The sequence below is a fragment of the Sciurus vulgaris genome (assembly GCF_902686455.1).
Source record: "Sciurus vulgaris genome assembly, chromosome: 11".
Classification (NCBI taxonomy): domain Eukaryota; kingdom Metazoa; phylum Chordata; class Mammalia; order Rodentia; family Sciuridae; genus Sciurus; species Sciurus vulgaris.
The window spans coordinates 61,381,147-61,453,235 of NC_136472.1; the positions used below are offsets into that span (position 1 = coordinate 61,381,147).

Consider the following 72,089-nt stretch of genomic DNA (forward strand, 5'->3'; position numbering starts at 1 on the left):
TTTTCTGGTGAGGAAATAAAGATGCCCAAGATTGTACAATAGCAGGTGGTGAAGGTATGATTTGCAACAAGTCTTCCTCCAGGACCTATGCTTACTATGCATCACAGTAAACATAGCCAAGTCTAGCTAAGTAGAGTCTAGCTAAGTCTGTCATATGTGCTTGTGTCTTGCACTTATGCAGGTACAATTCAATGAAATTATCAGATAGACTAAATCCAAACCCAAATAATTCACGGATTGTGCTGTTGGTGAGGAACCAGGGATCAATTTTAGGAATAAAATATTTAAGGGCTGGGGTTATAGTTCAGTGGTAGAGAGATTGCCTAGCCAAATGTAAGGCCCTGGGTTCAAGCCTCAACACCACATATAAATAAATAAAATAAAGGTATTGTATCCATCACAACAACAAAAAATTTAAAAATTAAAAAAATTTAAGCTTTCTAAAATATCTCCAAAGAATGTGTCTGGTTCAGAAAAAAATGCAAAAGATAAGAGAATAGACACTACAGAAAAATGTGAAATATATTGCCAAAATGTTTCAAAGTATTGGCACTGCTTAGGGACCTGCCTATAATTTTAATTGATGGAAAAAAAGTTTTTCACTGCCACCTTGAATTAAGTGCTAAACACATACTTAAAGAACACTTTTAAAAGGTTTATTAGTCAGGATTCAATGGTATATATAACAGATTTGACTCTCGCAAATTAGTGAGAAGGGTATTTACTAGGAGGAATTACGAGTTTATAAAAGCACTGGACGATCTGGCACAACAGGGCTGAGGTCAGGAGTTCAGGAACAATTTCCAGAACACCATTACAGAACCAGCCCAACCGGAGCACTGTGCTTGTGCAGCTGGGGAATCAGGAAGCTCATCACCGCTGCTGATTCTGCCATGATCTGAACCAGCAAGGTGGATGCCTTGCTCCCTGTCTTTCATCACCCTCAGAATTCAGGCACCCAACACTGGGACCTCTGCTAGAACTGTTCAGAGAAACCAACATCAGCCAGTGGAAATAACAGAAGGGCACAAATACAGCCTCCACTTCAGAACTTTCAACTTCTATATTGCCCTGAAGGTATATTTGTTCTAAAAACTAGGTTTATGAACGTTGGCTGTACGGTCTTCTAGGTTTCTTGCCTGGGTTTCTAGTCTCTAGGTTTCTTGCCTCAAACAATAAGATCTGCTAGTAGGGAGCTATAGTTAAATTAAATGTTTCAATCTGTTAGGTTAGCTACAATCAGATATCAAATGATTAATCAGCCTAGAGTTCCTTCCACCTTGTTCCAACCCAGACAGCAGTTGAGAGTAGAGACTTGACTTAGGACCAGCCCACTCAAAGTTGAGCCAGTGATCCATGGCTTGAAACAACTTGGGAAAATCAGATTCTTTTCTCAGGATTTGAGACTGGATCACTGAAGGATTGAGCCAGTGAACTGAGGTCTTTACAGATTTTCGGTCAAATAGATTTGGGGTCAGAATGATCGTGGGTCATGTGTGAACAGTTATACACATATTGAGAAATATGGTGGTAAATACAAAATAAATGAAATAAAATGTTACAAAGGATTCCATCAGAGGGCTGGGGCTGTAGCTCAGAGGTAGGGCACTTACGTAGCACATGTGAGGCCCTGGGTTCGATCCTCAGTACCACATAAAATGAAAAAATAAAACTTTTTAAAAAAGGATTGCATCTGAAAAAGGAGCCAATGCATTTTTTTTCTTGTTGTATACGATCCTTTCAAGTACTACTGCTAGAATCTATGCTTGTATTGCTGGGATATAATTAAAAATTAAAAACAAAACAACAAAATGAATACCCCAAGCTCGCACCTTTAAGCCAACCTCCATATCACGTGACTAGCTGAAGAGAGGGGCATTCTAAACAGTCCTGTCCCCGCTTCCCTTCCCACCTACTGCATTTGGTCCTGTAAAACTGAAAAACAAAAAATTTTAACCAGTTTTTGAGAAACTCGAATACCAAGCCAAGAAGTTAATCACCCAACAAAGGGGATAACTTTGAATAAGGCAATGACTTTAATCTCTGTACTTTAAAATGCTTATCTGTGTATAGGATAAATTGGATAACAGATTGGCTGGTAGCCAAAAGATTGGTTAAGAGATTGATACTAGGATTAAATTGATGATAGTAGAACCAGAGAGAGAAGGTCGAACCAAAAACAATGGAGACTTTTTGGTGGCTATTCAGATATTAGGGCAAGAAAAGAAAACTTAGTGCTTACCTTCCACTTTTCCAAAATTCCTTTTTAAGCACTCCTCCCTCATTCATTCTATGAGATTCTGGCAGTGGATCAGAATAAATTCATTTCCTCAAATCTGAAGGAGATGTGTGTCCCAGGTTGGCTGCTCAGAGTACTCCTTCCCTGGACAGTGTGTTTAGTTCACAGAATCATAACACCCAAAATGGGTTAAAGTCCTTTCCAGAAATCTTTCTCCCAATTCTGCTGGGGAGAATGTTCTTTCTTCTTGTAAGTTTTGGGATACCACAGGTCATCACACTGCCATGGATAGAGGGTCTGTCAAGAGACTGATAGTTTCTAAACCGAAGTTTCTAAAATAACCAAAGAGACACCATTTGAGTCAATGGATCCACCCATGTCTCTATTAACGGACTTTTACATGTGAACTTGGAAATTAACTTTTTTGCTTATGATTGTTTAAATTTTAATTTCTATCTTTTTAAAAAGGAATTCATTAATGGGAGTCAAAGATGGATAATTTACTGATCAATATTTAGTGTTCTACTTAGTGAACAAGTTAACATCCAGTACAAAGGGAGATAAAAAGGAATTCAAAGACATGTTCTATATATACCTAGAGAGCAATTCCAGCATTGTCACCAATTATCAATGTCTTGTGATAACTGATTCATTCTTCCATAAAACTAAGGAAAATGGGGATTGAATTATATTGTTATGACTTAGATATGAGGTGTTTCCCAAAACTCATGTGTAAGACAATGCAAGAAGTTCAGAGGTAAAGTAATTAGGTTATGAGTTATAGCCTAATTGTGGATTAATCCACTGATATGGATTAACTGTGTGGTAACTGTAGACAGGAAGGGTGTGCCTAAAGGAAGTAGGGGGATGTGCCTTTGGGATTCATGTCTTGTCCCTGGTAAGCAGAGCTCTCTCTCTGGCTTCCTGGTTGTCTTGGCCTTAGCTGCTTTCCTCCACCAGGCCCATCAACCAGGATGTTCTCTCTTACCTTGGGCCCAGAGCAATGGAGTCAATCAACCATAAACTGAACCTCTGAAACTGTGAACCACAATAAACTTTTCCTCAAGTTCTTCTTGTGAGGTCTTTTGGTCACAGCCACAAAAAGCTAACTAAAACATCTTATATTCTATATTTTCTTAGGCTCTAAAATTTTATAATTCATTGACATAACATAGAAGAATTAGTGTGTCACTCAAGTTTCTAAAATATGGAAGGCTGATATGCAAAACTGGTTAAATGGAAAGAGACTAGAAGATAACAAGACTACGGTGATCATTCTAGAAGGAAATTTCTTCAGTCTGGTCTAGGCAATAGATAAGAGTGGGGGAGGGAAGGATGAACATTAAAAACATTAGCAGAAGGTAATAATTTGATGTCTGTATGTACAGAATACAGATGAGTCAAGTATGGGATACTAAAAGGATAATAAAATTTTTAACAAAAATAAGGCCATTGGGTCATTAACCACAAATACTAGGAGAGAATTAACATGTTGAATCTAGGCTATTGATATATGTTCAAATAGAACATCTACAGACTTGAAAATTAAGAACTGAAATTCAAGTGAGAAATCAGGGTTTGAGTGATAATTACAAGAATCACTGAACATGGAGGAAATAATCAAAGTCCTGTGAGTGAATAAAAGCCATGAAAGAAAAACCCTGATATTTGACATGATTAGTTTGCTTATGAATAGCAAAATGTTATAATTGTATTTCTTAAGCCTTTAAGCTTAATTTATAAATGCTACTAGTCTGTTTACAAATCTCATAATCTTTCCATAAAAATATGGCCACTTTCACTTATGCTTTGCTAATTCATAAGCTAACCAGACTAAACACTCCTTAAAATATTTATTATGATTTGCATACTCAACTAATCAAATTTTCTTAGACATTTTAAACTACAATTACAAACATCTAGCCAGTGAAATCCATAAGCATTTATGTAACTTTAGCAAACCTAATACCAACAAGCTAATCTTATACATGCAATCACGAAATTCTCGCAAATGTTTCATACATTTTAAAGCTGATGAAGCACACATCACTACAATAATACAACATTCACGGAATCACAAAACTGTACGAATCTCCCATCTTTATATTAAAGATTACAAATTGTGGCAGACATGGAGATGTGCCACTCCAAACTTTCTTCAAGAAAGGACTTGCTACCCTGCTTGGGAGCAGGTAATGTGACCAGCAGATGTCCTCCAGTGGCCAACTCTTTAAGCACCTGCTCAGCAGCAGTCTCACCCTCCCCAGGGCAGTCCACCTCTACAAGGGAGAGAACAAAGGAGAGGTATAAAGGCCTGGGGTGGGACACTATCATGCACAAAACTGGCTCCTTGGCTCCCTGTTTCATCACCTGCTTCTGGAGAGCCTAACTACAGTAGAAACTAAGGCAACTAACCAAGGTAAACAGAATTGCCATCTCAGATATCCTACAACAACCAAGGCTACAAATTTGGAATATAAGTTGAAATTTGTCACTAATCCAGGTTAACGAACCAAGTTCCTTTATTACAGTGAGGTTCTACCTGTTCACCCAATATATAACTATAATCTTATTCACAATGATTTTCTGCCCTCTGTACATTAAATTTGTGGAGAGCACATGGCTTGTGGTTCCCACAACCAACAATGCCCTTAATAATCTCTGCCACCACTTAGCTTTGGGAACTTTGACAAGTTATTCACCTCTCTATGCTCATTGTCCTTACCTGTAAAAAAAAAAAAAAAAAAAAGTCTGACCTTAGGTTTATTATGAAGAATAAATAAGTTAATACATTAAAAAGTGTATAAAATGGCTCCTGGCTCATCTAAAGTGTTCAATAAATGCTAACTATAATCATTAGTGATCTGAGTTCTATACTGTGCATATTTTATGTCTTATCAACCAACATTTTATAATTTTACAAAGCAATGATAGAAAAAGTCTTTAGATAATGAAGAACCTTAATTATCAGACTTTTCAGATTTTAGTGAAGTCCTACATTTTACTTTGGTTGAACTTATTTAACTTTACCATTTGGACAGGTGGTGCCTGGCTCACTTGTTTTGTTTTTGGTGGTACTGGGAACTGACTCATCATATCACATGTGCTAGAAAAGTACTCTACCACAGAGCTCTATCCGCAGTCCCACTGATTGAATTTATTAAACGCTATTTTCCCTACCAGTTTGTTTTGTTGTTTCCCAATTCATGAAGACATAAACCAAATGTCTAAAGATTAGATTGGGAGCAAATATGTAAAGGACTTATTTGAATATAAAACAAAAATATAGCATTCTAATATTGTTCTGAAGCTAGGTAAGTCCTGCAATAGCAAAATTAGAATCTCAAAAATGATTTCCATCTTTGTGGTTAAAATTAAAATGGAATTTATTTAATAGGAATTTTTAAATAACAGTGACAACAGATGGACCGTCTACTATACAGCAAGATGAACATGTTGAAAGGGTTTTAAAACATTTGGAACTAAATGTCAATCCTAGGAGATAATCTATGCAGTTCTGAAAATTGTGTTTAGGGTCAGGCCCCTTTCAACACCTAAAATGCTCTATCACAGATCAAAGAAGTATATTAAGAAAAAACAGAAGCTGCCCTAGCTTTTGACCCCAAGTTGGGAATAGTCTGTCGCATTGGTAGTGTTTAAAATTGTGATCCAATTTTCACTTAGTCATTTCCATGGAGCCTCAAAAGGATAAAATACTGCGAACAACGGGACCCAGAGTCAACACTACCTGTACTTTACCAATCCACACCCACCCCAGAAGCATATCTGTTTCTAGGGGCCAATTTGAGAAAGACTCCAGGGCTCCACGAATTTCACAGAAAATGGAAGCTCAGCCTGTAGCCTTTGGCGATGCTGTTTTTGAAAACGGAAGGGCAGTCCGCAAAATGTGAATTCCAGGGCGGGTAGGCCGCCAAGTGGGAGATGAGGAAAGGCAGTGACTTTTGGCCAGTCTCCCAGGAAGCCCCTGAGCCCAGCGGGGCCTCCCCGCCATCCAGGCTGTCTCGGCAGTGCCAGAGCCAGACCCGCCAACGTTGGGTGTCGGGCCGGGAGGGAGCGGGCCAGTTTCTTCCCGGATTCCTGCGGGAAGCTCTGGGAAAGAGGCGGCGGCAGCACGTCCTGGGCCTGGGGGGTACAAAGAAGTGGAGAAGGCGCAGCAGCCGAGGCTCGAGGCCCTGCGCGCCCTCGGGAACGCAGCGGATCCACACAGATCGCCCCCAATCCAGTGGAGCGCCAGAGCCAATGAAAATGCAGATTCCCGGACTTTGCTCCAGTCCGACAGTCCCATCAACTCCAACTGGCAGCACCCTAGAATCTGCATTCTAAACTAGAGCTCGAGCCGACGACGGTCCAGGGAAGTTTGAGAACAATCGCTTCACGCCCGGCCGCACCGCTATCTCACCATCCCAGCGTTGGCTGGGTAACGACGCAACCGAGCCTGGTCCTTTCCGTTAGTCCCGCCCCGCTGCTCAGCGCGGATTGGTGACGGGGAGAAGCTCTGCCGCTGATTGGGCGGCGGCGGAGTCACTCCTGGAGACGGTGGGGTTCGGCTGCTCCAGAGTGCTAAATTTATCTTCAGACCAGGACCGCGCCAGCAGCGAATCGGATCTCTATGGAGGTGGCATAGGCGGTATCCCTGAGCTGAGAGCATCACCCGGCCCCGCATCCTTCTTTCCTCTTGTTTTGTTTTTCGCCCCCTCCCCCTCCCTCCTCCCTCCAGTCCGCGACGACTGGCTCTTGACCCCGTTCAGGCCTCGGTGAAGGTGAGGAGCAGAGGCGCCACCGCGGCTGAGCGGCGCGCTCTGAAATGGCCGCTGCCTTGCGCTGTCTAAAATGGCGGTCGCAGGCACAGCTGGGGACCGCGGCGCTGCAGTGCAGCCCAGCCGCGGCCGAGGCCGTTCTCTCCATCACAGATGGAGCGGAAGTAGAAAGGAGGCGTTGGGTGCTGAGACGAGTTCATGTGGTCGTTAGCGTAGGCGACCGCCAGGGACGCGACAGGAGCCCTGCGGCGAGGGTGGGCAGCAACAGGAAGCACGCCCCCAGATGGGGTGGTGTGCGGGCTGCGCGCACCTGTGACAGGGAGGCGCCGAGGGTGGCAGGCCCGGCGGCACGTCGAGGTGACCGTGTAGAAAAGCACTTAGGTGCCGGCAGAGCTGCCCTCACCCTTTCGAGCCTAGCCTTTGTGATTGGCCTGCACTCCGACCCGGCCCTCCAGCCCGAGGGTGGTGTTCACAGCTGGACCCGCCCGCGGGCGGAGGCAACCGGCTGCGTTACCTGTCAGTTTAGTCCGCGGAAGAGAGAGATGAGTTGTTTCCCCACCTCTTCAGGGAGTGAAATGAAACCTTCCTCAAGGGAGTAGAGATTCTTTGTCCTCAAGAGATTGGGGAAAGCGCCTCTGAAGAGCTGGGGATGAGGCCCTCCGTTATGGAAACGAAGCTTCGTGCTCTTCTGTGTCCTCTGATAGCAAGGAGAGGGAGCCTACTTCTACATAACCCAGCTGCTCCACGAAGGCTCTTCTGCTAAATCCTGACTGAAACTGTGAAAGAACGATCTGCTCTCATACTCCCAATAAGAAATAGGGTTATGTGCTGCTGCCACTTTGAGATTGTTGACTTCCTGGCAGTTATTGCCCAACTCCTGGCATTTTTTTTTTTTTTTTTCCTGGGTGGAGGGGTGCTTGGGGAATTAGAATCCTCGGGAACACACTAGGCATGTGGGCTATACTGTCAAACTTTTGCAACTCTGTTTTTGGTGCTTCACTTAAATGTGTTAACTTAGCAGATACTTCTCTCTGTTTCTAAGATGGAGTTAATAGTCCCTGGCTCTTGTTTGAGGATTACATAAATTAATCTGTATTAGGATTTGAGCACAGTTACTTGCATATAGTAAATAATGATTAATCAATAAATCTTAATTGCCTTGGGAGATTGGTTGTTGAGGGGACAAAACTGTAGCCTAAGGCATATTTCATATAACACTTCCATGTATAATTCCATGTTTCAGTGCTTCATTTTAGAGACATTAAGGTGGGACTTTGCTTTTAAAATTAGGTTCAGTCTTCCTAGTTTTGTTTTGTTTTTGATGTCTTTGAAGTCAGTGGGGTGAGGAAGCATTTCAAAGCAGTGAAATCCCACAGAATTAAAGAGGATGAAAATATTTGCATTTGTACTTTGCTAGATGCTATGCATCTTCTGTCTCAGTATGAGAGCAGTATTGCAATGAAGAACCATTTGTACTGCCTAGGACTAAAATTTATTTTGATGAATGGTCATTGCCGGGGACCAGCCCTAGCAGCAGAGTCCAAGGGTCCCTAATGGCCTGAAATGTAAAAGCCCCCAATAGATTAGGCGGCGCAGCGTCGGCGATGGACAGCAAACCACACGGACTCGGGTCAGTGTTGGAATGCTGACAACTTTATTGAACTCCTTTACAGCTTATATACCCTTGCTCCCACCACCCAAAATATCTTGTGATCAAACATAAAGAAAGCACTTCTTTAGAAGTTTCAATAGATAACAGAAGTTAGGTTGTAAAGTCAGCTAACTGGCGCCATCTGGCATATCTATCTCACTTAACATTTCTCCACAATGGGCTCTTCTTGACCCGAAACCTACAGAACGCACATTTTTCTTTAAAATTTAACCTTTACCCAGTCTCCTGTTACTGTGATAAACCATGACCTCCAGTAACCTTCTACTATGACCCTAATCACATGCCTAAGCTATAGTAAATCACACAATACTATTAAGAGCTAGGCCATTAACTTTAAAACAAAATCTCTATCTTTAAAAGAACTAAGGCTTTTCTATTAGAACTAAATATAGTGTACTTCTATTGAAAGGTTATTACTTTATAGAGGGAACTAAATGTAACAGGTATTTAAATCATAGAGACTAGAGAAAATCACTTACGGGTAACTAGATAATTGGAAGTCTTGTAAAAGCTAACAAAAATATCACAAGACATGTTGCTTCAGAATGTCCACCGTTCCCCATAGGAAAATTAGTGTTTAGTGTAATCAATAGAACTTATTTTGTTGGAAATGATTTGACTCCTGTGAATTGTTTGTGTTCCTACCATCCCTCAACTGAGAAGCTTTATTGAGCATAATCACTCACTGTAGCAAGGTGAGTTTCCATTAGAAAAACAAGAAAGGGAAAAAGTCAATATTTTGAAGAAGGGGCTCCGGCTTTACTCAACTTACGACGAGTCCTTGCCAGCGTCTTCCAGGGAAAGCCTTAGCAGAGCCCAACTTACGACGAGTCCTTGCCAACATCTTCCAGAGGAAGTTTCCAACCTCTGGCATGGGCTGTTACCCGCCAGGCACACTCCCTTGGCATGAGTTCTATATGCCAGGCGCCCCCGCAGGTCATCTTAGAAGTTTGTAGTTAATTCTGCTTGTTGCAGTGTCTAATTTTAATTTTTCTCATTTTAGGCTTTTGGTTACTTCCCTTTCCACCCCATCCCTTAATTTTATTCTTTTGAAGAGTCTACATTTCAAGCTTCCAAGTGGAGAGTGATTGCAGAAGGGAGTACTCCTCATTTCAGGTATCTTACCCCTTTAGCTGTAAATAGAATCATTTTGATTCAAGATCTTACATGAGAATATAAAGCTTATTTCATGGCCAAGATTAGAAAGTTTAAATCAAAAGTAGCTACATGTGTATAGACACATTTTCTATGTTTTAAGTTACAAAGTTTAACTTAAAATTTGCATTTAAAAAATAGTATTTATTAGAGATTCTTAAGTTTGCTTTACTCTTTTAATTATGCTTTTTATTACATGAGAAGAAACCTATTAAAATGAGAGTTTACATTTTCTTTAGTTCCTAATTAGGTCTTTAACTATAGCATAATGGAATGCAGAGTAATCAGTAAAAATATACATTACTTTCAATGAGTCTTAATTTGGATAATGTAAACATATATGTAATTTTTAAGTCCAGATAAATAATACCTAACTTTTGGTCTATAGTTCATTGTTATCACATTGTATGTAGGTTACAGAATTCTGTATCTTACAATGCTTTCAACAGTGTATGTTTTCAATATAGCTCATGAGAAAATTTGCCAGCCTTGAAGTGAGACTTTGATGTATAATAGTATCAAAACTTAGTATATCTAAGGCCATTAATAAAACTAAAAGAGATTCCAAGATACTATATACCATGAGATGGGATTGGTGAATTATGGCCCATGCTCTCTGTTTTTGCACATAAAGTTTTATTGGAACACATCCACGCCCATTCTTTTGTCTATTGTTTATGGCCACAGACATGCTACAACTAGAGTTGAATAGGTGCAACAAAGACTGTGGCCTGCAAAACCAAAAATATTTACTATGCAGCCCTTTCCAAAGTGTTCATCAACCTTAGAAATAATCTTATTATCTCTATTATGTTTTAGTTCAGTGATCCTCAGGGTTGTTTTAAAGAATGTTAATATTCTTCCAAGTGTTTTGATAAAAAGATTGCTACTGGCAATAATTTTTTATAGTTTATTTTAATGTAAGTTTATTTAAATATAAGTTTAAGATTACTAAACTCATTTCTATAGCTTTTATTTTTATGTGATAATCTACCTTTTAAGAAAGGTGTGCCATACCTGAGAGCACCAGGAAGTCGCATGAGAGATCACCTGATAATCGAACGTGTGATGTTCCATCTGCGCACTGATGCATAGGCAGCATTTACAAATTAACTGATGTGTTACTCTGTATCATCTCTTGCCTTCTTTGTATCCTGTCTTATAATTTCAACATATTTGTGATACTCAATGTTTATTCTAAATTAACCATGTTTTGTACCACAAATTCATTGCCCATGGATCTTTTGCTGAAACAAGGAAATCTTAAACAAGAAGTAGAGTCTTTTTGTTATCAAATTGTATCTGAATCAAATGATCAAAAGGTTGGAATATTACAAAGTGAAGATGAACAGTTGCAGCCTTCGGTTTCTAAAAAATCAGAAGGTGAGCTTTCCAGGGTCAAATTTATGTCTAATTCCAACAAAATAACATTTAGTAAGAAACCAAAAAGAAGAAAATATGATGAAAGTTATTTGTCTTTTGGATTTACTTACTTTGGAAATAGAGATGCACCTCATGCTCAGTGTGTATTATGTAAAAAAATTTTATCAAATAGCTCTTTAGCCCCTAGTAAGCTTCGAAGACATTTGGAAACTAAACATGCCGCATATAAAGACAAAGACATAAGCTTTTTCAAGCAGCATCTTGACTCACCTGAAAATAATAAACCCCCAGCACCCAAAATTGTCAATACAGATAATGAAAGTGCTACAGAGGCATCTTACAATGTAAGTTACCATATAGCTCTGAGTGGAGAGGCTCATACTATTGGAGAATTGCTTATCAAACCTTGTGCAAAAGATGTAGTGATGCGAATGTTTGATGAACAGTATAGTAAAAAAATAGATGCAGTACAACTATCAAACAGTACTGTTGCTCGACGAATTAAGGATCTGGCTGCTGATATTGAAGAAGAGCTTGTTTGTAGACTGAAAATTTGTGATGGGTTTTCACTACAACTAGATGAATCAGCTGATGTTTCAGGACTTGCTGTGCTGCTTGTGTTTGTTCGTTATAGGTTTAATAAGTCTATTGAGGAAGACCTACTTTTATGTGAATCTTTGCAAAGTAATGCAACTGGTGAAGAAATATTCAACTGCATCAACAGTTTTATGCAAAAACATGAAATTGAATGGGAAAAATGTGTCGATGTTTGTAGTGATGCTTCCAGGGCAGTGGATGGGAAAATCGCTGAGGCTGTCACCTTGATAAAATATGTGGCTCCTGAAAGCACCAGTAGTCACTGCCTATTATATCGACATGCACTAGCAGTTAAAGTAATGCCTACATCTCTAAAAAATGTGCTAGATCAAGCAGTACAAATCATCAATTATATTAAAGCTCGACCTCATCAATCCAGACTACTAAAAATTTTATGTGAAGAAATGGGTGCTCAGCACACAGCACTTCTTCTAAATACTGAGGTAAGGTGGCTTTCCCGAGGTAAAGTTCTTGTAAGACTTTTTGAGCTTCGGCGTGAACTACTGGTTTTCATGGATTCTGCTTTTCGACTATCTGATTGTTTAACAAATTCATCCTGGCTGCTAAGACTTGCATATCTTGCAGATATTTTTACTAAATTAAATGAGGTTAATCTGTCAATGCAAGGAAAAAATGTGACAGTTTTTACAGTGTTTGATAAAATGTCATCATTATTAAGAAAATTAGAATTTTGGGCCTCATCTGTAGAAGAAGAAAACTTTGATTGTTTTCCTACACTCAGTGACTTTTTGACTGAAATTAATTCTACAGTTGATAAAGATATCTGCAGTGCCATTGTGCAGCACTTAAGGGGTTTGCGCTCTGCTCTTCTAAAATATTTTCCTGTAACAAATGACAATAATGCTTGGGTTAGAAATCCATTTACAGTAACTGTTAAACCAGCTTCATTAGTAGCACGGGACTATGAGAGCCTAATTGATTTAACATCTGATTCTCAGGTGAAACAAAATTTCAGTGAACTTTCACTAAATGATTTTTGGAGTAGCCTAATTCAAGAATATCCAAGCATTGCAAGGCGTGCAGTTCGTGTACTACTTCCCTTCGCCACAATGCACCTGTGTGAAACAGGGTTTTCATATTATGCTGCGACAAAAACAAAATACAGGAAAAGACTTGATGCTGCACCTCACATGCGGATCCGACTTAGCAACATTACACCTAATATTAAACGGATATGTGATAAAAAGACACAAAAACACTGTTCTCATTAAAATTGGAGCTTTTTTGCATGTCCCTTGATAACCAAATGTAACATGAAAATAAAAGATGATTTACTTCATCTCTAGTATTTGAGATTTTAAATAAAGTTATTCAAGATTTTTTATACTTCTTAGGTCTTAAGAAAACTAAAGAATCAAAAAAAAAATAAACATTGTTGGCATTGTTTTTACATTGTAATTTCAAGGATTTCTCTGGTCTTAACTGGGAAATGATGATCCACTAGATAAATTCCAATTCCTTAGAATAACATATCTCTTCAGGATATCTCATCCCTACCCATTTTTCTAGCCATGCCTGCCTTGCAACTCTCCAGCCCCATGGAACTTCTTGCCACTCCCTGAACATATCACACTGTTGCATGCTATCAGGTCCAAAAAAACTTGCATCCCCATCTTGCTTTCTGATTTGTTTTTCAGTACACAGTGCTACTCTAGTTTTCGTTTTGTTTTTGTTTTCAGTTATTTTGTTAACTAGAATTCCATGTGGCCATTATTCAAAAGTCACTGAAGAATGTCATAGTTATGTGATTCAAGCTGCACTATTGAGGGAGAGGAAAAGAAGTATGGAAAACATTTTCAGATAACTTTATTTCCAGTTCCAAATAGATTATTGCAAATTCCATATACTGTATTCTAAATTAATGAGACTTTTCTGTTCAGCACTTGAAGATGATTAAACTTTAACTCCTTATCAGTTTATTCTTGTAATACTGTAAAAGCCTCCTGAATGACTTTGCTGTCTGGACTACTTTTCCCCTGTCACATGATACAACACAGGCCACCATCTCAATGTTAAATATTTTGTGTTGCTCCTGTGGTTGAGAGCCATTATTTATTTAATCGCGCTTATTGAAACCTGTCTCCCCCTTTGGGAAATAGGAATACCTCCCTATATATCTGTCAGGCACCTTAGTAGAGGCTTTGTATGTTATCAGTAATCTTTACAGTCCTAAGGATTTAGGTAATTTTGGACTTACCCAAGGTCACACAGTAAGTGGAATTTAGTTTGTCTTTCCCAAAGGTGAAATTTTTTCCAGTTTGCCTTGCAAACTTCTGAAAGCATCAAACAGTGACATGTGTATAATCTAAAACTCCCTACCAGAATTCGGACTTTTTTCAAAATCTGTTTTCTTCTGAAATCATCCAAAATTAGCCATCTAATTTTTAATAGACATGAATGTCATTTTCGTGTAAAAATTGTATGATTGCCTATTTTCATATAAGAATACGGGTTAAATTGCTATCAAGTAAATTCTCCAGAAAGATATATCATTAATTGCTCATGCATGCCATACTCTTTGTGTACTAACCCCAGAATTAAATATGCGCTAGATTGATAAGTATGTTCAGTGCCATGTCTGTCTGGCTCAAACCTGGAGTCTGATCACTAGACTCATCGATTGCTGAGCCCGAGTCCTTGATTAGATCATATTTGTTCAGGGTGTCATCCTCTTAAAATATGAGACCTCTTATGTTTCAACACTTTTATCCTAACAGCCTCCTCTGGGAGTTTATATTCCTGCACTTAAATCCAGTTTCACAACTGGGACCCTGTCATCTGTTACTAGATCTCTTTATTGATGATGCTACCCAACTTTGGTGCCAACTCCACCTATTTATAACTTCTTAGGACTTTCCTGTGGGTTGTGAGCTAGTGAGAACAGCCTTTTAGCACTTAAAGATGGGTCTAGTACCTACCTGCTGGATGATAGGGCAAGTCTACTTCCTGACGGCAACATCTAAATTAACCTAGTATAGTCGTTACCATGACAGAGTACAAAAACAACATCTTTTCATTTATGTTTAACATTACCTGCCCTTCAAAAATGGCATTCTCTTCTGTGAAAAGCAAAGTAAGCAGCACAGCCATCCTGCTTTTCTCGCCTCCTAACAGAGTCCTTTGGTTACTCTTCTGCCAGACAGCATCCCTGAGACTTTGACACTAGAGCCTCTGTCTAGAGCTAGCCCGGAAGCCTCTGAAAACCTTTCACTCAAAAGAGAACTACTGTTAAAGAAGAAATGAGACTCACTGAATAATAAAGACCTATCTGGGTCTAAATGATATTCTTGAGGCAACTTCAAGTGACGATTACCCTTCTTGCCTGTGAATGAAACAGTAAAGTTCTGATGTACCCAACACAAAAGGGCCCTCACTTTTATTCCCTGTATTTCAAGTAATTGGATTGTTTTTTGTTAAATTTTGCTTATCACCACACATGTATAAGAACACCAATCATAAGCTCTTGGTAGTTAAGACTTCTTTGGGTCATTTGTAAGACTTAAGTTCCTAATCATGAAAAGTGCTCAGTGAATTTTATATCTTAAAGTATTAAGGTAAAATACAATCCATACTTTATTGTGAAAAATTAACATTAATAATGCTTAGTCCTAAAAGGCAGTGACTAGCAAGTCTTTGTCTATCATGGATTTCAAAGGCAACATTTTTTTTTAATAATCTCTCCTGTTGCCTTAATGCAGTTTTACTCCCCAAAATGTGATTCACATACAATCATGAAAGAATCCATCAGCTATGTAAACCTAAGTGCCTCTGGAACTTATCTATGTTTATTTCATTTTTTAAAGTTGGTATAACTGCACTGTTAATGAGTACAATGGAAAGAATTCTCAAGCGGGTATCAAGAGATTTGTGTTCTCCAATTAATGCCATAGATAATAAGTTCATTTCCCTCTCCAGGTCTTAATTTCTTCACTTAGTAAATGAAAGGAATTGAACTCAAATGAATAAAGTGTTTATCAATAAGATCAATATTTAAACAACTGAATATTAGGGTGATATGTGCTCAGTTATTTGAAATATAACTTTTTAAAAGATAAGCTTTTTCAGGGCTGGGATTGTGGCTCAGTGGTAGAGTGCTTCCCTAGCAGGTGTGAGGCACTGGGTTCAATTCTCAGCACCACATATAAGTAAATGAATAAAATAAAGGTCTATCAACATCTAAAAAAAATTTTTAAAAAGATAAGCTTTTTCAATCAGTCTTTTATCCTAACACTTTCTATTAGCCAAAAGATAAAATTTATAAATTGCCCCATCATGCATACTTACTTGGTGGAAGGAAAGAGAGACTTTTTTGGAAGGTAGACATACTTTGAAATTTAGAAAACATTGAAGGGGAAACTAAAATGTTTGATTAGGCCCAGCTAACTCAGTAGAGCATGAGACCCTTGAGACAGTAGTTTTCAAACTTTTTTTACCCCAGTACACAAAAAGAAATGACATCGTGACCCAAGCGTGTGTGTGTATACACTAAAGTTTAATAAAACTTAGACCTTACATTGTGGAATGTAATTTCAAATTTTATATCCTATTTAACTTTTTAATGATGTTTAGGACCCAGAAATTAATTACATGATCCATTCTTGGCTTATAATCCCTGTTTGATTAACTGATGAGTGTATGCCATTGCCCTTACAAAAAAACTTGTTTAGGAACCTGGATGTAAGCCTATTAAGGTGTTGTATTGCTCTAGCCTCAGAAATAGCATGTGCCTGATACAGGCCAGTAAAAAGATAGGACAATTTTGGGTGGCTTTCAAAAGGTCTTTCTTTACTTCTAAGGAAGAGATAAATATCCTATGTGTGTGGGAGCTGGAATAGTGCAGCTCCCTAGCTACCAGCCTGTGGGTAAAGCCAACACATAAGAAAGCAAAGCCAAGAAGTTGCCTTGCCTTGCCTTTGTTGTTACTTAAGAAGTAAATGCCCTTCATTAAGAAAATTCAAGTTGGGTTTCCTACTATCATAGGCAAAACCATCTTAATATAGTGGTCTAAAGGCAAAGCAAAATAAACTTACTGGTAACAGTTACAATGATGAGTGCCACCCTAAACTAAGATAGTCTGATCCTTAGTTATTCAGCCATCTCCCACAGTGTTACCATTTGAATCTCTGCTACTAGTAATATTGTCATAGACCAGAAGCTAAATCAGCACATGTACTGACAATATTAGATGTCATTAAAAGCCTCATTTGATGATAAATGGATTTTATTAGTTTAGTCTGAGCTAGTCATGAATTGGGTATATAATTGAAATTAGAAATTAGAAATTAGATTTAAGTTTATAAACTTAAATCTATTCACTTTTCCTTTAATTTGCTGAAGACCCTAATAAGGATAATAGAATTTTAAGAAAACAAAGCAGCTTAAGCCAGAAGTAGTTTCAGTAGTCCTTGGCCTTAAAAGTTGCTGTCTGTTAAAGTTGTAAACAATTTCCCTAAAGGACCCATTAGTACAGTTGGAATATCCACCCACTCTTGCCTTTGAAAAGCTCAAAGTCTGGATGATTCTGGGACCTTAAAAGACTTCTGAGGAGATCTTGCACTCTGGGGACTTCTTTGGAAAGTATGCTTATTAGTAATTTTTCATCTTAAGAGTAAGGTCCATAGTTTGGGCCTCTTTTCATCCCATATAGGATCATGCCTTCTTGTGTCACTGTTATAGTGAACAACCACCTGAGTTTGTCATAATGTAGGCATTCGTCAAACAAAGAAAGGCTTGTGATCTGTAAAAACCACCTGAATGTGCTTTTGTTTTTTATTGAGTGAAGAGATGAATGTTGAGTCTCCAAGTCTTCAAGTTGACTGCTGCCGTGTTCTTTTTGTGGCTACTGCTCTTCCTCTGTCCCTCTGAAGAGAGGATCCCAGAATTGTCAGTGGGTAGAGGAGCAAAGAGGGACTCGCCCTTAAGAATTCCATTGTTGGAATAATTTTTTTAGCTTAATTTAAAAATTCCCTTTTCCTTGAGTCTTGTGATATCAAGACTTCATATAAAGTAGCCCTTACTCCTCTGCCCAAAATACGTAAGGGAAACCCTGGTCTGAATGATAAAACATTGGCTAAGCTTAGAAAAACAATAAGATTTAATTCCAAGGCTTTTCTCTATGCTACTAACAATATTTTTTAAATCACTGGATGTTCCATTTCCAGAGTACTTCAGTAGGTACTACACAATTAATTCTTTATAGATTATATAACCATGTTGTGTCTTTGGAAGAATTAATTGTCAACACTTAGGAAGTACTCTGGGTTTTTTAGAAAGAGGACTTTAAAATGCAAAATGTCATTTTTAAGTAGGTGTACAAATGAAAGGGTTAACCTTAACTCATACTATTAGAAATAAAAACCATGATATATTGTCAAATCCACAAATGTTTTGGAGTTTTTTAAAGTGTTTTCCAGATTCATTTAGCAACATTTATTCACCATTCTTTTTCTCAACCAAGCTCCTATTACAAGAGACACCAATGAAGATGATTGTAGAGTATATCTTCCTTTATAGCAACTCACTTTTCAAGTACCTGTCTCAGGTTTAAAGTATACATATGATCTATCAAAGCATCTTAATTCAACCAGACTCGAGCTATCAGAAACTCGGCCAACACTGCTTTTCAGAAAGGCTTTGGGGGAAAAATGTCATTTCTGATGTTCAAACTGGATTCTAGAAAACAGGCTATTCTAAAAGCTATATAATATCCAGACAAATACAATATAGAGCTCTAGTCTGTCATGGGCTTGAAGTTCTGAGTCTTATTAATATCTTCATAGTAAACTGACTACAAGTTAGGAAGTTTTTGCATTGTTCCTGCATGTATCAAGTTAGTCCCACACTCCTTAAATTTGAGTCCCATACTCCTTAAATTGTACAACATCACTAAACTGGACATTCCACTTTTACTTAATTCTGTACTTAAGAAAAAGAAGCTTTCAGAAATTAAACTTTATACCAAAACATAAGAAAAAAATAGAGTCTAAAACAAAGGCTTTAAGTTCAAGACATAAACTCATTTATCAAAATCAATGAAGAATTGTGTGGTATACATATGGAGTATTTATCTTGAATTTAGCCAGTGAAATACTGAAACCCAACCATGCCTCTGCCTTACATAACATCACTCTGAGTGAAATGGACTCAAATCAAGACAGTTAATGATAAAGTAAATGTTGCATTTCTGCATTATTAAATATCTAAAAACAAATCCATATTAAACATAGGGAAGATTTAATTAATGATGTTTAAATGCATTTTTTCCAATTTTATAATAGAGAAAGCTTCCAGAAACCACCATTTGACCCATCTATCCCACTCCTTGGCCTATACCCAAAGGACTTAAAATCAGCATACTACAGAGATGCAGCCACATCAATGTTCATAGCTGCTCAATTCACAATAGCCAGATTGTGGAACCAACCTAGATGCCCTTCAATTGATGAATGGATAAAGAAACTGGTATATATACAATGGAATATTACTCAGCTATAAAGAATAATAAAATTATGGCATTTGCAGGCAAATGGATGAAATTGGAGAATAAGTAAGATAAGCCAATCTCAAAAAACCAAAGGATGAATGATCTCACTGATAAGCGGATGATGACACATAATGGGGGGTGGGAGGGGGGCAAGGAGGGACTGTATAGAGGGAAGAGGGGGTGGGAGGGATGGAGGGAAGGAAAAATCAGAATGAATCAAACACCATTACCCTATGTAAATGTATGATTACACAAACGGTATGCCTCTACTTCATGTACAAACAGAAACAACATGTATCCCATTTGTTTATAATAAAATAAATTTAAAAAAAGAAAGCTTCCAGAGGGCAGGGATCTTGAATTTCTTTTCCACCTCTGTATTCTCAGAGCATAGAATAATGTCTGATACCAAACAGTTGTTTACTAAGTGTCAAATGTCAGCATTTATGGTGGTGTGAAAATGTCTAAGTTCAAATCTCAGCTCTCTTACTTCCTAATTGTGGAGACTTGTACAAGGTGCTTAAGTTTTTTCTTCACTTAAGTTTCTTTATCTGTTTTAAGAGGAAATAATATTTTATTCTGTTTTACTCACAGGCCTGCTCTGAGTCAAGAAATCTTATCACATAAAATCATTGTGTAATGTGCTATAGCATTATTAAAAATCATTATTTTAGTACCAACAGTGTTATAACACAACATCGCCTGCTAGAGATCCTATTAACTTGATTAATAAGAACCTTTTTTCTTTTTGACCATATATTGGGTGCCAGATGTTATTTCATTTAATTATGACAGCAACTCAATGAGGTAGACTATTGGCCCCATTTTAGAGATGAGGAAACTAAGGCTCTGCATTAATCGTCTATTCCATAACAAATTACCTCAAAACCTAGTGACTTTAAAACATCAACAGTTATTACCTCACAGTTTCTATAGGTCAGGAATCGGATGCCGCTTAATTCAGATTTTGCTTCAGAGTCTCACAAGCAATGAAGGTGTTGGCCAGAAGTGCCGCCATTTCAAGGCTCCACTAAGGAAGGATGTTCTTCTAAGCTCACTCCTGCCAGCAGGATTCATTTTCTTGCTGGCTCTTGGAAATTCCTTGACAAGTGGACCTTTCTGTAGGCAGCTCACATCATCTCAGCTGGTTCTATCAGAATGAGCAAATGGAAGAATGCCAGTAAGACTGAAGTCGATCTTGTAACCTAATTTTGGAGTTGACATGTCATTACTTTTGTTGTATTCTATTCATTAAAAGTAAGTCACAGTATCTAACCCATATTTGGAGGGGGAGGGTATTGCACAAAGACATGAATACCAGGAGGCAGAGGTCATCATGAGACATTTTAGAAGGCATCTCCTACAGGCTGAGAATGTACAAGTTGTTGATCCAGTTTCACAAAGCTAATGAGTAGCAAACCTGGGATTTCAAGTCACATCTGCCAACAAAGCCCACAGTGTTTCCCTCTATTCTTCCAGTGAATACATAGGAATGATATTTTGTTAGCATAAACTTTTCTAGAAATGAATTCTTCTAAAATGTTCCAAATCTTTTTCTGAAGTATAGAATAAGCCATCTGCATCCTAATTGTTTTTCCTAGGACAGTTCTCATTTTCTTTATAGATAAGGTAAACCATTTTTATTCTTGGTCTTGGTAATAACTTCCAAATATTGGCAATATTAGAATTTTCATTTTTAAGAAAGTACACAAATTACTTCTCAGCAAGATTATGTAAAGGAAACAACTTAGTAGTCAGTATTATTAATAGGCCTTTGGAGAGCATATCTTTTCATTTGTTAATTTATTCACAGTTTAGTGGGGAGAACATAAACATTTGTAATTAACAATAAAGATGCATAGAATACAGTGGAAAAATTGTATTAAAGAAGAATTCATTCAGGAAAAGAAATACGTTGAGTCTTGAACCATGAATCTGAGTTTACCAGGTGACTGTAGCACTGAGTTGTTTAAAGAAAAAAAAAGTATTGCCCAAGTTTGTTTGTTTGTTTGTTTTTGGGGGGTGGAGGGGAGCAGTGTTTAAGGGTTGCTTTTTATTTATTTATTTTCCCATATTGGTTATTGGTGCATTATAATTATACATAATGGTGGCATTCATTATTATATGCCCATTTATGCACATAATATAACAACATAATTTAGCATGGCCCAAGATTATTGAAGCCTAAATTGATTCCCAGCAGATTTGAAATTTTGAGTACTTTCTGAAATAGAAAGGACAGATGGGATCAAATTGGCAAAAGAGTAGTCAAACTTCAGGCCCAGAGATGATAGAAACATGGAGTTGGGGTGTGAGAGTCAGGAGAGTACAGTGTCCTAAAACAAACTTAAAGGGTAATTATTGGACACTGGAATTTGAAACTTCAAGTTGAATTGGTTTCTTCCACCATTCACTCTCTTCAAAATCAAGGTACCCCAGAAAGATATTTGCCCCTTGCTAGCACAGTGACTCTGGAGAGTTGGGGCAGATAAGCCAGGCATACCCCAGAAGGAAAGGAAGGCTCACTTCACACCTAGAATACTGGCCAGTGACATACCCTGTCCAAGATTATATCTTATTCCTAACTTGCAATCACTAGAGCAAACTGTGGTGAACAGAAATGGTATCATTCACATAGAACAGAAAATACCAATGCCAAAAAAAAAAGCAGGGTGCAGTGGCCCACGCTTGTAATCCCAGTGGCTTGAGAGCCTGAGAAGGTTCAAAGCCAGCCTCAACAATTTAGCAAGGCCCTAAGCAAGTCAGTGAGACCCTGGGTCTAAATAAAATACAAAAAAGGACTGAGGATGTAGCTCAGTGGTTCAATCCCTGGCAAACCCCCGCCCCACAAATCAAGAACAACCAAATACTCAAAGAAGACTAATACCATGAAAAGATGATGGTGGGGTGTGGTGGTAAGGGAAGAATGGAGGAAGGTTGGAATGTGTAGAGGGAAATTAGGGGGGGAGGGGAAGACAGTGGAATGAGATAAATATCATTACCCTATGTACATGTATGATTACATGAATGGTGTGAATCTACAGCATGTACAACCAGAGAAATGAAAAGTTGTACCCCATTTGTGTACCATGAGTCAAAATGTAGTCTGTAAAAATAAAGTGATACTAATCAACAAACAGAGCTAACACCCAAGAAAATAGTTATTAGAGTAAAAAGAGGATCTTAGAAATTATAATTACTAATATTCATCTAGTGCATATTGGTGTGGTGTCAGGCATTGTTCTAAGGACCTTAATTGTAATCTTAATTTAATTCTTATTCAGAATATCCCCAGAGGAATGTGAAAGAATATTGCATCTATGAAAGGAGAACTAACTTATGAAAAAGAACCAGTTAAAGATTGTGAAAATAAAAAAGTAAAAGATGAATGGAACAGCAAATGAACTTTGATGAAGTGCACATTAGCAAAACTGCAAAATTAAGCTGAAGAATTATTCCAAAAAGAACAAAGATTGGGGGAGTATGATTTTAGAGACATGTAAGATAAATCTAGAAACTAATCTCTTTCATAGTTCTAAAGAGAGAGACAAGAATTTGGGGGAGGGAATAGCTGAATAAGTGATAAAAGAAAAATTCCTGCTATCAATCTAGAGTAATTTATATTTAATGCCATTTGCATTTTAAAAAATAATGATCAAGCATTATGTAAGTGCATCTTTATTTTTATTACAATTTGCAACAAAATTCATCACTTTATAATATGTATTTCTAAATTATATTTTTATGTTTTCGTGACAATTGTGCTGGGTTTTTAAACTTTATTTTGAAATAAATTTTGACTTAACAAAAGTTGCAAAAATTACCTTTCACCTAGCTTCTCCTGTTATCTTATGTAAGTATAGTATGATTATCAAAATTGATAAATTAACATAAGCACCATACCATTAACCAAATTATAAATATGCCTCATATAAGCTAGGACGAGAAAACAAGTCAATGGGAATGATTAAGTGTATGCAGATAAATGCAAAATAGAACAAAGAAAAACAATAGGTATTTTATCCTTATTCAACTAGATTTGATGCCACTGTTTACTATGTCCTTTCATCATCTTCATATTCTTTTTGTCAGCATCCTCAGCTGGTTAAAGTTTCCATGTGATTTGGTGATCCTCAAACTTGAGAAATGATGAGTTCTTGATGTTCTGTTTTAATAGGTTGCTGTAGTCTCTTTCAACATTTATCACTGTACATGGCAATACTAGGAGATGACCTGAAGTATCTCCTGGGTTTAAGACACTCTCATCTCTGTGCTCACTAGGTAGCAGCAATCATATTTCCCCAATATCAAGCCTTTACAGGAACCTCTTTTTCCTTCTATTGTTCCAATGGTATGAAAAGCCCAAAATAATCAACTAATAGTACAAAACTTCCAGTTAAGTGAAACCATTCTTGGTTTCTCTGGGCAGAGCATTCCTTCTTTGGACACAAAGACCTTTAGGCAAAGCTCAAAGTTGTGGAAATAGAAAGCAAAACATATTATGAGTGGATCAGTAGGTTTAATAGTTGGAAGTGTTTATCTCACTTCTGGAATGCCCAGCTGATAAATTACAGAGAAGAGAAAATAGCACTTTATGTTGGTTATTGGTTCCCTACACATAATGGCTGTAGGATAGAAGTTGTAAGACTTCTTTTCTATAGAGGGCCAGATAGCAAATATTCCAGGCTTCCATATAAGATATCTGCTACATATTCTTTGCTTTTGTTTACAACCCTTGAAAAGTATAAAAACCATTCTCAAAGGCTATACAAAAACAGGATGAAGACCATATTTGCCCTCAGAACCTAATTTGCTGTGATAGGGCAACACCCTAATTTTGCAATGTGTACCCTTCCTGCTGGCATTGGAACTGAGTCTTTAAAAGGCCATTCAAGGGCTGAGGTTGTGGCTCAGTGGTAGAGCACTTGCCTACCATGTGTGAGGCACTGAGTTCAATCCTCAGCACCACATAAATAAATAAACATCTACAACTAAAAGACCATTCAAGAGTTCTAAAGGCTAGCTGCTTCTGAATGATGAGATATACTGTACAAGTAAGACTAGTACTAGTGAATCTTGTGAGTATGGTTTTCTGGGCAACCAGGAATAAACACTATTCTGTAATAATCCCTTTAAAGATAAAAATGTTTCCATTCCCCCATGTATGGTTTTACCCTAGCAAATAACTATATATCCCTTTGGGGGAATGCTGAGAAAAAGATTCACATATCATAATCACAAGCTCCTTTCTCAAAAGTGCATAGAATACTCTGTACTTGAGGGTCTCTGGGTCTGAACATCCCAGGACTAAGAAATGGTTGAGGGCTTTTACTCCTAATGATGTCCATAGTCTGGCCTGTTTTCCCAACTTAGATTTTGTTCATTTGCATAAAAATTTAAGTCCTTAAGCTGCCTGTTAGACAGCTTTCCATCACTGTGACAATACCTGAGAAAATCAACTTAGAGGAGGAAAGATTTATTTTGGCTTACAGTTCCTTGGTTTCAGTACATGGCTAACTGGATTCATTGTTTTTGGCCTGTGGTGAGGTAGTACATCATGTTGGAAGGGTGTGGTGGAGCAAACCTGCTCACCTCATGGGAAGTCAGGAATCAGAGAAATTGGGTGGGGGGAAGGGGCCAGGGACAAGATACACCCAAGGCACACTTCTAGTGACATACTTCCTCCAACTAGGGCCTACCTCCTAATAGACCACTCAATTATGAACCTATCAATGAATTAACCCATTGTTCAGATCAGAGCCCTTGTGATCCAATCACTTTCTAAGAGCCCTACTTCTGAACATTGCTACATTGGGATTCAAGCCTTCAATACAGGAGCCTGTAGTGGGCATTATAGATCCAAACTATTTTTCTGGTATTAGAAACTATGATCAATTAGCCACCATCAAGAATCTGTAGGTCAGAACTTTCAACTACTGTTCTCACCCTAGTTGGTATTCATACTCAGCATGACTATGGCAGTTATGTATTGCTACCTGATCTCTGCCACCTCAGGATCCCTCATCATCCTTGAAATTAGAAAGCCCATTTCAGTGCCAGCACATGAAACCTTTATCCCCAAGGAACAGTCATTAGAGTAATGTTCAGGGATTTGTGTATCATCCTCACCAATCTTATTTCTTCATGCTATGGTATGAAGAGAATGTGCTGTAGGCCCTGTTGGGGACATAGGAGTAGATGATCTAATACAAAAAAGAACCCACTTCAATGTTGCTTTCCTCTGAAAACTTTGTAACTTGTTTTCAACATTATGCCAAGAAATTTTGGCAACTCAACTTTTGTCTCGGTCACCAACTGACTCTAGTTTTTAATTAATCAGCTGAATACATCTAGAACACTCCTAGCTACCCAAACTAGTATGACTCCAAAATCTCTAGTTACGTGTTCTTATATCAACAAATTCAGCATAATCTAAAACTGTGTTCTTTGCCTGATCTTGCACCCTCAGAGTCTATTCCTATGCATATCCCCAGCTTTTTGTTACTGTAATTTAACAAAATCTTGTCATTCTTTGGGCATGTAAAGCTTCTCTTCCCAGATTTATTATGTAATTCCCTAGAGCATTCTGGGGTCTGACTCAATTTATAAATAGGACGTTATTGAAAAGAAGTGGGGTAGAAGAGGAAATTTGATGTCCCTGTGCAAGATGGGACCTGTATTATCTACTATTACCCAGAAGCAAATTACCCAGAAGTTAGCAACAGAAGATTATAAACATTATCTCGCAGTTTCGTTTCTTTTTTTTTTTTTTTTTTTTTTGGGGGGGGGGAGGGGTGCTGGGGATCGAACCCAGGGCCTTGTGCTTATAAGGCAAGCACTCTACTGACTAAGCTATCTCCCCAGCCCCTCGAAGTTTCTTTAGATCTGGAATCTGGAATTCCTTAGCTGGGCAGTTTGGGCATAAGTTCACTCATGAGGTTGATGTCAAGAAATCAGCTGAGGCCGCAGTCATCAGAAGGCTTGACTATAGCTGGAGGATCTAATTCCAAGATGGCTTACTCACATATTTAGCAAGTTAGTGCTGGTTATTAGCTAAGGGCCTCAGTTCCTTATCATGTGGACTTCTCTGTAGTATTTGCATGACATGGAATCATCTGGCTTTTCCCAGATTGAAGAGAGAACAAGATAGAAACTGTAATATCTTTTATGACCCTAGCTTCATGAGTCATACAACATCATTTTGCAATATTCTATAGGTTACTCAGTTCTATGCTATTCATTCAATATGGGAGGGGACTATAGATAGACATTTATTATTAGGAGCTGGAGATTACTGAGGCCTTCTTGGAGACTAGTTACTATAAGATCACAATAGAGTTTGAGAAAAGTGAAGCCAATCTTCTCTGGGAACAAAGGAGGCTACTTCTGTAAGCAAGGGCCAAAGGATTTTGGGAGCACAGGATGCCATATTTGGAGTTCCACTCTTTTCTAGTCAATGCCCTAACTTCCACATTGGAGATCAAGTAAAACTATTAATTCTACCTTGGTCATAATTCATCATTCTATTAAGGCAAATTCTGCTTGGTGTGTTAGACCTTTGGCTATACAGATGAGGACATTTTTAGAACGATCATAGCATAAAACCCTGGTTTTCTGAACATGCCCTGAACTAAGAACTTGAAATCTGGAGTCTATGATTTTCTTTAAGCACAATTAATACAGTTAGAAGTAATTAACACAACCCTGACCCTCGTGCTCCTTGTGCCTTTCATAATGGCCTATCACTGCAGCAAGTTGGTCCACCAAAGACTTGCCTTTAATAGGTACTTCATTCCAGATAACCACAGGTAATAATTATTGAAGCAAAAAGAGAATGCTTTTATACATAACTGAAAAGTTTCTGAATTGACCTAGATCCAGGGACTCAAATCATTTTAATAATAATCTCTTACTATCTCTTGGCTTTATCATTCTCTGTTGTGTTTATTCCTAGGAAGACTCCCTGGTCCTGTGATAGCAAAGATGTTCTCTTACATTTTACTAGTTTAGCAATCCAGGATGATAATTTAAAGAACTGTTTCTCCACTGTGTATCACTAACTACTTGCTTCCTCTAACAATAATCAAATTCTCACTGCTTTCATATATCACCAGTTCAGATAACTCATCCCACATTCATATTTTCTAGAAATTTGATTACTTACAAGTTTTCTTAATTACTGCAACAATCAGAGTTCAGCTGTATAATAGAGAATCCAGTTTAGGCAAAAAAGGAACTTAAGGAAAAAAACTAAATGCTTACCACTGAAAAGACAAAAGGAGCAAGCTCTTGGTCCAACTTCTCAGAACAATCTCTAGTGTTCTCAGCCGCTCTATTTCTACCATGATTAGAAAAATTCCTACAGTTGTTGCAGGAACCTGCTGCCATTGTTGATCACCACACAACCACATTACCTTTGCTACTGATGCTATAGGAAATTGCCAACTGCAGACACGCACACATCTTTCTTCATATGTTCTGAATTCGTTTCTTACAAGATGCATTGAATGAACTCTGGAATCCTAATTGAAAGGAAGTCTGGGAAATGTCACTTGTTAGCTTTCCAACCCTTGCAAATTGGAAAGGGGTTGGGCTTCCATAACATTCTCATAACATTAATCCACAGCTCTCATAACTTTTTGCTTATATCAAGAATTGTCATTATACTTGTTGTTAGTTATAGTGGCTATGTTAGATTGAGATTTTTTTAAAAAACAAGGATAAATTTTTATTCATCTTTAGGATACCCTGCATTTACCAGTGCCTCCCTCAAACATAATTCCACAATTAAACAATACTGTTGAACAAATTTTTGTTGTTTACTAGGAATCTGTGTGCATAAGAGTAAAGACTGGTCCTAATACAGTCTTTTCAGTCAGACCATCCCAATGCCTTATTGAAATGGAAATTTCCTTCACATTTTTTCCTTTCTTACTACACTTCAGAGGACAGTATGCTGACTAGAAATATCAAGAATCTGGGATCAATTTGCGTTTGAATTTTGGCTTATTTGCTTATTAGCAATATAACCTTGGGTAAGTTATTTATCCCTCTAAACCTTAACTGTACTATGGGATAATACTTTCCTCATAAATCTGTTGTAAGACTTAAATAAGGTAATTATGAAATTACCTGCCACATAGCAGATCCTCAAAAAGTAGTACATATTATTATAAAAATGTCTTCCCCTACCTCACACATCCAGCATTAAAGTTGGAAAGAACATAAGAATTTGTCTAATCCAGCTCCACAATACTAATAAACCCAAAGCCAAAGGAAGGAAGTTTTCACATCTCCTGTTTCTACTTGCCCCAGCTCATTCATGGCTCCTCTCCTCTATATTGACACAGTATCTACTACATGTTGACACAATTGCACCTCAGATTTCCAGATAAATACTTGAATAGCTTTTCATCTTCCCTTTGAGTGAGACTTAGTATGGAATCATCTTCCCTGCTTGGCCCAGAAATAGCGATCTTATCTCAATCCATGGATGTTTAGTCTCAAGGACAAAATACCCCTATGTGACTCACTCTAAAAGGGAAGTTTTTGCCTCAGCATTCTGAAATCTGAGAACCCCTTTTTAGACACCAGAACATGTAATCTTGATGCCGGCTACTTATTTCATCATCACTATCGCGTGACTCATCTTTGGCTATAGAATCTCTCCTATATTGTTGAACATCCCCTCTGGCATCAGTCAGGCCAATATTGTGGTCTAATGCACAGGTTCTCAGCTGGGTTGGGGGAGATAATTTTCATCTTCCAGGAGACATTCAGTAATGGTGGAAGACATTTTTCATTGTCACAACTGCAGAAAATGTTCTACTTCATTTAGTGAATAGAGACCAGGAATGCTGCTTAATATGCTACAATGCACAGAACCAGCTCCCAGGACCAAAGGATTACTTGGCCCAGAATATCAATAGTGTTGAGATTGATAAATTCCAGCTTTTTAGACCAAAGTCTTGTTCACTTAGCCTTGTCTTATAGTGTCATAACTCACTAATAAGTTCTACGATAGGAGATTTCCATTAAGATACAATGCCTTATCATTCCTGCCCATAGCAACTTCTTCCTCTGCCTTCATTAAGGCTTTAATCATTTATAGTCTTAATAGTTAATAGCTCTCTTTTATCTTGTCCGTGTTTATAAGTTGTCTCCCCAAGAAAGCCAGAAGCAGCTTAGGGGTGGTATCCCCATCCTCTACATTCTGAAGCTCTTTTGTGTATAGCAGTATTAATCAATCCATAAAAATAATAAAGAACCTGGATTCAGATCAAATCTTTCAGAACGCTCCCACTCTCTGGGCAAGGGCCCAAAAAGAAAAAGAATAGGGTCCTTTCCTCACTGAAATATTCAAACTACTTGAAGTAAACAAATCAAATCTCCTTGGTTCCATGGATTTCTATCCATTCCCACCCATTCTCAAGTATTCCTGGTTTTGGTCTTGGCTTTTGATTTCTTTGCAGTGAGAATTTTTCTTCTACTTATCTTTAACTGCTTTCTCCACTAATGACCACAGTACTTTGTATCTCTGACTACTCTCTCCAATAATACCTACAGCACCCAGGATTTCATATTTAAGTTTCTTTTTCAGCACCTTTCTTCCCCAAAAGACTTTTAGCCACATGGAGACAGAGAATATTTCTGTCCTCTTCATTATTATATCAATGCATCTTAGTAGAATGCCTGACACATAGCAGGCATTTATTAGACGATTATTGAATAAATGTAGCACCTCTGGGCCTGGCCTCAAGTTACACTCTCACATTTCTCTCTGGCCCATAGTAGTAAATAACCAAGTTTATTTCCCTTGTCATTAGAGATATTTTTTTCAAAATGAGTTCCATTAAAACATAATGGACTCCAAAAGGACATTCAACAAAAGAAATTACAAAAAGGAAAATTGAAATTTTTAAAGTATAGCTTTCTGTTCTGACACTGACTAATTCCCAGGCTCATGAGATCTGTTTCACAACCTACTTGACCATGTCACTCACCTAGAGTAGCCCTACCTTCTCCCTTTCTTCCCTGAGGTCTCAAGTAGGTAAGTCCTGGGGAGTGTTGTGTGATGCTCTTACTCTTTTCCTGGTGCCTGTTAGAAGTTTATCTTTCTGTGCACCCATCTGTAGTGACTGGACAAGGGAGATGGTAAGGCTCTTCAGTCACTGAGGTGGGGTTGTGGGGAAGAAACTGTACTACTTTTGTCTAATCAGGACAACTTATTCCTAATTGTCTTCTCTAGAGAGATAGGTATGCCAAATAAAATTCAAAACCCCATTCAAATCAAACTTAATTTTGTAATCACTTCACCTTCTAGTCTTCTTGTTACAGAAGATTGGTTTGAGAGTATATTAGTCCATTCAGGATGCTATAACAAAATTCCTTATGCTGGGTAGTTTTTTTTTCTTTTTTTTCAGAAGTTCTTTTTTTTTTTTTTTAATTGATTTTTCTTGTAAACAAATGAGATACATGTTGTTTCTGTTTGTACATGGAGTATCAGCATACCATTTGCATATTCATAAATTTACATAGAGTAATGATGTTTGATTCATTCCATTATTTTTTTCCTTCCCCCCACCCCTCCCACCTCTCTTTTCCCTCTATACAGTCCCTCCTTCCTCCATTCTTGTCCCACTCCCACCCCCCATTAAGTGTCATCATCCACTTATCAGTGAGATCATTCCTCTTTTGGATTTTTGAGATTGGATTATCTCACTTAACATGATATTCCCCAATTTCATCAATTAGCCTGCAAATGCCATAATTTTATTATTCTTTATAGCTGAGTAATATTCAATTGTATATATATATACCACAGTTTCTTTATCCATTCATCAATTGAAGGGCATCTAGGTTGGTTCCATAGTCTAGCTATTGTGAATTGAGCCGCTATGAACATTGATGTGGCTGTATCTCTGTAGTATGCTGATTTTAAGTCCTTTGGGTATAGGATAAGGAGTGGGATAGCTGGGTCCATTCCAAGTTTTCTAAGGAATCTCCACACTGCTTTCCAGAGTGGCTGCACTAATTCGCAGTCCCACCAGCAATGTATGAGTGTACCTTTTTCCCCACATCCTCTCCAACACCTATTGTTGCTTGTGTTCTTGATAATCGCCATTCTAATTGGGGTGAGATGGAATCTTAGTGTAGTTTTGATTTGCATTTCTCTTATTACTAAAGATGTTGAACATTTTTTCATATATCTGTTGATTGCTTATACATCTTCTTCTGTGAAGTGTCTGTTCATTTCCTTAGCCCATTTGTTGATTGGATTATTTGTATTCTTGGTGTAGAGTTTTTTGAGTTCTTTATATATTCTGGAAATTAGTCTATCTGAAGTATGAGAGGTAAAGATATTCTCCCACTCTGTAGGCTCTCTCTTCGCATTCCTGATAGTTTCCTTTGCTGAGAGAAAGCTTTTCAGTTTGAATCTATCCCAGTTATTGATTCTTGCTTTTATTTCTTGTGGCTATGGGAGTCCTGTTGAGGAAGTCTGATCCTAAGCCAACAAGGTGAAGATTTGGACCTACTTTTTCTTCTGTAAGATGCAGGGTCTCTGGTCTGTTTTCAAGGTCCTTCATCCATTGTGAGTTGATTTTTGTGCAGGGTGAGAGATAGGGGTTTAGTTTCATTCTGTTGCATATGGATTTCCAGTTTTCCCAGCACCATTTGTTGAAGAGGCTATCTTTTCTCCATTGCATATTTTTGGCCCCTTGTCTAGTATTAGAAAATTGTATTTATTTGGGTTTGTTTCCGTGTCCTCTATTCTGTACCATTGATCTACCTGTCTATTTTGGTGCCTATACCTTGCTGTTTTTGTTACTATTGCTTTGTAGTATAGTTGAAGTTCTGGTATTGCGATACCCCCTGTTTCATTCTTCCTGCTAAGGATTGCTTTAGCTATTCTGGGTTTCTTATTCTTCCAGATGAATTTCATGACTGCTTGCTCTATTTCTGTAAGGTACGTCATTGGGATTTTAATTGGAATTGCATTGAATCTGTATAGCACTTTTGGTAGTATGGCCATTTTGACAATATTAATTCTGCCTATCCAAGAACAGGGGAGATCTTTCCATCTTCTAAGGTCTTCCTTAATTGCTTTCTTCAATGTTTTGTAGTTTTCATTGTAGAGATCTTTTACCTCTTTGGTTAGATGGATGCCCAAGTATTTTATTTTTTTTGAGGCTATTGCAAATGGAGTTGTTTTCCTCATTTCCCTTTCAGCTGTTTCGTAGCTTGCATATAAAAATGCTTTCGATTTATACGTGTTGATTTTATAGCCTGCTATTTTGCTGAATTCATTGATGAGGTCTAGAAGTGTTCTGGAGGAGGTTTTTGGATCCTCTAAATAAAGAATCATGTCATCAGCAAATAGTGGCAGCTTAAGTTCCTCTTTTCCTATTCGTATCCCTTTAATTTCTTTAGTCTGCCTAATTGCTCTGGCTAGAGTTTCCAGGACAATGTTGAGTAGAAGTGGTGAAAGAGGACATCCCTGTCTTGTTCCCGTTTTTAAAGGGAATGGTTTCAGTTTTTCTCCATTAAGAATGATGTTGGCCATGGGCTTAGCATAAATAGCCTTTACAATGTTCAGGTATGTTCCCACTATCCCTATTTTTTCTAGTGTTTTCAGCATGAAGGGGTGTTGTATATTGTCAAATGCTTTTTCTGCGTCAATTGAAATAACCATATGATTCTTATCCTTAAGTCTATTGACATGATGGATTACATTTATTGATTTACGGATGTTAAACCATCCTTGCATTCCAGGAATGAACCCCACTTGATCGTGGTGCACAATTTTCTTAATATGTTTTTGGATATGGTTTGCCAATATTTTGTTAAGGATCTTTGCATCTATATTCATCAAGGATATTGGTCTAAAATTTTCTTTCCTTGATGTGTCTTTTCCGGGTTTGGGTATGAGGATGATATTAGCTTCATAGAATGAGTTCGGTAGGGTACCCTCCTTTTCTATTTCCTGAAATACTTTGAGAAGTATTGGAATGAGTTCTTCTTTGAAGGTCTTGTAGAACTCGGCTGAGAATCCGTCTGGTCCTGGGCTTTTCTTGGATGGTAGATTTTTAATGGCTTCTTCTATTTCATTGCTTGATATTGATCTGTTTAAATCGTGTATGTCCTCCTGGTTCAGTTTGGGAGGAGCATATGTCTCTAGAAATTTGTCAATGTCTTCAGTACTTTCTATTTTGTTGGAATACAGATTTTCAAAGTAGGTTCTCATTATGTTCTGTATCTCTGTGGCGTCTGTCGTGATATTTCCTTTTGCATCATGTATTTTAGTAATTTGAGTCTTCTCTCTCCTTCTCTTTGTTAGTGTGGCTAAGGGTTTATCTATTTTGTTTACTTTCTCAAAGAACCAACTTTTTGTTTTGTCAATTTTTTGAATTGTTTCTTTTGTTTCAATTTCATTGATTTCAGCTCTGATTTTAATTATTTCCTGTCTTCTACTACTTTTGCTGTTATTCTGTTCTTCTTTTTCTAGGGCTTTGAGCTGTAATGTTAGGTCATTTAGTTGTTGACTTTTCATTCTTTTCTGGAATGCGCTCCATGCAATGAATTTTCCTCTTAGTACCACTTTCATAGTATCCCAGAGATTTTGATATGTTGTATCATCATTCTCATTGACCTCTAAGAATTTTTTAATCTCCCTGTTGTGTTTTGTTATCCATGTTTCATTCAATAGCATATTATTTAGTCTCCAAGTGTTGGAGTAATTTCCTTTTTTTACTTTGTCATTGATTTCTACTCTCAGTCCATTATGATCTGATAGAACACAAGGCAGTAGCTCTATTTTTTTGCACGTACTAAGGGCTGCTTTGTGGCATAACATATGGTCTATTTTCAAGAAGGTTCCATGTGCTGCTGAGAAGAAAGTGTATCCACTCGTTGATGGATGGAATATTCTATATATGTCTATTAAGTCTAGGCTATTGATTGTGTCATTGAGTTCTATGGTTTCTTTAGTTTGATTTTGTTTAGAAGATCTATCTAGTGGTGACAGCGGTGCGTTAAAGTCGCCCAGAATTATTGTGTTGTGGTCTATGTGATTCTTGAAATTGAGAAGGATTTGTTTGATGTACAGGGATGTACCATTGTTTGGGGCATAAATATTTACTATCGTTATGTCTTCCTGATTTATGGTTCCCTTAAGCAGTATGAAATGTCCTTCTTTATCCCTTCTGACTAACTTTGGCTTGAAGTCCACTTTATCTGATATAAGGATGGAAACCCCCGCTTTTTTACTGGGTCCATGTGCGTGGTAGGTTTTTTCCCCATCCTCTCACCTTTAGTCTGTGGATGTCTTTTTCTATGAGATGAGTCTCTTGCAGGCAGCATATTGTTGGGGCTTTCTTTTTAATCCATTCTGCCAGTCTATGTCTTTTGATTGATGAGTTCAGGCCATTAACGTTCAGGGTTATTATTGAGAAATGATTTGTATTCCCAGTCATTTGGCTTATTTTTGGTTTTTAAGTTGGCTTGGTTTCTCCTTTGAGTGGTTTTTCTCTAAGGTAGTTCCTCCCTTTGCTGACTTCCATTGTTGTTTTTCATTTCCTCCTCATGGAATATTTTGTTGAGAACATTCTGTAGTGCAGGCGTTCTACTTGTAAATTCTTTTAACTTTTGTTTATCATGGAAGGATTTTATTTCATCTTCAAATCTGAAGGTTAGTTTTGCTGGGTATAAGATTCTTGGTTGGCAACCATGTTCTTTCAGAGCTTGAAATACATTGGTCCAGGCCCTTCTAGCTTTTAGAGTCTGGGTTGAGAGGTCGGCTGCTATCCATATTGGTCTCCCCCTATATGTAATCTGATGCTTTTTCTCGCGGCCTTCAAAACCCTATCTTTATTTTGAATGTTAGGCATTTTTATTATAATGTGCCTTGGTGTGGATCTGTTGTGATTCTGTGCATTTGGTGTTCTGTAAGCCTCTTGTATTTCATTTTTCATTTCATTCTTCAGGTTTGGGAAATTTTCTGATATTATTTCATTGAATAGGTTGTTCATTCCTTTGGTTTGTATCTCTGTGCCTTCCTCAATCCCAATAATTCTTAAATTTGGTCTTTTCATGATGTCCCATAGTTCTTGGAGATTCTGTTCATGATTTCTTCTCTGTTTGGGCGACTTTATTTTCAAGATTAAATATTTTGTCTTCATTGTCTGAGGTTCTGTCTTCCAAGTGGTCTAGTCTGTTGGTGATGCTTTCCATTGAGTTTTTATTTGGTTTATTGTCTCCTTCATTTCAAGGATTTCCGTTTGGTTTTGTTTGAGAATCTCTATCTCTTTGTTGAAATGATCTTTTGCTTCCTGCAGGTGCTCTTTCAGCTTTTTGGTGTTATCATTCATTGCCTGCATTTGCTCTCTTATCTCATCCTTTGCTTCGCGAATCAAATTAATCATGTATAATCTGAAGTCCTTTTCTGACATTTCTTCTAACATACTGTCATTGGATTCTATTACTATAGAATCTAGATTTGTTTGGATCATTTTCTTCCCTTGTTTCTTCATGTTGTTCATGTATCTTCCCCTCTAGCGCTGCAGATCTGGGGTATTGCAGATTTCCCCCTATAGGCTTATAGTGGCCCTATAGGTTTCCAAAACCCTTTCTTTAAGGGGAGATCAATATTAGCAGTGCCCAAGTCAGACACTATGCAATCCTAGACCAAATAGCCCCTATGGGGACAATAACATCATGTAAATAATGGAGAAAGTGACTCTGAGGGAACAGGTAAACAGAAGGAAAAGAAAGCAGGAAACGTAAAGAAATAAAAACTTAAATATTTTTTTAAAAAAAGGAGAAAAAGAATATCTACTGTATAATAGTCATATACTAATGAAACCTTCCAGTGTTCAGTAGCCTGATGTATGAGAGGTACCTGAGAATGAGCTTCAAGCCTCCAGCAGGCGTCTCAGGATGGGATTTGCCCCACCCGAAGATCAGAGCTATGGCTTCCAGGATTATCCAAGATGGCTGCTCTGGCTTCGAAATGTGTTGGCAAATGGGGAGCTGCAGCTCAGGGGTGGACGTGGTCCACTGGAGGTCCTGGAGACAGGATGCAGTTGGTCCGCCAGTGGTCCTTGAGGTTGGGTGTGTTTGGTGTGGTTGTGGGATCCAGGAGGCCAGGTGCAATTAGTTGGTCTTGGTTTCTGGTGATAGGGCACAGTCAGTTGGTTTGTGGGTCCTGGCAGCAGGGAGCAGTCAGTTGATGTGAGGGCCCCAGAGGCAGGGAGTGATCAGTTGGGCTGAGAGATCCTGGAGACGGGACTCGGTCAGTCCGGCCAGGGGTCCTACAGGGCCTGGCTGTTGTCTCAAAATGGCAGCAGCCACGTGTAATCAAACCTGCAGGTACTGTAACAGTGAACTTCCAGGCAGCAGCAGGCAGCTGGTTCTCCACTGACGGTCTGCGGTCAATCTGCTCCTGGGTAGTTTTTAAACTACAGAAATTGATTTCTCACAGTCTAGAGACTGGAAGACTCAAAATGAAAGTGCCAGCAGATGTGATGTCTAGTGAGGGCACTTGTTCTGATTCTGACATGGTACACCTCACACACTGTATCTTCACATGGTAGGGAAGCAAACCTTGGTCCTCTTTTATTAGGGCACTAATCCTATTCATTAGCGCTGACCTCTTGATCTATTCACTTCCCAAAGCTCCCACCTCTTAATGCTATCACCTTGGGAGTTAAGGTTTTAACACACAAACTTTGGGGATGGGGGAGCAGGGTAGTCAAAACGTTCAGGCCATAGTAGAGAGAAATTTTCTTTTTATAAAGTCATGCTTATTATTACTTGTCAGTGTTTACATAATTCCTGTGATCAAAAGGCTTTTTAGGAGCAGGCATCCAGGGGTGGAGGTAGGGAGAAATGTTAAAACTCTTTAAGCATATTGCCACTACAATTAATTCATCAACTTCAGAGCTTGGCCTCCTGGTTCCATCTGTTCCCTAATACATCCTCCAATGCCAGTTTTTGTCCTTGGTTTTTAATCTTTGTCTTTCTCTGTCTCCCTCCTCCTGCCTTCTCTTCTGCCTTCTTCCTCCTTCTCCTCCTTTTCTCCCTTATTGCTGTTTCCGAAATTTCTACTCAGCATATAAGTACCCAACCAAGGATTTATGAACTTCGGAAATTCACTGCTCTATTATCAACTAACTAAACTGGGTATGAGTACGGTTTGCCCCACCCACTCCATAGGCTGTCAGAGGCTCTTCCTGATTCCCAGGGCTTACTATCAGCCAACTTCCACTATATTTAGTAACTCCCCAGCCTAGTATGATACTTCCTTTTCTTGGTTCTTGAGTCAGGCACATATCCAATAAAGATTTAATGTATTGTAAAGTTGCCCTGGGGCTCTTTGCTAATTAAGCTGAGGTACTATAAGTGGTGGTACAGAATTGGGATCCAACCCATATTGCTTAGTCTCAAGTCCCAGTACTACTACTTAGTTCTCTGAGCTATTAAAGAAAGAATAATATCAACCACCACCAAAGGCTGATGGTATATGTGTAAAACATTTAGAACATAATCTGAAACATGATCTAATAAGTGTTAATTATTATTATGAATTTACCCATGACCTTACTGGGGAAAGACCCATGTTACTTCTAACACACTAACAATTCAGCAAATATTTGTCAAACAACCACAAGTGACCTGCAGAATATAGAGATGAAGCAGAAATGAATTCTGACTTCAATGAGCTGCATTTGGTCTATAGGTAGAACTGAGGGCAAAGGAATAGCTGCTTTTCTAGATAATCCTTTACTATTATCTGTATTGACTTGAATGCAAGAAGGAATGTTTACCCTTTGACTAATTATATTCTGTTTTCTTTAGATGATCAGAAACACATTTTGCAGTCATATATCATGATCCCCCTTGCTCTCTCCTAAATTTACTAGGGATTACAAAATTTTATCTTTTCCTATTTTCCTATCATCAAAAAGAAATAATATACCATGTCTTTTTCCAAAACCTCAGTTCTTCAAATTCTCAGATATGATAACTTTGGATTATTCTGGTCCTTTTTTTCTCCCTCTGGCTTTGATTCAGTGGTTTGTCAATATAGATCTCTTCTCCCTTTGGTTATAGTGAAATGTGGAAAGGTAAATTTTGGTTACCATTGCACCAAATACCTGCCTTTCTTTAGTTATAAACATACTGATCTCTGATAGTTAGATTTTATTGTGGCTGGTTAAATAAAGGGTGGGGAGAAAGAGAACATTTGTGAGTCACCAAGGATCTCAAAACAGAAAGCAAACATACCATGGTAAAACAATGCTGACCCAATGCTCTCCCAGAGACTAATCTGTCCCACAGTACTGCACATCTCCATTTTCACATTCCTACAACTGAGCTCAGGGCTTGTCCATGACTCCTTCCCTTCCTTAGAAGAGATAGTGCTTATCACAGTATACAAATAAAAATGTCTTGGTTTTGAATGAGAATGATAAACAAGAACAAAGAATTATCTGTTATTTTTTAGTTAATTCACTGTATCTTTTTTTTTTTTTTTAGTCCTTTTCCCCCTTTTCAAGCATCATTTATATTAGAACTTCACGTTTTGTTTTAGAAAGTGTTGCGTGTTATCTTCTGGCGAGCACATTTTAAGTTTGTTTCCTTTCTGCATGCTCTTACTATGATCATAAGCCACAGATATATTCAGTATGATCTGGGAAAAATTTGTGAGAAAAGGCCTTAAATAATTACCACATCAATGGTAAATTCTGACACTTTTCTGATTACAGTTTACCTTTCCACATTTTACTATAACCAAAGGGAAAACAGATCTATATTGACAAACCACTAAATCAAAGCCAGAGGGAGAAAAATAGGACCAGAATAATCCAAAGTTATCATATCTGAGAATTTGAAGAACAGGTTTTGGAAAAAGACAAGGTGTATTATTTCTTTTTGATGATAGGAAAATAGGAAAAGATATAATTTTATAATCCCTAGTAAATTTAGGAGAGAGCAAGGGGGATCATGAAATATGATTGAAAAATGTGTTTCTGACCTTCTGAAGAAAACAGAATACAATATTAGTCAAAGGGTAGCATTCTTTCTTGCATTCAAGTCAATAAAGATAATAGTAAAGGATTATACACCTCTGCCATACTATCTTCAAATTTCTTTTGTTTTTTTAGGATCAACTCATTATTTTCTTTTTAAAAGCCAATCATTATTCAACCAGTGATAATTAAAATTATTTTAGTAAGTCATTAATCTTTCAATAAAATCACAATTTAATCTTTCTTTAAAATCACAATTAATACAATAAATATGCTTTAGACAATTTTAATGTGAACCAAAGCAGTTGCATTTAGTTTCTTTTCAGTTTGATGGGGGAAAATGAAAACTATTCTATATTTTAGTTGAATACCAAAATTTGAGATTCAAAAAAGAATACAACTGGTATTCTATAAAACTGCTGACTGTGTCACCTGGCATCACAAAACTTTCCCATTTTCTCACATTATCTTTCCCATTTCCCCTAATATTTTCAGTCTAAAATTAGGAGCCATGATGAGTACTCAATTCCAGATCCAGACATGCAAGAATTCTCAATAGTATTTATATATCTTTGAAATTCTCACCTTATCATTAAAGTGATCCTTTAAGGTTGTATTGCAATCTGTGGCAAATTACTAGGAATACAGAATATTTGAACATATAACAAGTACAGCTCTTGTTTACTGCCTAAATCTGAATCAGAATCACGGGATCCTGAATTCCTGGCCCAGGAAACATGAATAAACAAATTTTAAAGGGAGAGTAGTTGTTCAGGGAATGTGGTGTCAGGCTTCTACACCCTGCCTTGTGCAACTTTAGGAGCAAGACCCTAAATATAGATATCAGCATGCCTCACTTTCATCAACTGTGGAACTGTGATACTACTATCTTCGTTTTTCCATCCCCTCTTAAGGATACTGAGATCTGACACGGGAAATTGCTTTGAATTGCTCAGAAAAATAGTGCTGCATAACTTTGAAATTATCATTATTATTATCATCTTTGTACTTGTTACTTATTCTTGATGTTCTTCTCATCAGAAAAATTCAAAGAAGACATATAGAGAGATAAGTATTCATATAGCATATCTCTAGGAGAAATCTGTAATTTCAATATGCAAAATAAGTAATTTGCTTAAGTTTTCAAACAATTAAATGATCCAAAGCCAGAATTCCACTCTAGTATATAAGAATATATACTTTGGCTCTCAGAGCAACAGCATTGTAAACTCACCCACTAGCAACTGAGTCAGTCTTCACATGACTAAGTCTTGCAAAGCTGTAATTTCACTTTTTAAAATTACCTACAACCTGGACTTCTTTTTAAATGAATGGCTTTTTAAATTAAATTATTGATCGATTTCCAAAGGAAGTGAGAGAATAAGAAATTCCAGGTTTCCTAAGAAGACAACTGTATTTGATCATAATAGATTTCCAGAGAGCTACTGTATTAGAGTTCTTCAGAGAAATAGAACCAACAAGTGGTGTATGTGGGGGGGAAGGGGACAGTAGAAACACAAGGTGCAGAGAGAGAGAGATTTTAAGGAACTGGCTCTGTTGAATGTGGAGGCTAAGCAAATCCAATATCTAGTGGGCTAGTCCAGCAGAATGGAGATTCAAGGAAGAGTTGCAGGTCAAATTGAATTGCAGGTTAAATGCAAAGGCAGTCTGCTGACAGAATTCCTTTTTGCTGGAGAGAGGTCAGTCCTTATATGGTTAAGGCCTTTGTTTTAGTCAGCTTTTTCCACTACTGTGATTCAAGGTGAGGCTCAAGGTGAGGCAGGGCATCATGGGGGAATGTAGCAGAGGAAAGCAGTTCATGACATGGCTGTTGAGAGGTAAACAGAGATTAAGCTCAGTTTACAAAATATATACCCAAAGGCATGCCCCCAATGACCCACCTACTCCCGCCACACCCTATCTGCCTTCAGTGACCTCTCAGTTAATACCACCAGAGGATTAATTCATTGATTGGGTTAAGGCTCTGATAATCCAATCATTTCACCTCTAAACCTTCTTGCATTGTCTTACACATGAGATTTTGGAGGACACCTCACATCCAAACATAATAGCCTTCAACTGATTGGATACGGAGGGATCTGATTTACTCAGAATCCAACTGAAATACTAATACTATCCAAAAAACACCATCACAAAACACATCCAGAATAATGTCTAACCAGATATCTGGGCATCATGGCCCAGGTAAATTGACACATAAAATTAGTGATCACAGTTGCTTTGGTTTAGTGGCACTAAACTATAAAATATAAATATACATTATTACATATTGTCTTCATTCTGAACACTTTACTCTAATTTTTTTAATTGCCATAAAATTGTATGTATTTATCAGATATAATGTGATGCTTAGAAGTACATATACATTGTGGATTGGCTAATTTACATATGCATAGTTATTTTGGTGATGAGAACACTTAGCATCCACTCTCAGCATTTTTATTTATTTTTTAATAGTAATTTTTTTTGTTTTAATTAAAAATCATAAATTTACATAGGGCAATGTTGTTTGATTCATTCTGTTATTTTTTCCCTTCCCCCCTCCCCTCCCACTCCTCTTTACCCTCTATACAGTCCTTTCTTCCTCCATTCTTACCATCCTCCTTATCCCTAACCCTAAACCTAACCCTAACCCTAACACTAACCCCTCCTACCCTCCCCCTTATATGTCCTCATCCGCTTATCAGCGAGATCATTTGTCCTTTAGTTTTTTAAGATTGGTTTATCTCACTTAGCATGATATCCTCCAGTTTCATCCATTTGCCTGCAAATGCCATAATTTTATCATTCTTCATGGCGGAGTAATATTCCATTGTATATATATGCCACAGTGTCTTTATCCATTCATCAACTGAAGGGCATCTAGGTTGGTTCCACAATCTGGCTATAGTGAATTGAGCAGCTATGAACATTGATGTGGCTGTATCTCTGTAGTATGCTGATTTTAAGTCGTTTGGGTATAGACCAAGGAGTGGGATAGCTGGGTCAAATGGTGGTTCCATTCCAAGCTTTCTGAGGACACCCTCAGCATTTTTCAAAAATATAATGTTATTAACTATGGTCACCATGTTGTATGATAGAGCTCTTAAACTTACTCCTCCTCACTGAAATTTTGTATCCTTTACCAACATCTCTCCAACAACCCTCCCCCCTCCCCCCACACACGCACCACACAAAAACAATTGTCCCAACCCCTGGAAACCACCATTCTACACTGTAGTTCTGTAAGTTCTACTTTTTTAGATTCCCACATGATTGAGATAATGTAGCATTTGTCTTTCTGTGCCTGCTTTATTTCATTTAACATCATGTCCTCCAAGTTCATCATATTGTTATATAGATGGCAAAATCTCCTTTTTATGGTTGAATAATATTCTATTGTGTAAATAAGCATTTTCTTTTTTATAATAGGCATTCTAATAGGTATGAGGTGATATAGCTCATTGTGTTCTTAATTTGCATTTCCCTGCTGATAAGTGATGTTGAGCATTTTTTCATATATGTGTTGCCATTTCTATGTTTTCCTTTGATAAATGTCTATTCAAGTCCACTGCCCAGTTTTAATCAGGTTATTTGTTTTAATATTATTAAGTTGTTTGAATTTTTTATATATTTTTGGATATAAACCCTTTAGCAGATATATGATTTGCAAGTATTGTATCTCATTCTGTAGGTTATCTTCACTATGTTGATTGAACATTTTAGTTTGATATAGTTTCCCCTTGTCTATTTTGGTTTTGTTGCCTGTGCTTTTGGGGTCCTTACATTAAGTCTTTAATCCATTTTAAATTAATTCTTATATCTTTATGAATGGTCTAATTTCATTCTTCTGCATGTGGTTATCCAGTTTTCCCAAAATCATTTCTTGAAAAGATTGTCCTTTCCCTATTGTGTGCTCATGGTACCTTTGTTGAAAATCAATTGCCTATAGATGTGTGGATTTATTTTTGTGTTCTCTGTCCAGTGATCTATGCATCTGGCTTTTTTTGCCACTAAAATACTGTTTTGGTTACTATAGCCTTGAAGTTGGATAGTTTGATACTACACCAGATTCTTTTTGCTCAAGATTGCTTTGTGCAGAGTCTTTTGTGATTCCATATGAATCTTAAATTTTTTTCTATTTCTGTGAAGAATGTTATTGGTATTTTAGTAGGGATTGCATTGAATCTGTAGATTTCTTTGGGTAGTGCAGATATTTTAACAATATTAATTTTTCCAATCCATGAACATGGGATATCTTTTCTATGTCTTACTCAATTTCTTTCATTGTTTTATGTAATTCAGTTACTAATCTTTCATCTCCTTGGTTAAATTTCATTCCTTAATATTTTTTCTGTAAGTGGGATTGTTTCTTTGATATTTTTTTCAAACAGGTTGCTGTTAGTATATAGAAATGCTACTGATTTTTGTATGTTGATTTTTGTATCCTGCGTTTTACTGAATTGCAGCAGGTTGGGTTTTTATTGGGGGGGGGTTGGTTTTTTGATTTTTGTTTTTGTTTCTGTTTTTGTTTTCATCAACAGTGTTTTATTTTGCATGTGAATTTAAGGATGAATTCACACTATTGTCCATATTCCTGGAGAAACAGCTGCTTATATTACAAAAGTTGACTATGAAGAAAACATGTAATATTAAATCCGAAAATTTACATTGTTGGTATAGGAAAAATAAATGAAGCAATACAATTTGCTTTTTCCTGTCCATTATAAACATATTGCCAAGTCTGGCATATGGTTCATAAAATCAAATGTTGTCTAACACAGCTGTGCATGAGAAAATGAAATACTGCAGGTATAAGAAACCACCTGTTTGCCAGAACAGGAGTTTCAGAAAAGATAAACAGCAGAATTTTATATGACTCTCTGTTGAACATCTCTTGTGATCTTAATACTAAAACCTTAATTCTTGTTCTTCAATTTTGTTTTGTTTTGTTTGTTTGTGTGTGTGTGTAGTCTATGGGGCTTTCTATATCTAAGACCATGTCATATGCAAACAGGGACAATTTAACTTCTTCCTTTCAGTTTAGATGCCTTTTCTTTCTCCTGCTTAATTGCTCTGGCTAGAACTTTCAGTACTATATTAAATAGAAGTGGTGAGTATGGGCATTGTTATCTTCCAAATCTTAGTGGAAAAGATTTCAACTTTTTCATGTTGAGTATGGTGTTTTCTGTGTGTTTGTCATGTATGAATTTTATTGTGCTGAAGTATGTTGTTTCTATACTCAACTTGCTGAGGGATTTTATCATATAAAAATGTTGTATTTTGTCGAATGCTTTTTCTATATCTATTGAAATGATCAATCTTTTTGTCTTCTTCATTCTATTAATGTGATGTATTACATTTATTGATTTGTGTATGTTGAAACATCCTTGCATCCCTAGGATAATCCTCAACTGATTATGAATTTAGTTTCCTGGTACAGATATTTTAACAATTTTTTTTTCTTTTGGCTGAGGATTTTTGTACCTAAAGTGGCTTAATTTTTTCCTTTTTCTTTTCTTTTTTTATTCATTTTCTGTTTATACTGTCCTTTTCTGGTTTTGGTATCAGAGTAATTCTGGCCTCATAAGATGAGTTTGAATGTATTCTCTCCTCTTCAATATTTTGGAAGAGTCTAAGCATTGATATTAGTTCTTCAAAAATTCACCAGAATTCGGCCATGAGTCATCATGTTCAGGGCTTTTATTTGATGGGAAACTTTTGGAGTGGGGCAGTGTATCGGATTGAATTCAGGAGCACTCAACCACTGAGGCACATCCCCAGCCCTATTATGTATTTTATTTAGAGACAGGGTCTCACTCAATTGCTTAGCACCTCACTTTTGCTGAGGCTGGCTTTCAACTCATGATCTTCCTGCCTCAGCTTCCTGAGCTGGGATTATAGGCGTGTGCCATCACACCCAGCAGGTGACTTTTTTATTACTGACACAATCCCCTTACTCATTGCTCTATTTAGATTTTCTATTTCTTCATAATTCAATCTTGGTAGGTTGTATAAGTTAAGAAATCTATCCATTTCTTCTAGACTGTCCAATTGTTGGCATATAAGTGTCCATGGTCATCTATTATGATCTAATCAATATAAATATATGAATACTCTTTATGCCAGGGACATCAAGCCTAGCTGTGTGTATTCTATTAATGTGTATTTCTATTGTAGTGCATTAGGGTTTTGTTTTTTGTTTTGTTTTGTTTTTGGTGGTGGTGCTGAGAATTGAACCGAGGGCCTTGTACGTGTTAGGAAAACACTATACCAAGTGAGCTATATCCTCAGCCCTCCACCCCCGTATTAGTTTTAATGTCTTTTTTTCACTTCTGATTTTATTTAGTCTTCCTCTTTTTTTTCTCAGCCTACCCAAAGGTTTGTCAATTTTGTTTATCTCTTCAAAAATCACTTCATTTTATTGACCTTTTTTATTGCCTTTATAATATCTATGCCATTTATTTCTCTATTAAGAGATGAAAAGTCAAGCAAAGCTGGGTAGAGTAGCACATTCCTATAATCCCAGCAACTCAGGAGGCTGAGGCAGGACGATCACAAATTCAAGGCCTCAACAATTTAGTGAGAGCTGTCTCAAAATAAAAAATAAAAAGGACATGGAATGTGTCTCAGTGGTAAAGTGTACCTTAATTCAATCCCCAGTAGAAAGCAAGCAAGCGAGACAGTAAAGGAAAAACCACTGGAATCAAAGTTTTTAAAATAGATATGACTGTGCCAGGTGTATTCCTGTAATCCCAGCAATTTGAGATTATGGATAATTTGGGAGGCTGAGGCAGAAGGATCAAAAGTTCAAGGCCAGCCTTGGCAATATAGCTAGATCCTGTCTCTAGTCCCCCTAGTACTACCAAAAGAAAAGATGGATGTAAGTTTATCCAAGCCTTAGTTTCTTCATCTGTAAAATGGATATAAAGATATTTCTTCTGAGCTGTAAGTGTAGCTCAGTGATAGAGCACATGCTTAGCATGTGTGAGGTCTTAGTTTCAATCTCTAGCACCCCCCAAAATATTTTCTCCTCTATACAGAAGTATTCTTCAAAATGTAAATGAGCATTTTACAAATTATTATTTATGTATAGAATGTGCTTTTTTTAAACTTTAAAAATTTTTCCTTTTTAGATATACATAACAATAAAGTGTATTTTGATATATTTTACATACAAGCAGCATAAATTCCCATTCTTGTGGTTGTACATGATGTGAAGTTACACTAGTCAGTATTCATATATGAACATAGGAAATTATGTCCAGTTCATTTTACTGTCTTTCCTATTCCATTCACCCTCTCATCCCTTCATTCCCCTTTGTAATTCAGTGAACTTCTATTCTTCCCTACCCCTCCCCTTATTGTGTGTTAGCATCTGCATATCAGAGAGAACATTCAGCCCTTGGTTTTATGGGATTGGCTTATTTCACTTAGCATGATAGTCTTCAGTCCCATACATTTACCTGCAAATGACATAATTTCGTTCTTCTTTAATGTTAATATTCCATTGTGTGTGTATACCACATTTTCTTTATCCATTCATCTGTTGAAGGGCACCTAAGTTGACTCCATAGCTTAGGTATTGTGAATTGAGTGGCTATAAACATTGATATGGCCACGTAGTCACTGTAGTATGCTATTTTTAAGTCCTTAGGATACATATCAAGGTGTGGAATAATTGGATCAAATGGTGGTTCAATTCCAAGTTTTCTAAGGAATCTCCATACAGCTTTCCAGAGTGGTTGCACCAGTTTGCAGTCCCACCAGCAATGTATGAGTGTACCTTTTCCCCCCACATCCTTACCAACATATAATATAATCTGCTCTTAACCCTCCAAAGCATGCCAAAATACTTGGCTTATGGCATGTATAGTTCTCTATTGCAATTCAGTAACAGTAAATTGTATTTTCTGAAAGAATGATTCATCAGTTACATTGTTTTACCACATTTTGGTCATGTTTGGATATAAGATGTATTATAAATAAGCACTGTCACTAATAAAATGTATAAAGTATCATATAGTTTGCAAATGATTTTCTTTTTAAAAATTTTTTTAGTTGCAGATGAACACAATACCTTTATTTATTTTTTATGTGGTACTGAGGATGGAACCCAGGGCCTCACACATGCTAGGCAAGTGCTCTACCAATGAGCTACAAAGCCATAGCCCCTCTTTGAATATGGATTCAATATTATGCCTATAATAACAATCTCAGTAACTTGTATTCATATATGTTTTATTACTTTGTGGTAAAAAAGGAATACTAGGAGTTATATGTAACTTGAAGTATATGTCATCTAAATTGTTGCCAATAATCTTTGCAACCTTTTAGCAGTATTTCTTTGCTGAAGTATCTTTAACTTTAACTTTCCTAAATGAAATGTTATGAATTACAGTAAACAGAAAGCATCTGTTTTCATCCTCTATTTAAGGCTCCAGTGTGTGTGTCTAGTCTAGATAGTACAAAAAAAAAAAAAAATTTTGCCCTGAAATGAGCCTCCCATTTTTGGTGTACAAGTCTAATATTCAAATGTGTTGATGAAGTCTATTGAGATAATCTCAGTTATGCTACTATTTATACATTTAAGAAGTTTAAAATAATCTTACTAGGGCTGATAATATAGCTTCTGGTGTAGTACTTGGCTAGCATGTGCAAGGCCCTCAGGTTTGATTCCCAGCACCACAAACAACATCAACAACAACAACAACAAAAACGAAATACTATGTTCGACTTACAAAAAATAACTAGCAGGCAGGGACTTGGTCTAACAACATGCGTCATAAGTAAGGTGATCATAGGTCCTGGTTTGCCTGGTATAGTCCTGATTTTTGCCTGATGTCCCAATGTAATTAATAATAACACCCATTTTGAATCTCCAAATATAAAGTACTTACTACTATTTATCAATATATACTAATTTCTAGTACTATACATGGCATGTATTAGGAGCTCACTATTTGTTAATGAATAAATAATAGTCTGTATCCAAAGAGACTGGCCCCTTAAATCAAGTTCTGAGAATCCAGTTCTGCATTAAAATGCTATGAACACTTTGGTGAGTTAAATGATGAGTCCCACAAAAGATATGTTCATGTTTTAATCCCTGGAACCTGTATAATATTACCTAATATGGCAAAGATGTGATTAAATTAAGAATCTTAAGAGGAGTTTATCCTGTATTATCTGAGTGCATTCTTTTAAAACAGAGGAGGTTTTGTGATACATAAGACACACACACACACACACACACATACACACACAAAGAAGGCAATGTGAAGACAGGGCAGAGATATGACCATAAGCTAAGGAATGCCAACAACCACCAAAAGCTGGAAAAGGCAAGAAATGAATTCTCCTTGTTAACACCTTTATTTTGGATTTCTGACCCCCATGAATATGAGAAAATAAATTAGGGAAAAATGAATTCACCCATTTTGTGGCAATTTGTTATGGAACCCAGAAGAAACTAATACAAACATCTTACACAATGCATGCAAAAGTGCATGCAAAAGGGATTTAAAAAAAAAGAAGAAGAAGAATATCCTCATGGTTATTTATGTTGCTGTAGGGGAGAATTTCACGCACTTGAGAAAGTATGAGATTCCTCCACCCGTTAATTAAATCATATTGGAAAAATTACCTTTCAGTTTCTTGTATCTGTAAAATGGGAGACCTGACACATTCCTGCTTAGCCCAAAATGATTTTGTATTGAGACTAAATTGAGAGAATGTAAAATATTCCATATTCAATAAATACTTATTGATGCCTACTATGTGCCAGGAACTATTCTAAGCTCTTACTCTCTTGTTCCCTGATACATTGCCTACCAAGAAGTCAGTCATCTTTTAAAACTCTAAGGGACACCTATGACAGTCATGGTTCCTACTGTCATTGGGCTTACATTCTAATGCAATGAGCAGATAATACACAATAAAAAAAAATCCAAAAAAGTATTTCAGATAACAATAAGGACTTTTTAAAATTTAAGTGGGGTAATGTAACAGTGCTTGGGAAAGGGAGCGATTTTACACATCAGGGAAAGATTTTCTGAAGAGATGGCTATTCAAGTCAAAACCAAATAAGTTGTGGGCGGAACCATGTAAAAAACTGGGATAAGAGCTTTTGAGCAGCGAAACTTGGAGAACTAACCATAATTTTTGCATGTTTGAGGAATGGAAAGCTTTTTATGAGTTTGATGTGTTTGAAGAATAGAAAAAGGGTCAGTGTGACTAAATTATAGAGATCAAGGAAAACAATGGAAGAGATGAGGTCAGATAGTCAAGGGTCAGATCATGTAGGGTCATGTAGGCCATAATAAGGAGTTTGGATTTTATTGTGAATATAATGTATATCCATGATTAGAGGGTTGTATGCATGAAACTGGCATTATCTCATTTACAGTCTTAAAAGATGACTAGATTATTGAGTAGAGAATGTATTAAGAAGCAAAAAATGAAATTGAGGGACCAGCTCAAAGGATCATTACAGTAATGCAGGCTAGAGACAATAGTAGTTAGATTAAGGTGATAGCAATACAGATCAAGCAAAGTAGATCAAGTTTAGATATATTTTGGAGACAAAAATTCTGATGGATTGGATATGGAAGGTAAAATAGAAAAATTTAGAGTGATTTGTAGATTTTGGTCTCAGCAACTGGCAGATGATAACAATGGGATAATAACTTTTTTTTTTTTTTTTTGGTACAGGAATTGAACCCAGGGGCACTTAACCACAGAGCCACATCCTCAGCCCTGTAATGTACTTTACTTAGAGGACCTCGCTAAGTTGCTGAGGCTGGCTCTGACCTTGCAATCCTCCTGCCTCAGCTTCCCAAGCCTCTGGGATTGCAGGCATGTGTCACCAGGCCCAATGAAGAATAACTATTCTGAACATGTTAGATTTGGAATGCCTAGCACATGTCCAGAGGAAAATTTTAGTGGGTATTTCAATACAGATGATATACATTTAGAGCTTCCATGGTGGGGAACAGTGCATCAGAGTGGATCAAAGATGGAGATATGAATTTGAAAATCATCATCATAAAACTGATAAAGTCACAGAACAGATAAATTACCTTGGGGGAAAGTATTCGGAGGAAATCAAAGGTCCAGAATAAATCCTTGAGGTACTTCAATATTTAGAAGTCAAACAGGGGCAGAAAACAGAACAAAGACTGAGCTAAACTGTTGAAGGAGACAATGGGATAGGAGGAACTCTAAAGAAAATGAATAAATAAAATGTCAACAATATTCATTTCTGTATATGCAAATAACTCTATTAGTAATGCAAGAGAAGTACCACCATCACAAGAACCCTACAATTTTGGAAGGAAAATAAAAATAAACCCCATAAAATTAATAACAGTATATAGCCTTCTAAATGGTCTCCCTATCTCCAAGTTTGCCTATAATTTATTCCATAGAAGCCACAGGGTAATTTCCCCCCAAAACAGTCCTCTGATAAATGAAAAGTTATTAGCTCTAAACCAAACTGATCAGAATTCTCACATGTTCAAAAGTTTTCTTTGCCTGTGCAGTTAATTATCAACTCCTCATTCTGGCACTTGAGTTAAAGATGGCCACAGCCCCATCTCCTGTTAAGCTGTTTATGAGATCTTATAGCATTTTTTCTTGGTTGTCCTATTTAGCATTGATTCCACCCATTCCTTCCCTTATTTGTTATTGGTGTATTTGTCTTGTCTTTATCTAGATTGTGAGGTCCTTGAAAACAGGTTACACCTAAGCTCCTGGCTTAGTTGATAGTATATTAACTAAATGTATTTATTTTTCTTCCAAGTGGGCAAAGACCAAAAAATTTTAATCACATAATATAGAACAGTGGTGTTAAGATGGAGCAAAGTTTGAATATCATAAAACTAGATTAGGGTTAACTGTGGGAATGAAGGAGGGATGAAGTAGTCTGACGCCAGATTACAAAGAGCCTTTTATGCCAAACTAAGGAGTTCAGATGTTATTCTGTTAGGGAGAGCTAATGAAATTTTGACACTAATATCTGCGTGTCAGGAATGAATCAGTAGAAAGAATAAATGAGAGTAACCTTGAATTAGAAGCAATGGGACATTAGTAGGAATGAATTTTTAGGGGTAGCTATACCAGTCTAACTGGCTCCCTGAAAGAAGACTGGGTGTCTGGAGTGGTGAAAAATAAGACCAATGAAAGAACAGAATATGAAGGACTTGAAAGCCAGGCGAAGCATATGACTTGAGAGTCCTGGTTTTTGATGCCTGTTTCCCTCCTTGGGGGTAAGCCCCTTTTCTATTCTGGAATGCAGTTTCCTTTTCCTAAGGTTTTCTTCAACAATAATATTACCTCTCTATAATGCTCTGACCTGCTATAGTGGTTCTCGAAACTTGACTGCACATTAGCAGTTCATTGGATTGGCCAGGCCTGGTGGCACATACCTGTAATCCCAGCAGCTCAGGAGGCTGAGGCAGGAGAATCAAGACTTCAAAGGCAGCCTTAAGGGCTGGGGAGGTAGCTCAGTGCTTGCCTTGCAAGCATAAGGCCCTGGGTTCAATCCCCAGCACCACAAAAAAAAAAAAAAAAAAAAGCCATGCCATTTTGAGACAACAGCCAGGTCCCGTAGGACCCCTGGACAGACTGACTGAGCCCCATATCCAGGATCCCTCAGCCCGACCAATCACTCCCTGCCTCTGGGGCCCTCACATCGACTAACTGCTCCCTGCCGCCAGGACCCCCAGACCAACTGACTGTGCCCTATCACCGAGACCCCAGACCAACTGATTGCACCTGGTCTCCAGGATTCCACAACCACACCAAACACATACAAACTCCAGGACCCCTGCGGGACCAACTGCATCCCGTCTCCAGAACCTCCAGCGGACCACATCCACCCCTGAGCTGCAGCTCCCCATTTGCCAACACATTTCGAAGCCAGAGCAGCCATCTTGGATAATCCTGGAAGCCGAAGTACCGATCTTTGGGTGGGGCAAATCCCATCCTGAGACACCTGCTGGAGGCTTGAAGCTCATTGTCAGGTACCTCTCATGCATCAGGCTACTGAACACTGGGAGGTTTCATTCGTATATGACTGCTATACAGTAGATATTCTTTTTTCTCCTTTTTTAAAAATTTTGTTTTTATTTCTTTACTTTTCTTGCTTTCTTTTCCTTTTGTATACCTGTTCCCTCAGAGTCTCTTTCTCCCTTTTTTACATGCTAACACCTGATTTCTTTTGATTATACTCTCACACTTTCTATTTTCTAGAACTTCTGTATATTCTTTTCTTATCCCATTAACAGCCACATTCTACATCCCTCTGCATCCTCTTTGTCCTCCATTAGAAACTGCAGACCTTATTGCAAACCTGTTTGTTTTACCGAAGATAACATTTGAACTCACTCTGTTTATTATGACAATATTGTTATTGTCCCTATAGGGGTTATTTGTCTAGGATTGCATAGTGTCTGATTTGGGCACTGCTAATATTGATCTCCCCTTAAAGAAAGGGTTTTGGAAACCTATAGGGCCACTATAAGCCTATAGGGGGAAATCTGCAATACCCCAGATCTGCACTGCTAGAGGGGAAGATACATGAACAACATGAAAAAACAAGGGAAGAAAATGATCCAAACAAATCTAGATTCTATAGTAATAGAATCCAATGACTGTATGTTAGAAGAAATGTCAGAAAAGGACTTCAGATTATACATGATTAAGATGATTCGCAGAGCAAAGGATGAGATAAGAGAGCAAATGCAGGCAATGAATGATAATACCAATAAACTGAAAGAGCACCTGCAGGAAGCAAAAGATCATTTCAACAAAGAGATAGAGATTCTCAAAAAAAAAAAAAAAAAAAAAAAAAAAAAAAAAAAAAACCTAACGGAAATCCTTGAAATGAAGGAGACAATAAACCAAATAAAAACTCAATGGAAAGCATCACCAACAGACTAGACCACTTGGAAGACAGAACCTCAGACAATGAAGACAAAATATTTAATCTTGAAAATAAAGTCGCCCAAACAGAGAAGAAATCATGAACAGAATCTCCAAGAACTATGGGACATCATGAAAAGACCAAATTTAAGAATTATTGGGATTGAGGAAGGCACAGAGATACAAACCAAAGGAATGAACAACCTATTCAATGAAATAATATCAGAAAATTTCCCAAACCTGAAGAATGAAATGGAAAATGAAATACAAGAGGCTTACAGAACACCAAATGCACAGAATCACAACAGACCCACACCAAGGCACATTATAATAAAAATGCCTAACATTCAAAATAAAGATAGGGTTTTGAAGGCCGCAAGAGAAAAGCATCAGATTACATATAGGGGGAGACCAATACGGATAGCAGCTGACTTCCCAACCCAGGCTCTAAAAGCTAGAAGGGCCTGGACCAACATATTTCAAGCTCTGAAAGAACATGGTTGCCAACCAAGAATCCTATACCCAGCAAAACTAACCTTCAGATTTGAAGATGAAATAAAATCCTTCCATGATAAACAAAAGTTAAAAGAATTTACAAATAGAAAGCCGGCACTACAGAATGTTCTCAACAAAATATTCCATGAGGAGGAAATGAAAAACAACAATGGAGGTCAGCAAAGGGAAGAACTACCTTAGAGAAAAACCACTCAAAGGAGAAACCAAGCCAACTTAAAAACCAAAAATAAACCAAATGACTGGGAATACAAATCATTTCTCAATAATAACCCTGAACGTTAATGGCCTAAACTCATCAATCAAAAGACATAGACTGGCAGAATGGATTAAAAAGAAAGACCCAACAATATGCTGCCTGCAAGAGACTCATCTCATAGAAAAAGATATCCACAGACTAAAGGTGAGAGGATGGGGAAAAAACCTACCACGCACATGGACCCAGTAAAAAAGCGGGGGTTTCCATCCTTATATCAGATAAAGTGGACTTCAAGCCAAAGTTAGTCAGAAGGGATAAAGAAGGACATTCATACTGCTTAAGGGAACCATAAATCAGGAAGACATAACGATGGTAAATATTTATGCCCCAAACAATGGTACATCCCTGTACATCAAACAAATCCTTCTCAATTTCAAGAATCACATAGACCACAACACAATAATTCTGGGCGACTTTAACACACCACTGTCACCACTAAATAGATCGTCCACACAAAATCCAACCAAAGAAACCATACAACTCAATAACACAATCAATAACCTAGACTTAATAGACATATATAGAATATTCCATCCATCAACGAGCGGACACACTTTCTTCTCAGCAGCACATGGAACCTTCTCGAAAATAGACCATATGTTATGCCACAAAGCAGCCCTTAGTACGTGCAAAAAAATAGAGCTACTGCCTTGTGTTCTATCAGATCATAATGGACTGAGAGTAGAAATCAATGATGAAATAAAAAACAGAAATTACTTCAATACCTGGAGACTAAATAATATGCTATTGAATGAAACATGGATAACAGAAAACATCAGGGAGGAGATAAAAAAATTCTTAGAGGTCAATGAGAACAACAATACAACATATCAAAATCTCTGGGACACTATGAAAGCGGTACTAAGAGGAAAATTCATTGCATAGAGCGCATTCCAGAAAAGAATGAAAAGTCAACAATTAAATAACCTAACACTACAGCTCAAAGCCCTAGAAAAAGAAGAACAGAATAACAGCAAAAGTAGTAGAAGACAGGAAATAATTAAAATCAGAGCTGAAATCAATGAAATTGAAACAAAAGAAACTATTCAAAAAATTGACAAAACAAAAAGTTGGTTCTTTGAGAAAGTAAACAAAATAGATAAACCCTTAGCCACACTAACAAAGAGAAGGAGAGAGAAGACTCAAATTACTAAAACACATGATGCAAAAGGAAATATCACGACAGACACTACAGAGATACAGAACATAATGAGAACCTACTTTGAAAATCTGTATTCCAACAAAATAGAAAGTACCGAAGACATTGACAAATTTCTAGAGACATATGCTCCTCCCAAACTGAACCAGGAGGACATACACAATTTAAACAGATCAATATCAAGCAATGAAATAGAAGAAGCCATTAAAAATCTACCATCCAAGAAAAGCCCAGGACCAGATGGATTCTCAGCCGAGTTCTACAAGACCTTCAAAGAAGAACTCATTCCAATACTTCTCAAAGTATTCCAGGAAATAGAAAAGGAGGGTAAAGACACATCAAGGAAAGAAAATTTTAGGTCAATATCCTTGATGAATATAGATGCTAAGATCCTTAACAAAATATTGGCAAACCGTATCCAAAAACATATTAAGAAAATTGTGCACCACGATCAAGTGGGGTTCATCCCTGGAATGCAAGGATGGTTCAACATTCATAAATCAATAAACGTAATCCATCATATCAATAGACTTAAGGATAAGAATCATATGGTTATTTCAATTGACGCAAAAAAAGCGTTCAACAAAATACAACACCCTTTCATGCTGAAAACACTAGAAAAAATAGGGATAGTGGGAACATACCTGAACATTGTAAAGGCTATTTATGCTAAGCCCATGGCCAACATCATTCTTAATGGAGAAAAACTGAAACCATTCCCTTTAAAAATGGGAACAAGACAGGGATGTCCTCTTTCACCACTTCTACTCAACATTGTCCTGGAAACTCTAGCCAGAGCAATTAGACAGACTAAAGAAATTAAAGGGATACGAATAGGAAAAGAGGAACTTAAGCTGCCACTATTTGCTGATGACATGATTCTTTATTTAGAGGATCCAAAACCTCCTCCAGAACACTTCTAGACCTCATCAATGAATTCAGCAAAATAGCAGGCTATAAAATCAACACGTATAAATCGAAAGCATTTTTATATGCAAGCTACGAAACAGCTGAAAGGGAAATGAGGAAAACAACTCCATTTGCAATAGCCTCAAAAAAAATAAAATACTTGGGCATCCATCTAACCAAAGAGGTAAAAGATCTCTACAATGAAAACTACAAAACATTGAAGAAAGCAATTAAGGAAGACCTTAGAAGATGGAAAGATCTCCCCTGTTCTTGGATAGGCAGAATTAATATTGTCAAAATGGCCATACTACCAAAAGTGCTATACAGATTCAATGCAATTCCAATTAAAATCCCAATGACGTACCTTACAGAAATAGAGCAAGCAGTCATGAAATTCATCTGGAAGAATAAGAAACCCAGAATAGCTAAAGCAATCCTCAGTAGAAAGAGCGAAGCAGGGGGTATCGCAATACCAGATCTTCAACTATACTGTAAAACTATAGTAACAAAAACGGCATGGTATCAGTACCAAAATAGACAGGTAGATCAATGGTACAGAATAGCGGACACAGACACAAACCCAAATAAATACAATTTTCTCATACTAGACAAAGGGGCCAAAAAATATGCAATGGAGAAAAGATAGCCTCTTCAACAAATGGTGCTGGGAAAACCAAAAATCCATATGCAACAGAATGAAACTAAACCCCTATCTCTCACCCTGCACAAAAATCAACTCAAAATGGATCAAGGACCTCGAAATCAGACCAGAGACCTTGCATCTTATAGAAGAAAGAGTAGGTCCAAATCTTCAACATGTCGGCTTAGGATCAGACTTCCTTAACAGGACTCCCGTAGCACAAGAAATAAAAGCAAGAATCAACAACTGGGATAGATTCAAACTAAATAGCTTTCTCTCAGCAAAGGAAACTATCAGCAATGCAAAGACAGAGCCTACAGAGTGGGAGAATATCTTTACCACTCATACTTCAGATAGAGCACTAATTTCCAGAATATATAAAGAACTCAAAAAACTACACGAAGAATACAAATAACCCAATCAACAAATGGGCTAAGGATATGAACAGACACTTCAGAGAAGAAGATCTACAAGCAGTACAACAAACATATGAAAAAATGTTCACCATCTTTAGTAATAAGAGAAATGCAAATCAAAACTACACTAAGATTCCATCTCACCACAATTAGAATGGCGATTATCGAGAACACAGCAACAATAGGTGTTGGAGAGGATGTGGGGAAAAAGGTACACTCATACATTGCTAGTGGGCTGCAAATTAGTGCAGCCACTCTGGAAAGCAGTGTGGAGATTCCTTAGAAAACTTGGAATGGACCTACCATTTGACCCAGCTATCCCACTCCTCGGCCTATACCCAAAAGACTTAAAATCAGCATACTACAGAGATACAGCCACATCAATGTTCATAGCTGCTCAATTCACAATAGCCAGACTATGGAACCAACCTAGATATCCTTCAATTGATGAATGGATAAAGAAACTGTGGTATAATATATACAATGGAATATTACTCAGCTATAAAGAATAATAAAATTATGGCATTTGCAGGCAAATGGATGAAATTGGAGAATATCATGCTAAGTGAGATAAGCCAATCTCAAAAATCCAAAAGAGGAATGATCTCACTGATAAGCGGATGATGACACTTAATGGGGGGTTAGAGTGGGACAAGAATGGAGGAAGGAGGGACTGTATAGAGGGAAAAGAGGGGTGGAGGGGTGGGGGGAAGGAAAAAAATAATGGAATGAATCAAACATCATTACTCTATGTAAATTTATGAATATGCAAATGGTATGCTGTTACTCCATGTACAAACAGAAACAACATGTATCCCATTTGTTTACAATAATAAAATAAATTTTTAAAAAAAGGAGAAAAGAAAAAAGCCAGCCTTAGCAAAAGTGAGGTGCTAAGTAACTCAGTGAGACTCTGTTTCTAAATAAAACACAAAATAGGGCTGGGGATGTGGCTCATTGGTCAAGTGTCCCTGAGTTCCATCCCTGGTCATTGGTCGAGTGCCCCTGAGTTCAATCCCTGGTACCAAAAAAAAAAAAGTTCGCTGGATTAGACAAAGGGGAATGAAAGGAAGGGAAGGGGATGGGAATAGGAAAGACAGTAGAATGAATTAGATATATCTTTCATACGTTCATATATGACCAGTGAAACTCCACATTATGTACAACCACAAGAATGGAATCCCAGTTAGAATAAGTTATATTGTATGTATATCTAAGAAGAACAACAACCAAAAAAATACATGGAGACCTTTAAATACTATTCATTTCTAGATTCCACTCCTAGAGATTCTTACTTGTCTGATCTTGGTTGTCTGATCTTGGATGCAACCTGAACACTAAGATATTTTAAAAATCCCCAAGTGATTCCACTGTGTGCAGCCAAGGTTGAGATCATCAGATGTAGAAAATAGTGAAGCATCAAGATTGTTAAGCATGGTAATGATATGTTGCAGGGGGAGTGTTTTAGGGAAGAGTAACATGACTATATAGACTAGAGGAAAAGACTGTAGAAAACAACTAGAATTTTTCAGTAATTCAGGAGAAAAACTTCCAAGACCTGGATAAGCATGCGTGCAATAACACTGTAGGAAAGAAGATGAGTAAAAGAAACATTTAGAGAAAAATAATAGCAGGACTCAACAACAGATTGAATATTAAACCAGATCAAAAAGAAAGAGAAAATGTAAAGTTTCTAGCATAATATATTGTGAAACAGCTAGTTACTCAAGATTATTGACAATATGGTAACCAACATTAACTATTACATCAGGTTCTACACTGTATGCTTTAAACTTTACAACTCTATAGATAACATCATCATTACCATTTTACAAATTCAAAAACTTAAGACGAGAGAGCAATTAAATAACTTGCCCAAAGTTATACAGCAAGCGTTAGAGAAGATGTTCCAACTCAATAGGTCTGACTCTTTTTCCTTAAAATAGGAAGATGATCTGTTACATACTAAATCTGTTGAATTTGAACAAGCAACTAGAAAAAGCAAAAAAGCTATAAAGGCCAGACAAGAACACAAATGAGTGCATTCAGTTAGATTTGACTACAGAAAATAATCTTTTTCTTCAATGCTAGGTTTCAAACCCAAGGCCTCACATATGCAAGGCAAATGTTTACTCCTGAGCTACATGCCCAGCTCCAAGAGAAAACATATATGAGTTTGCTACTCTGCTGTACTTGAATGTTGCCCTGTATTCAGGCCCAGTATTGCCACTTCTTGAGTTTTTTTTCTGAAAAAGTGGAAATCTGGGTTCATATATACAACCTCCTAATATTTGAATGTCAATTAACTCAAGTGTTTAAAACTAATGTGGGTTGGGCGCAATGGTGCACGCCTATAATCTCAGGGGCTTGGGAGGCTGAGGCAGGATTGGGAGTTCAAAGCTAGCCTCAGAACTCAGTGAGACCCTGGCTCTAAATAAAAAACAAAAAGAGCTGGGGATGTGGCTTAGTGGTTAAGTGCCCTGAGTTCAATCCCCAGAACCAAAAAAACAAAAACAAACAAAACACTAATGTGAACCAAACTAAATATGGCAGCAAATTGGTTTCTCTGATGTAGGCTGTTAGAAATTCAGTATTAGATTTAGATTGGAAGATTGGGGCTTACGATGTATGATTAGGGAATCCTTCAGCACAGATAGTAAATGTTGTAGGAGTAGTATGCACTAGAATAACTACCAGCATATGACATTAGTTAAAACAATGCAAAAGTATATGTTAACAAGACAGGAATATTTTAAGGTTTTTTCAGTCTTACAGGAAACTGACAAGATAGAAGTGTAAAACTAGCACTTCAAAGTACTTTTAAAATTCAGTTTTCTATGAACTAAAAGCTAAATTCCAGACAATGACTTGAATTATCAGGTTTCCATCGTGTGATGGAAACATCTGAAATTGTGAAAGTTTTTTCTCTCCACTGAGTGAAAGGTAAATGAAAAACTGTGTTTTATCTACACTTTTACTTTTTCTTTGCTACCTTGGGTTACTCCCTACCAATCCAGTTTCTCATAAGCTTTTACTTTAAAAGCCCACAGGGGAGGGATTCACTATCAGCAGAGATTTATAAAGATTAAGTAAAATCTCTTTTTATTTAAAATTTTAATCATTAAGTTTCAAGTTCCTTAATTATTAGAACATCCAGGTTTTGGGGCTAAATGACTACTTTCTTTGACGTCTAGGTTATTATAGTGATTTGAACACAATTCTATCAAATATGAGGAATGTAAACCAGTTGTGTAAAAATACACATATATTGAAGTATGCAAAATCCTACAAAAATTATAATGAAGTATTATTCTGGTATTATCTTGAAGCTAGAAGTGTCCTGAAATTACAACATGAAACCTCTTGTATTTGCAAAATTTGTATCCAAAATGTTTCCTTTTTTTTTTTTTAAACACATAACTAAGTTTACGAATGAAAATGCTTTTTCTGGTTTTTAAAAATAAAGTGAAATTGATTTAATAGCAATAATTGTAGTAACAATAAGGTGAGGAATGAACAACCTATTGCATAGCAAATATCTAAGGATGCGAGAATTTAGTCAGAAACCTTCAGAACCACACCACTTCCTTCTCGAATCAGATTTAAATGTTCAGGATAGTGTAACTGTCCTGAAAACTTATTCAGGACCAGGCACTTTGAACACCAAGAGCTGTTTGACATGTCAAACCTAAGTTTGGGTCTTTGAAAATCCTGCCCTCCATTGGACAAGTCCTGCACTTTAACACACAGGTTTTCTTTTGATTACATTATATCAAGAACCGGGATCAAAATGGAGATGGGGACATTTCTGTTATTAAAATATATGGAAACATGACTCCATTTTCGTAAAGCTGAAATGTCGCAAACGATGGAACGCTTACCCTATCCTTTAATATATTAACTGAGAAATATAAATAGTTCAACCTGCCAGTTTTGAAAAGCCTAACCCTATTTCTTACATGAACCTTATATAAAATGAAAATACACTGCTAACAGTGTTCAACGTGCTTTAAAGAAAAAACAAAAACCAAGAGTGAGCAATTTAAAACCCTCCAAGCGCCCGCGCTCTACCAACACTTCTTCCGAACAAGTCGGGCATGTTCTGGGCATTCTTCGGTGACCGCGGGCCCGACGTTCCTTTGGGGACAGCTGCTTCTAACCTGAGGTACAAAGACAATAAACCCCTTCCTTTCATTCCTTTCTCATTCACTCTGCAGACGGTGCGTCAATAAAGAGCTGAACGCCTTCTTCCCGCACTGGGCTTTCGCATTCGTCTTGTCTCCTCTCTCTCCCGGACCCCCCACCCCCTAAGCCTGCCGAAACCGAGGACCTGAAAACAGGTAGCGATTCCCCGCGCGGCGCCCCGGGGGCGCCAGGCCTCAACGCTGCAGGCTGGTCCCAGGAGGCCTGGCCCGCGAGGGGCAATCACAGCTCCCTCGGGCGCTGGGAAAATCAGTGCTCACACACGCCACGGACAGGGGTTGGGTAAGGTAGGAGAACCGTGCGTTTTCTTCCCAGGTTGCAGGAGCAAAGACGAGGAAGGAAAAGAGGCTTGTACAACTCAACACTGGGGTACGGATTCTGGGAACAAAGAGCTTATGCAGGAAGACGAGGCAACCACACCAACGCACTCAGAAGGGCTCTCCAGCTTTTACGCAAGCGGACCGCAGCTCAACAACGCTCGGCTCGCCTTACGCCACTGGCTTGGACCCAGAGCCTTCGCGAATATGGCTTTGCGCACTGCGGCGGGGCTGCGCCGCAACCGAGCTTGGCCCTCTGGCTCCTCCCCGCCGCCCTGCGCGGATTGGTGGCAGATGGCAGCCAGGCTGCTGATTGGGTGGCGAAAGAGCCATTCGGGGCGGCTCTGGTGGGTTCGGCTGCCCCAGAGTGATAAGTTCGGCTTCTGACACGCCTCAGCGCCAGCAGCGAGTCGGAGCTCTATGGAGGTGGCGGCTGGTACCGGGTGGTGGCTGCAGCAGCGACTCCTCTGAGCTGAGAGTTTCAAGCCGTCCCCGACTCCTTCCTCCCCCTTCCCTCCCCCTTTTTTGTTTTCCGTTCCCCTTCCCCCTCCCTTCCCCGTCCCCGACGACCGGATCCTGAGGAGGCAGCTGCGGTGGCAGCTGCTGAGTTCTCGGTGAAGGTGAGTGGAGTCGCCGCCGCCGAGCGGAGCGCTCTAAAATGGCCGCCGTCCCCGGCCGCTTCTTCTCGAGCGGTACAAAATGGCGGCCGCAGGCGGAGCCGGGCGGGGCGACTCTTTTTTAGCGTTTCCTCTGCACTTGGGGCACCTGGAAATTCCCGGCCTGTGCTCTCCCTTGCCATTGCTGATGGAGTAGAAGGAAAACTGCAACTTGGTCCGGCTTTGTGTCGGGTGATAGCGGGGTGGCGCCTACGGGGCCGAGCGGGCCGAGGCGCGATGTGCTTGGGCGGCCGGGGAGCGTGGCGCGGGCGCGGGCGCGCGCCGCGGCGGGAGGGCGATGGGCCGCGGGCAGGGCCCGGCCGTTGGCGCGGGACCAGCGACGCGCAGGAGTCCCGGAGCCCAGCCTCCCGGCGGGGCGAAGTTAAGCGGGGCCTGTCGGCCGGCTGCCCTTCGTGGGGGGAGGCAGAGGGTGAGGGCTTGGGCCCCTTTGTCGGCCCGCGGAGGCGATGGCGAGGTGGCTGTCAGTCCCGGGGGATTTATGGGTGGGAGGGGGCCCGCCCGCAGGCGGCGGGTGGGCCGGAGGCCGTCTTCCTGCCCCGAGAACAAAGAGCCGGGCTCTGGGCCGGCGGGGGCGGCCTCTGCCGCTGCTCCCGCCGGGGGATTCGCGGCCTCCCGGGGCGCCTGTCGGTAGCACTTACCTAACTCGAGCCGGGGTGGGAGGAATCCGCTGCTCTTTGTTCCCAGGAAGGGAAAACGGGGCGGAGGTTGTGCTGCCATGTTGTGGCCCTGGTCTTCCGCCTGCCGAGCGCCCGCAGGCCCGGGCCCTCGGCGCGTCTCAACACATGCCCTCTGCGGGAAGGAGGGATGGGCGGTGAGGGAAGCTGCGGAGCCGCCTTCGGGCCTTAACCGCCCAGTGCGGCTCGCCACCCAGGCAGCACGAATTGTCAGAGCAGACATATTTCCCTAATGCTATGGTGTTGATAAGTTATCTCTAAGTTTTAAAGACAGTGGCATGTGGCTTCGTTCTGAGCAGTTTGAGTTCTTGTATGCCTACGAATGCTGTTCTTTGCGTCCTTGATCAGCTGGAATCTCTTAAGCAAAAAAAAGTTCTACTTGTCCATTTGTGTTTTTTGAGTACGTTCTATTTTTAGTGTTATGAGACCTGCAATGCAGTGAAAGTTAAATCAACTGCAGTGCCAGGATCTGAAATAAATTATTGAATGAAGGTTTATAGATTTGTACGTTAGCAGTGTCTAATCTTGATGCTCTTTCTCATTCTAGGTTTTTCATTTCTCCCATCCCCTCCCTTCCCCACCCCATCCATTAATATTATTCTTTTGAAGATTCTTCGTTGTCAAGCCGCCAAAGTGGAGAGTGCGATTGCAGAAGGGGGTGCTTCTCGTTTCAGGTATGTGTAGATTTTGGGGGGGGGGGGTGTTTTAAGTGCTCACAAATCAGGAAGTGACTACACTAAATAAAAGTCCCTAAGTCTTTACTGACAGTTTTCTCATAATTAACTACCCAAAGAATAAATGCAGTTATTAGGATCTCCTCTAGACCAGATTTCTTCTGAAATTAAAAAAAAAAACCCTTAACTCTTTATAATGAGACATAATTGGTATAATCAAGAAAATTTTTCCTTATCAATAGTGCTTCTTCGGGCGGAGGAGGAAGTAGGGGTGCACCTCAGCACTATCCCAAGACTGCTGGCAACAGGTATGGTAAACATGTAAAAACATTAACATAGTAGGTTTAAATTAAGTCTTTCCCATGCATAACAGCATGGTGTCTGCTAAATAATCCTAAATACAGAGTATTTAATTCTTGATTATCCCTTGGATAGCTCATCTGATGTGAGTTGGAGCTCTGAAACTGCTTTTTTGTCCTCCCTCTTACTGTTGGGTTGTTTTTATTGATGTTATTTTTAAAATGAGTTATTATCTATGCAAGGTGTTTATATGGAATATGATCACAAGACATTAGTATTCTCAAGATGTGGCTCCTGGACCACCAGCATTGGTATCATCTGGGAATATATACTGGAAATGAAAATTCTTAGCCACTACCCCGAACCTGCTAAAGTGAAACTGAGAGTAGGCCCAGCAGTTTGTTTCATGAAGCCCTGTATGTGATTCTGATGTGCACTGTTTGAGAACCAGTGATCTTCAGGGTTTGTGGAGGAAGTTGAGAAAGCATAGATTATTTTTCTGTTCCAAATTTCTAATCAATGTGACATTTGGTGTGTGACTGGCTGCTGTTGCAAATTTTCTTAATTATGAGTCTCTGTTGATATTTATTAATCAGCGAGTTCCTGGGGAAAACCCCAGGGCAAAACGCTCAGAAATGGATTCCTGCACGAAGCACTAGACGAGATGACAACTCCGCAGCAAACAACTCCGCAAATGAAAAAGAACGACATGATGCAATCTTCAGGAAAGTAAGAGGGTAAGTTTCAGAGTCTGGTTTTTTAAGAGGGAAGTATGGATTCACTATATTTCTGCAGTGTATGTGTTATACTACTCAAAAGGCAATGTTCATGCCCGGAGAATATATCTTAATGCTAATGTTCACAGTATCTTAAAAATTTGTCTTAAACTGAAGAGCAGCACAACAGTATTTGTACCATTACTTCCAGCCAGTTGCTTATAACCCATAAGCTTATTGTACTTGCACTTTCATCTTGGCTTGGTATGTAACGCATTAGAGTAGGGAGTATAACTGTCAGAGTTCGTGGTCTCTAGTCCCTGATAATGAGGCCCATGTGCTCTTGTTTTGAGAAAGGTTTCTTGTCAAACAGCTGGGAATCCCTGATCTGATAGATGTTAATAGTCTAAACAACAGTGACAAGGAAGAATCTTTATTCTGTTTGCTGACATTTAAATGTGATTCTTTTTTCCCACAGCATACTCAATAAGCTTACTCCTGAAAAGTTTGACAAGCTATGCCTTGAGCTCCTCAATGTGGGTGTAGAGTCTAAACTCATCCTTAAAGGGGTCATACTGCTGGTAAGTTTTAAATGTTGGAAACTTGTAAAGAGGAAAATATTAACAACCTCAAGTTATTTTTTTTACCCTTAATTATTTCTTGAAACCCTATTGTGTGAGTTGATACATATGTGTTTCTGAATGCTAATAGTAATAAAAACAGAACTATTAATTTTGTCATAAGATTTAAAAGGTGAAGTTCAAAATTGTTTATACTGTGCTTGAAGAGTTATCAGCAAGCTAGTTGTTTTCCCTATTTAGAAGATAACCATATTTTGTTTTGAGAAATGAGTTGTATAATAGTGTCTTCCCCCACTATCCCCAACCCCCTAGAACATCTGGCCTCATGTGCTAGTGGACAAGTGCTCTGCCATTGAGCTACATACCCAGCTTTCCAGTGTCTTTATATTTTTTCTGAGATGTTTTCCAACTCAGTGATTGGGGGAGGAATGAGACCTTTTATAACAGTTTGATAGCATTGTAAGAGTCTACATTTAAGTGGTCTTATTTTTCCAGGCTGTGTATACTAAGCAGTCTGTATGTCTTTTCAAATTTATCTCATAGTAAACCTTACGAGAGAAGCGTTCTTATTTCCAAATAATAAAAGAGGCAAAGAGAAATAATTTGTCATAAGAGTTAATAATCTTAAGACTACCCCAAAAAAAGGTCATTGTTGGGTGTGATGGTGCACGCCTGTAATCCCAGTGGCTGGGGAGTTTGAGGCAGGAGGATCCAAAGTTCAAAGCCAGCTTCAGCAAAATCAAGGCACTAAGTAACCCAATGAGACCCTGCTTCTAAATAAAATACAGAGTAGGGCTGGGGGGTGTGGCTTAGTGATCAAGTGCCTCTGAGTTCAGTCCCTGGTAAACCTCCCAACCCCCCCAAAATAAAGTCCTAAAAGGACTTTTTCAGAAAGTTGCCAGTTTAATTTTTTTTTTAATGACTTTCTGTAGATTGTGGACAAAGCCCTAGAAGAGCCAAAGTATAGCTCACTGTATGCTCAGCTATGTCTGCGATTGGCAGAAGATGCACCAAACTTTGATGGCCCAGCAGCAGAGGGTCAGCCGGGACAGAAGCAAAGCACAGTAAGTGGTGATTTTTATTTAAAATTGATTAAAATTGATTTGAAAGTTATCATTAATAAAGTTGATGCCTTTTATTTTCAGACATTCAGACGCCTCCTAATTTCCAAATTACAAGATGAATTTGAGAACCGAACCAGAAATGTTGATGGTAAGAATTTATTTGTATTTGAGGGCTGGGATGTAGCTCCGTATTGAATGCTTGCAGAGCATAAGCGAGGCCCTGGGTTTGATCCCCAGAACCACACAAAAATTTGTATTTACTAACTACGGAGAGTATATTTTCAGCCTAATTCCAAGTGTTGGTTTTTCCCCCCTGTAGTCTATGATAAGCGTGAAAATCCCCTCCTCCCTGAGGAGGAGGAACAGAGAGCCATTGCTAAGATCAAGATGTTGGGGAACATCAAATTCATTGGAGAACTTGGCAAGCTTGATCTTATTCATGAATCTATCCTTCATAAGTGCATCAAAACAGTAAGTATTACTGGGAATTTAGAGTTAGCTTAAGATAGCCAATGGGAGCATCTTTGGAGGAAATCAATTATAATTGTTTTGTGCCACATTAGAAAGTAGATGGCTAGTGAGAGATTTAGATGACCAGCAAAAAACTAAATGTAGAGCGGTATCTAATGTGAACATATGCCATGTGTTTTACAGAGTAGATGTAGAACTGGTTGCATATATCAGAATTACTTATTTTAAAAGGATTGCCTCAAAACAATCAATAGAACCATACTAGATGCTGTAGGAACTATGAGGGGGTCAGTGCAAAACTGAGTAACTACATAACCCAGAATGATTAAAATTTTGTCAACATGTGGCATTTCATTCTTTTGGCAGCTTTTGGAAAAGAAGAAGAGAGTCCAACTCAAAGATATGGGAGAGGATTTGGAGTGCCTCTGTCAGATAATGAGGACAGTGGGACCTAGATTAGACCATGAACGAGCCAAGGTGTGTATGTTGCTGATGAAACAGTATACTCTAGTTTGTCCTAACAGGCAGCTTATTTTGACATTAGGGTTGCCATGGTTGTTTACCTTGACAACCTTGTTTACCTTGTTTATCTAGGAGTCTTAAAAGCCTTAATTAAGCTACATACTTGCTTGCTTTCTTTCAATTATGTATTTTTGTCTTTTATCAGTCCTTAATGGATCAGTACTTTGCCCGAATGTGCTCCCTGATGTTAAGTAAGGAATTGCCAGCGAGGATTCGTTTCCTGCTGCAGGTAAAACTGGTTTATTTGAATATGTTAAGCTGAGTTTTTCCTGTTCGGGAATATTAAAATGAAATTTACACTAACTTTTAAATTACAGGATACCGTAGAGTTGCGAGAACACCATTGGGTTCCTCGCAAGGCTTTTCTTGACAATGGACCAAAGACGATCAATCAAATCCGTCAAGATGCAGTTAAAGTAAGATCACAGTTGTGTGTGTTTGTGTGTGTTTAATTAGTAGTCTTTAAATTTTCACAATAGCACAGGGACACAAACATTCCTCCCCCATCTTATTTGAGATGCAGTGGTGAAACAATGTTTTCAGTGTGTCTTGTGCCATTTTTGAGAGAAGTTGTTACAGAAACAAATAGCAGTTTAATATTCCATAGGTTTTTGTTTTCCCCAATATGTTAATTTTAGTTTTCAGTAAAATAGTGTCCAGAGATGAAAGTACTTATTCACCTCATTTTCAAAGGATCTAGGAGTGTTTATCCCTGCTCCTATGGCTCAAGGGATGAGAAATGACTTCTTTCTGGAGGCACCGTTCATGCCACCCAGGATGAAAATGGATAGGGACCCACTTGGAGGGCTTGCTGATATGTTTGGACAAATGCCAGGTAATTTTTTAATAGAACAGTGGTTTGGTTAGACTAAAAAATTTGTTTAAATTTTTCAATAGCAGTTTTTAAGAGTTCATATGTGTATTTTAAGGTAGTGGAATTGGTACTGGTCCAGGAGTTATCCAGGATAGATTTTCACCCACCATGGGACGTCATCGTTCAAATCAACTCTTCAATGGCCATGGGGGACACATCATGCCTCCCACACAATCACAGTTTGGAGAGATGGGAGGCAAGTTTATGAAAAGCCAGGTAAGAAGACATTAGGAAACAAGTGTTAATGTTGCAATGTGGATTTATTTACTTCTTTATATAAAGATGCAGCTGTTTTAGGTGTTCTTTCTAAACCAAATTTACATCCTTGGCAGTTATTTTTAATTGAGTGAAATACTTATCCTTAAGATTAGTAAAATCACATTACTTTGATAGTTAGGCTAGATTTTTATTCTTCCCTATTTCATCTTTTACTTTCTCTGGGCAAATTCAATTAAGCTTTCCCTTTGGCTTGGCTCATCCCTTTGGTACTTGATTACCATAATTTGTGGACCCCCTTTTTATCTAGACTTTCTTTCTCCCTTTCTGAAATAGGGGCTAAGCCAGCTCTACCATAACCAGAGTCAGGGACTCTTATCCCAGCTGCAAGGACAGTCGAAGGATATGCCACCTCGGTTTTCTAAGAAAGGACAGCTTAATGCAGATGAGGTACATTTGCCTGTTATTTATATATGGTAGTTTGTCAATTCAGAAAATCTATTGCCCGATGATTATAAAAAAGACGCGTTATTAAGAGGACTTATGCTGGAGTTCTTTTCTTTTTTTCTCTCTTTTCTGTCTTCTTTTTCTTTCTTTGAATGTCCAGCGTCCTGTGAGCGAAGATTATGAGATATGAGGGCAAATCTCTAAAAGTTTTTATTAGTCAGAGTGAGGAAAATTGTTGTCAGGATATTGTTCCTGGTTTCCCTGTAAGTAGAGTGATTTAAGAACAGATCAAGATGTTTTCTAAAGTAAAGTTAAATTTGTTGGGTTATTTGAATATTTTAATAATGCTAATCCTAGGAGAATTCCAAAGTAAGATTTATGACAGTATCTTACTCTTTTGTGGATCAGATCTTCAATATTCTTGCCAGAAATTAAATGTATTATGTTAACATTGAATAACCTTTTTTTTTTCTTTTTTGATAAACTTATATTTTTGCTCTAGATTTAATCATTTAGTCTGTACAATTAATTTTAGGATATTAGATTGTTAGATTTAATGTTAGCCAATTGTATTGTGTTAACTTGGATGTTTGTAATGGTTTGTTTTCAATTCCAGATTAGCTTGAGGCCTGCTCAGTCGTTCCTAATGAATAAAAATCAAGTGCCAAAGCTTCAGCCCCAGATAACTATGATTCCTCCTAGTGCACAACCACCACGCACTCAAACACCACCTCTGGGACAGGTATGGGCCCCATAGTGTGATACAATTCTTCCAGTATCCAGTACTCTGAAGACTTTTTTTTTTGTTTTTTTGTGGTGCTGGGGATTGAACCCAGTGCCTTGTGCATGCAAGGCAGGCACTCTACCAACTGAGCTCTTTTTTTCTTTTTTTAACTTCATGTTTTCTTCAGCTAATATTACATGCTCCTTTTATCTGTCGCGTTTCTTGCCTTTTAGACACCTCAGCTTGGTCTCAAAACTAATCCTCCACTTATCCAGGAAAAGCCTGCCAAGACTAGCAAAAAGCCGCCACCATCAAAGGAAGAACTACTTAAACTAACTGTAAGCATCTAGTGATTCCACAGATAATCTTTAGTTCTTGGTAAATTTGGGATAGAGAAAACACAAATAGTAATTGGATTGCACTCTTTTCAGGAAACTGTTGTAACAGAGTATTTGAATAGTGGAAATGCAAATGAGGCTGTCAATGGTGTAAGAGAAATGAGAGCTCCTAAACACTTTCTTCCTGAGATGTTAAGCAAAGTAATCATCCTGTCACTAGATAGAAGTGATGAAGATAAAGAAAAAGCAAGTTCTTTGATCAGTTTACTCAAACAGGAAGGGATAGCCACAAGTGACAACTTCATGCAGGTAAAACATTTTTCCTGGTTATGTAATAAGAACTCTGCACTCATTTGAAAACTAATAAACTGACTGCTGTGTTTTCCTTCTAAGGCTTTCCTGAACGTATTGGACCAGTGTCCCAAACTGGAGGTCGACATCCCCTTGGTGAAATCATACTTAGCACAGTTTGCAGCTCGTGCCATCATTTCAGAGCTGGTGAGCATTTCAGAACTAGCTCAACCACTGGAGAGTGGCACCCATTTCCCACTCTTCTTACTTTGTCTTCAGCAATTAGCTAAATTACAAGATCGAGAATGGTTAACAGAACTTTTTCAACAAAGCAAGGTCAATATGCAGAAAATGCTCCCAGGTAAGAGAATGCTGTTTTGTTAATACTAAACCTAGGAATTCTTGGTACCTTGAGTGGATTTATGTGAATTCAGACAACTTTACTACCTGTCCAAGTAATGATAAACATTGCCTTGGGTACATCTTAAGACCTTATTTTAAGAGGATCATCAACTTTTTATTTGATCTATGTATTAAGAATTCATTTTGCTGGGTTAGTTCTATATTCTTTTACATGACACCTAAATACCAGATAATTATTTGTAAAGTTACACTTTCTAGATAGCCAGTTGGATAAAGTGAACTGCTACTCAGTGATGCAAATGATTTTGTCTCTTCAGAAATTGATCAGAATAAGGACCGCATGTTGGAGATTTTGGAAGGAAAGGGACTGAGTTTCTTATTCCCACTTCTCAAATTGGAGAAGGAACTTTTGAAGCAAATAAAGTTGGATCCATCCCCTCAAACCATATATAAATGGATTAAAGATAACATCTCTCCCAAACTTCATGTAGATAAAGGATTTGTGAACATCTTAATGACTAGGTAGGATGAGTGGTCTTCTGTATACAGTGAAATTCATGTTTTAATTTGCTAGAGAATAAAGTCTTCTAAATGAGGAGCTAAGAGTTGTCTCTTTCTTGTACCAGAAAACGTCTTGTGGTTCTAACAAGGCCTCTCTTTGTCCAGCTTCTTACAGTATATTTCTAGTGAAGTAAGCCCACCCAGCGACGAGACAGATTCTTCCTCTGCTCCTTCCAAAGAACAGTTAGAGCAGGAAAAACAACTGCTTCTTTCTTTCAAGCCAGTGATGCAGAAATTCCTTCATGATCATGTGGATCTACAGGTCAGTGCCCTGTATGCTCTCCAGGTGCACTGCTACAACAGCAACTTCCCAAAAGGTGAGATGACAGGTGTCAGAGGAATGGAGAGTTAAAGGGGCAATGATGAGATAGCACCCTAAGTAATGGGATTTTGTTTTGGTTTTTAGGCATGTTACTCCGCTTTTTTGTTCACTTCTATGACATGGAAATTATTGAAGAGGAAGCTTTCCTGGCTTGGAAAGAAGATATAACCCAAGAGTTTCCAGGAAAAGGCAAGGCTTTGTTCCAGGTAAATTTTTCATAAATTTGGGGTTTTTTGTTTTGTTTTTCCGATTTCATTGGTGGTATTTCAGTGAGTGGTTCTCTTTTTAACACTGAAATACAGACAAAAGTTGCTTCTGAAAGTTTTTTCATCCATGTGTAATTCTGAACTGTTTAAAACTATTAAAATGGGCAGTTAGCATGAAATCGTGCTTAATGTTGGTTTATAGGATGTTGAATTAAGATGATTAACAACTTTTTGTATTAAAGGCACTTAAATAATTTGATTGTGGAAGTTTAGAGTTAAGCTTTTTAAAATTTTTTCAGTGAAGAAGAGAAAGCTTCTGATTTCTTAAAATTTGATTTTTTTTTTGTCTTACCAAGTAGAGTAATAGC

At 38.1% G+C, this 72,089-nt stretch overlaps 2 protein-coding genes across 6 annotated transcripts in view; both read left to right on the forward strand.

Moving 5' to 3' along the window:
• Nucleotides 1–1,828: 1,828 nt before the first annotated feature.
• On the forward strand, nt 1,829–17,117 carry ZBED5 (zinc finger BED-type containing 5). Of its 5 annotated transcripts, none has more exons than XM_079102690.1 (3): nt 1,829–8,524; nt 9,626–9,805; nt 10,847–17,117. In XM_079102690.1, exon 3 carries the CDS (start codon nt 11,053–11,055, stop codon nt 13,054–13,056), a length of 2,004 nt encoding a protein of 667 aa, XP_078958816.1. In that variant the 5' UTR covers nt 1,829–8,524; nt 9,626–9,805; nt 10,847–11,052; the 3' UTR covers nt 13,057–17,117. The 5 variants fall into 5 exon arrangements, with proteins under 5 accessions (XP_078958816.1, XP_078958819.1, XP_078958815.1 ...); XM_079102693.1 differs by having other exon boundaries at nt 1,829–7,020; nt 9,693–9,805; nt 10,814–17,117; XM_079102689.1 differs by having other exon boundaries at nt 1,829–7,020; nt 9,693–9,805.
• Nucleotides 17,118–62,120: 45,003 nt separating this feature from the next.
• EIF4G2 (eukaryotic translation initiation factor 4 gamma 2) overlaps nt 62,121–72,089 on the forward strand; it is a gene marked incomplete at its 5' end in the record, with an annotated part of 11,050 nt that continues 1,081 nt past the window's right edge. Inside the window, 22 exons of the mRNA XM_079101753.1 lie at nt 62,121–62,136; nt 62,309–62,320; nt 63,599–63,725; nt 63,968–64,033; nt 64,622–64,762; nt 65,220–65,322; nt 66,255–66,386; nt 66,468–66,534; nt 66,706–66,857; nt 67,224–67,334; nt 67,525–67,608; nt 67,697–67,795; nt 68,073–68,214; nt 68,309–68,469; nt 68,806–68,919; nt 69,533–69,658; nt 69,874–69,978; nt 70,072–70,287; nt 70,372–70,630; nt 70,950–71,154; nt 71,299–71,510; nt 71,600–71,721. Coding sequence (XP_078957879.1) covers nt 62,121–62,136; nt 62,309–62,320; nt 63,599–63,725; nt 63,968–64,033; nt 64,622–64,762; nt 65,220–65,322; nt 66,255–66,386; nt 66,468–66,534; nt 66,706–66,857; nt 67,224–67,334; nt 67,525–67,608; nt 67,697–67,795; nt 68,073–68,214; nt 68,309–68,469; nt 68,806–68,919; nt 69,533–69,658; nt 69,874–69,978; nt 70,072–70,287; nt 70,372–70,630; nt 70,950–71,154; nt 71,299–71,510; nt 71,600–71,721 — 2,772 coding nt within the window. The remainder of the gene's footprint in view (nt 62,137–62,308; nt 62,321–63,598; nt 63,726–63,967; nt 64,034–64,621; nt 64,763–65,219; nt 65,323–66,254; nt 66,387–66,467; nt 66,535–66,705; nt 66,858–67,223; nt 67,335–67,524; nt 67,609–67,696; nt 67,796–68,072; nt 68,215–68,308; nt 68,470–68,805; nt 68,920–69,532; nt 69,659–69,873; nt 69,979–70,071; nt 70,288–70,371; nt 70,631–70,949; nt 71,155–71,298; nt 71,511–71,599; nt 71,722–72,089) is intronic.

Coding starts and splice junctions, on each gene's coding strand:
- ZBED5 (XM_079102692.1), top strand. CDS start 11,053: ATGTTTTGTACCACAAATTCATTGCCCATGGATCTTTTGCTGAAACAA.